Genomic DNA, 60,948 nt, shown 5'->3' with positions numbered 1-60,948 from the left:
TAACCTGCAATTTTTGCGGGTCTTAAGCTAGTACAAAATAATAGTATAACTAATTAAATAAAAGAAATAATTGTGCCGTTGGTGAAATGTCCCGTTCATATACAATATAAACGATACACAATAGTTGATTTCATCGCGAGGTAATTGACCTCTATATGATACATTTTACAAACATTGCATTCGTTTTTAAAAGACAAAATTTCTTTACATCGAAAGTTGACGGCAAGCATACTATTTCATAATACCTCCAACTATAATTGACTTAATAATAATCTTGATGAACCCGACGACTCGAATGCAACGTCTTTTGAAATATGTCATGAATGACTCCAAGTAATATCTCTAACATGAGCAAATGCACAGCGGAAGATTTCTTTCATACCTGAGAATAAACATGCTTTCAAGTGTCAACCAAAAGGTTGGTGAGTTCATAGGTTTATCATAAAACAAAAAAATTCATCATTTTGATAGACCACAAGATTTAAATACTGCATGGTACAAATGGGCCCAAATCCTATACCCACCTGTAATGTACATGCGATATCTTTTAAAAACAGTACACCTTTCTCGTGTATGAAATTATCTTTCATAATTCTTAGTAACCGTACACATATCTTGTGCACAAAAATAACATACACATAACCTGTGTATAAAATCATTCTCTCGATACATAACATTAACTTTTCATTGCTTTCATAACTTGGCTTGGTAATCGACCTTAACATATAATGCGCATAATAATATCCCCAAAACAGAACATCTCGTCTGTATAATAATCATATAAACTTCGAAGTACTAAACACCACGCCCACTGGCCCTTCCGTCTAGTGAACATTCTGGGTGGGGGTGTTAAATCCGGTAGCTACCTTTAGGATTCGCGTCAATTAGGCGTGCACTAATTCTCAAAATTAGTGATGTTCCCTAATTCTTAGGTTACCAAGCAATAATAATCAGGGGAAAAATATTCATATCAATTGTGGCAATTATCACGTCCACATAATTCAATGGTGGCAATTATCACGTCCACATAATTCATTCGAGGAATGTTTTGCTTGTGTCTATCTCGTCAAACATTTATAAGAGCATTTCATGTATTCGCAGTTCAAAATGTATTTCAAAAGCATTTAATAAAGCAGTTGTAAAAGTAGCGCATGTATTCTCAGTCCCAAAAATGTAAAGAGTAAAAGGGAATCAAATTAACTCACCATACTGTATTTTGTAGTAAAAATACATATGACGATATTGAAAAATGCAGGGTTGGTCTTGGATTCACGAACCTATATCATTTGTATATATTAATACACATATTTGCAATCGAACAATTGTATATATATATATATATATATATATATATATATATATATATATATATATATATATATATATATATATATGAATTCATTAGTTATGTGATATTTATATTAATAGTATGTATATGTCTTCATATTTTCATTTTGTATGTAAAAATATAAATTTTATTATGTTATATGTATTATATATATATATATATATATATATATATATATATATATATATCATTTGTTTAAAAAATAGTAATTATAATAATACTAAAATAATATTAAGTATGATAAAATTATAATAATTATAATACTTAAGTTTATTAATAGAGGTAATAATGTTGATATTCGTATTAGTGATAATACTAATAATGATAATGATATTAATGATAATAACTATAAAAGTATTAATTTTACTATTAATGATAGTTATGATAATGATTTTAGTAGTTACATAATAGTAATATTCAAGATTTTACTTATAATCATATTAGTGGTAATAATAATAATAATATTAATATTAATATTAATGATGATAATACTAATAATGATAATCATATTTATAATAATAATGATTATATTAATAAGAATACTTATGTTAATTAAAATTGATAATAACACTAATTATAATAATGATAATCATAATAATAATAGTAGTACTTAATATGATAAATTAATAATAATAACATAAATAATACTTTTAGTAATAATAATGATAATTGTTATAACACCTATTATGATACTAATAATAACTATTATAATACTTATAATAACAATAATAAAAATAACAACAATATCAATAATCATAGCAATAACACTAATAACAATAATCATAATAATAATAATAGTAATAATAACATTAATTATAATAATAATAATAATAATAATAATAATAATAATAATAATAATAATAATAATAAAAATGATAAAGTTGTATACCATTTAAAAAGCCATCCTAAAAAGAATTGCCCAAGGCCGGGTTCGAACCCGCGACCACTCGCTCAACCGCTAACAACCTAAACCACACGTCTGTCTTTGTTTATCTGTTAAGATTCGTATTCAAGTTTTATTTATTCCATCTTTTCTATTAACCATTTCTTCTTCTTCAATTATACAACGAACAGAGAACAAACAGAAATCAAAACTAGGGAATTAGAGGCTCTACTTCAGGCTAACAATTGGGTTATAATCGACCGGTTTGTGGGGTGTAATTAATCAGCCAAACAAAAATAAGAAAATCAAAAGAAACCGTCGTGATGAACATAATGAAAACTCATCCATTGATTTTGAATTTTAGCTCGTTTCAGATTACGTTTTCAACATGAAAAAGGTTTTAAATTGTCATTGAAAACTTTCTGAATACTCAATTTGACCAGTATCATCAATATGACTTCTAATTTGTGGATGAACAAACAAGTTTGACTTTTTAATCTAAACTTTGACTCGAAATTTAAGATTCATTATTAGAAATTAGAAAATGAAAATTTCCAGATAGTTTGGATGATGGATTTACAACAATACTGCATTTAAAAATTTTGAAAATTGTTAAGAAATAGAGGGATGAATTAAAACGAGCACGAACAGGGGAGGCAGTCGACTTCCATTTTTTTTTTTTGTTTAACTTCATAATTTATTAGCAGCAAGTATAATTGATAATTGATAGAGATAGCCCGAATGATTTTTGTAAAACACACTGAACTAATCAATTGTCTTATGGCAAGATTTAGTCGACAAAGAAGATATCAATCAGATAGTAAATATAAATAAAAAAAATTAAAAAGAAGAAACAAACAAGAATAATTATACCCGTGATTTATATTTAGCGTAATAATCTGTTTCCATATCTCTATATGTATTATAATTCTATATGTGTAATTACTTATAATTAATGTTTTATATATATTAATAATTATTAAATATATTAAATATAATGATATGCTAATATTAATAATAAAATGTTTTCAGATAATATTGCTTAGTCCTTAATCAGTAAATTTATAAAATTAATAAATAATATTACTAAGTGATAGATTAATATATTAATTATCATGAAATAAAAATGATAACAATAACCTTATTAAAAATAATAGTAATAATACTAATTATAATAATATTAGTATTATTAATGATGGTAATAATACTAGTAATAATAATAGAACAATTAATATATATATATATATATATATATATATATATATATATATCAAATTTCATATTTATAGTTTATATATACTTAATATAATAATATCAAAAATTTTGATATTAATATTGAGAGTATTAATATAACAATTTATTATTAACATATAAATACTCAAATAGAATGAAAAGTTATAAATTTTCTACATGTAATATTTATAAGTTAATTTATACATTATATATATACATTACAATATACATATAATATTTATGTATATAAACAAAAAAAATTTATATACAATTTATAAACTCATAATTTTTTTTTATATAAGTATTCGTTATTAACTACGGAAAATTAAAACGTGTACTTCTAAATAAAGTAACCAAGGTTTATATATTTCAAAATACTATATATATAATTATATTACAAATTTTTATTTTTATATTATAAATTATCTTGTATCATTAATTCTAACAATTAGATTATACATTATGATTTCAAGTTATATTAAATATATATATATATATATATATATATATATATATATATATATATATATATATATATATATATACACACATATCTAATTACAAACAATTGTTCGTGAATCGTCGAGAATAGTCGAAGGTCAATTGAATATGTGAACATAGTTCCAAAAATTTTGAAACTCAACATTACAGACTTTGCTTATTGTGTCGAAATTATAATAAGATTTGGTTTAAATTTGGTCGGAAATTTCCGGATCGTCACAGTTGGTCCCTCCATTTTACCCCAAAAAGCTAACAACGTCCCTCAAGTTTTTTTTTTAGCTTTCAGCGTCCCTCTATTATCACTTTTTTTGATTACGCGTCCCTCCGTCAACTTTCTGTTAAAAAATTCCGTTAAGTCATGCCATGTGCCTTGCATGTGAGGGTAAATTCATCTTTTAGTCTTCTTCTTCATCAATTGTCTTCTTCATCTGAATCTGAGATCTTCCCCAAAATTGCAAACCCTAAATTCAAATAAAATCAAAACACTATCATCATCAATCGATCAATTCAATGTTGTTGATAAAATCCTTCGAATTTCCACTATCATCATCAATTGTAATTACCTTTAGATGCTTTTATCTGATAAATCAAACAGAAAATTAGAAAACAGCTCGTACCTCTGTTCGCGATAGCTTTAATCCATAACTCAATTCCAATTCAAACATCAAAATATAAAAATGCAGTTGTGTTAGGAATCATCTAGTCAAACTATCTGAAAATTTTGAGCCTCTAATTCCTTCAATTGATCTCGAATTTTGAAGTCAAAGTTTAAAAACAAAAAGTCAACTATTTCTTTATAAATCGAATTCGTAACCTGGATGATTTTTCTGGTAAAATTGATGATTTACGAAGGTTTTGTGAATGATTTACTACATATTTCATGTAGTAATCATAGTCTAAAAGTATCCGGAATATATAATCAGTGTTGGAGTTCATCGACTTCATTGTGAGGCTGTTGCTGCTGTTGTTTATATTTTTGTTTTTCAATTGCATTCCTAAACCAAACATCGACTTCATTGTGGGTCGATTCTATGAATTCGAGATATGGTGTGCAAGGTGTGTAAATGGTCGCCAAACTGTGATACTTGTTTCTTCAATTTGAAGCATGTGCAAGTGGGTTTTAAAATTTGATTATTGATTATTATTTCTTCAATTTGAAGCATGTTGGCAAGTATGCAAGTGGGTTTTAAAAAGAATGGCTTTTGATCAGCAAAAAATATATGGCAGTGGGTTATTTAAGATTTTGAGTATAGTACATGAATTTAGTATTTTGATTTTATTTGAATTTAGGGTTTGCAATTTTGGGGAAGATCTCATATTCAGATGAAGAAGACAATTAGTGAAGAAGAAGACTAAAAGATGAATTTACCCTCACATGCAAGGCACATGGCATGACTTAACAGACTTTTTTAACAGAAAGTTGACGGAGGGACGCGTAATCAAAAAAAGTGCTAATAGAGGGACGCTGAAAGCCCAAAAAAAAAACTTGAGGGACGCTGTTAGCTTTTTGGGGTAAAATGGAGGGACCAACGACATCCATTTTACCCCAAAAAGCTAACAGCGTCCCTCAAGTTTTTTTTTTGGCTTTCAGCGTCCCTCTATTATCACTTTTTTTGATTACGCGTCCCTCCGTCAACTTTCTATTAAAAAAGTCCGTTAAGTCATGCCATGTGCCTTGCATGTGAGGGTAAATTCGTCTTTTAGTCTTCTTCTTCACCAATTTTCTTCTTCATCTGAATATGAGATCTTCCCCAAAATTGCAAACCCTATATTCAAATAAAATCAAAACACTAAATTCATGTACTCTACTCAAAATCTTAAATAACCCACTGCCATATATTTTTTGTTGATCAAAAGCCATTCTTTTTAAAACCCACTTGCATACTTGCCAACATGCTTCAAATTGAAGAAATAATAATCAATAATCAAATTTTAAAACCCACTTGCACATGCTTCAAATTGAAGAAACAAGTATCACAGTTTGGCGACCATTTACACACATTGCACACCATATCTCGAATTCATAGAATCGACCCACAATGAAGTCGATGTTTGGTTTAGGAATGCAAATGAAAAAAAATAATATAAACAACAGCAGCAGCAGCCTCACAATGAAGTCGATGAACTCCAACACTGATTATATATTCCGGACACTTTTAGACTATGATTACTACATGAAATATGTAGTAAATCATTCACAAAACCTTCGTAAATCATCAATTTTACCAGAAAAATCATCCAGGTTACGAATTCGATTTATAAAGAAATAGTTGACTTTTTGTTTTTAAACTTTGACTTCAAAATTCGAGATCAATTGAAGGAATTAGAGGCTCAAAATTTACAGATAGTTCGACTAGATGATTCCTAACACAACTGCATTTTTATATTTTGATGTTTTACTTGGAATTGAGTTATGGATTAAAGCTATCGCAAACAGAGGTACGAGCTGTTTTCTAATTTTCTGTTTGATTTATCAGATAAAAGCAGCTAAAGGTAATTACAATTGATGATGGTAGTGGAAATTCGAAGGATTTTATCAACAACATTGAACTGATCGATTGATGATGACAGTGTTTTGATTTTATTTGAATTTAGGGTTTGCAATTTTGGGGAAGATCTCAGATTCAGATGAAGAAGACAATTGATGAAGAAGAAGACTAAAAGACGAATTTACCCTCACATGCAAGGTACATGGCATGACTTAACGGACTTTTTTAACAGAAAGTTGACGGAGGGACGCGTAATCAAAAAAAGTGATAATAGAGGGACGCTGAAAGCCAAAAAAAAAACTTGAGGGACGCTGTTAACTTTTGGGGTAAAATGGAGGGACCCAACGACACAATTATTTCATAAATATAAATAAAGACAAAATTTCATTCCTCGTCCCTGAACTTTACATCAACTTTGACTCCCTGTCCTTTTTCTTTTTTTTGTGCATCCCTCGTACCTAATGTATCAGAAATCTACATCTCTCGTCCTTCCGTCTATTTTCTGTCTATTTTGCCGTTACCCTCCTATCACGTGTAGAGCATGTGAGGGTAATTTTGAAAAAAGGATGAGGAATATAATTTTTGTATTTTATTTATTTCTTTTAATAATTAATAACACCTGCTCCCCACCTCTTCTTTGTTCATCATTATAGCTGCATATGATTCCAACACCATCATCACCCATCAATACTCATCATCGCCCATCGTTATCATTTTTTTTTCCCAAAAATATAAACTTGATTGTTGTGCTTGTTACTTGATCATTGCCGTTGTTTTTAATCACATAAACACACCAAAATAGTTCTAGTAGCTTGTTCATCCCATAGTTCATCATCTTCAAGCTAAGAAACCAAAACCGAATCTGAACACGAAATCGAAGATAGAAATTGCACCAACAAGTGGTATCATAGCGTAAGAGGTCTTCCTCATCGATCCAAGCTTTGATTTCGTTGTTTATTTTGCTGAAAATCCATTCTTAGATCCGGTTTGACTTTCTTTGACTTTTTGGTGGGTTTTGATTCCGAAGTGTTTTAATTAAATCTGAAATAGTAGAAACGTTTACAATCATCTAGTGGTCATTTTCCTAAAATTTCAGGAATTAATTCGTCCATTGGATGGGGTATTCTTAATTTTTTGTCCCAAAAATATTGACACAAAAACCAAATTTGTTTGTGATCTTGGTGATGTTTTTGAAAAAACTGAAAATGGAGATTTGTTGGTATGACTAAACCGCATATTTCTGCAAGTTTTTGTGACTTAATTTGATGTTTTGAGCCACTCCCGCTTGTGATAAAATTTTAACGACACACCAACAGCCTTTAAGTTCTCAAGCAATTTGCTTTACCATCAACAATTTCTTTATTGGAAGCCTTCTTCAAAAATGTTAGTGGGGTTTATACAGATGATTTTCCGAATCAACCCCCGTTGGTATTTGATTATACCAATGTTAGCAATAGTTTCAATCCAGGTCTTTTAATGACACCAAAGTCAACAAGTGTTAAGAAAGTAAAGTTTAATTCAACGGTTCAGGTGGTGTTTCAAAACACTGCGTTTGTGCATGGTATAAAATTTCTTTAATTAGTTTGATTTAGATATTAATTTGAATTCTACATTTTTCATTTGTGTAAAGTTAGGGTTTATGTTGATTAGGTAAAAATGAAGAAGATGAATGCAAGATGAAAAAAGAAAGAGGTTATTTGGAAAGAGAATGAAAATGAAGAAGAAATCCGTAAAATGACAAAAGTACCCTCACATGCTTGGCACATGACTGTGGAAATTGACAGAAAATAAACGGAAGGACGAGGAATGTAGAACATTCAAATATTAGGGACGCGGGATGCACAAAAAAAAGAAAAAGGACATGTAGTCAAAATTGATGTAAAGTTCAGGGACGAGGAATGAAATTTTGTCTATAAATAAATTAACAAAATGAACTAAAGACGTACATCAGGGTAGCCCGACTCCAACTCATTTTTACCAAGTGTGCACCGGGCACATTTTAGAGAGACCAATTACAGCATATATACCGTCACAAAATTACCAAATCCGCCGCTGGACACATCTGATTCTCAAATGGCGACACAAAATTCCGACGTTTCTTCCATGGAAATCGATGATCAGATCAATTCCAACTCAAAGTTCTCAGTCAATGGTCAGTCTTTAGTTACAATCGCATATGTACATACACCAACGTACACACACACGCACACACACGCATTATACATTTGTACGTAATTAGGTTAAAAATTAACTCATACTCTTAAACCGATTACCCAATTGAACTTAAGTAGCTTAAATTAGTTTATGGACTTGTATCGATTATTCAGTTAAACATTATTTGAAACTCATACAGTTGTATGGATTATAATATTAGTGCGATTTATAATATCAATTGATAAAATAATTTGCGCGTGCAGTATTACAGTTATTAAAATCAGCGCAGATGCAACATGGATTACGGTTTGGGGATTACACTCGATATCGGTAATGTATATATATGTATTAATTATTAGGTTTCTAGGTTTTGTATGTGCATTCTGTAAGGTTTCTGATTATAGTGAATTACATTAGGATTGTGAGTTTAAATCTTTTTGGATATGTGTTTGTAGGAGGTATTGTACTGCTCGGTTAAGGAGATTATATAAGTCGTTGAAGTTTACGCATGGGCGTGCCAAGTATACTAAACGGTCTATAACAGTGTCTACTGTTACTGAAGTTAGGTATGTTGGTTTGTAATTCATGGAATTCGTTTGAATTGTGTGTTGTTGAAATCAACTTGATTGGATTATGATTATGATTTGTATTTATTAAAATTGACTTGAATTGAATCAAGAGGATTATGATCATAATCTGTTAGTGGGAACAATTGATAGGCGAATTGAGTTTGTGTTTTTGAACTTAATTATTTTGGATTGTGTAAATGTATCTAGGCACCAATTATTGATCTAAAACTAAAAGATAAGATGACCAAATGAACGAAAAGATTAGAAATTTATGAAGGTTTTAAGGTCAAGTGTTGGGACATGTAAAGATAATGTAATGATAATCTACTTCACGTGATAATTAATTGCATCCCCGTATTGTTGGAAGTATCTTAAAAAAATGACATGTCATCCAATACAGCATTTTTATGCTCTGTAGAAGTAAGTTACATTTGTTAGTTTGATTACTCTCTTTCGGCATCATTTGTTATCCACTCAACCTTATCAACAATAACCTGATCATTCTCTCTTTTGGTCCAAAATCTGTTTGGATTGTTTGATTAATTCAGCTATTAGTTTTTTTGCTATATTATATTTTCTTGGTCTGGAAATTGTTACTTTCAAGAAAGGTTTCGCCATTATATCTGCACCTAAACAGATAACAGTTGTAACTTTAAGCAAACGAATTACCTATTAAGGTGTTTAATTCTTAACTAACAGCATTTTGGCCCTGCAATAGGTTTCTCCATCTAGTTCTGTATACTGCTGAAAGAGCATGGAGCCATGCTATGGAGAAAAGACAGCTGCCTGATGGTCCAAATGCACGCCAACGAAGCTATCTGATTGGTAGGTTGCGTAAAGCAGTAAAGTGGGCCACACTTTTTGCAGAATTATGCGCTGTTAAGGGAGATTCTAGAACATCCTTAGAAGCTGAGGTATGTTTCTGGGCGGGTTATTTCCACTTAAGAATGACTTGGATCTTTCCCTTTTAGTCAAGCAAGTTGATTTCAATTTGCAGGCATATGCTTCATATATGAAAGGAAATCTGTTATTTGAACAAGACCAGAATTGGGATGTTGCATTGAAGAGCTTTAAAAGTGCTAGGCAAGTCATGCTATGATGTGCCATTAATATATCCATAAGATGTGAAATTTATGTTTCTGTATTCAATTTTTTAATATGGTATGTGATTAAACAGGGTTGTCTATGAGGAACTTGGAAAATATGGAGATTTAGACAATCAAGTTTTGTGTCGTGAGCGAGTTGAGGAACTCGAACCAAGTATACGCTACTGCTTGCACAAAATCGGCGAGTCAAATCTACAAGCTTCTGAACTTGTTCACATTGGGGAAATTGAAGGGCCTGCTCTGGACCTTTTCAAAGCTAAATTGGAGGTATGCTAGTAATCAAAATGAATCGTAAAGCTCTATTATGACTAACTTGTAGTAAATTACCAAAGTTACATGTCTAGACCTTCTTTATATGGAAGTATTGAGGTTCAAAAAGTTCATAATTTTACATTTTAGGCTGTGATGGCTGAAGCTAGATCTCAGCAGGCTGCATCCATGACCGAATTTCAGTGGCTTGGTCATAGGTTTCCGATATCTAATGCAAAGACTCGGGTCTCCATATTGAAAGGTTAGTTATCAATCTTTGTAGCAATGAGGTTATGTCTTGTAATGGTTGTGAAATACGTACACCCTCTTCAGATTTTGAAAAAAACTTGTTGGTTTTAAGGCTATTTGATGATCTCTTCTCTTTAATATTTGGTGCTATGTTAATATGAAAATCACATGTTGATATGCTTGTGTGTTTTATTGTATATATATTATAATCACTTACCTGATCATAATTCATATTTTCAGCCCAGGAATTGGAGAAAGAGCTTAATGATCGAATTGAAGGTGCTCTTCCTGCTGAGAAAAGACTTGCTGTTTATGACAAAATTTTTGCTGCATATCATGAAGCGCGGGGCTTCATTCGCAATGATTTGGTATGTATGTAGTGATAAACTATTCAGTCAAACCTTATTTACTGTTGAATTAAATGATAATTACAAAAGCCTGTTTGATTTCATATTTCTTTTGCAACGGAGGTCCTTTGACTTTTGATTATGTTCGTTTTAGGCCACTGCGGGTAACTCTGAAAACATAAAGGATGATTTGAGTGGGTTAGACAAAGCTATAGGTGCAGTACTAGGGCAACGGACCATTGAGCGTAACCAGCTGTTGGTTAGCATAGCTAAGAGTAAATTCAGCAAGGCCCATGATGAGAAAAATGAGAAAGTCACAAAGCCTGAAGAACTTGTGAGGTTATTTGATCTTCTTCTACAGGTACAAGACTATATGTTTTAGTTATGGGGTGTTTGGACTTGCATTCGGAGTTGATTATCTGATTATTACTACTTGTAGTGGCAGTAATCAGTTTATAATATCTGAATAAACAGATTCTGGTTCTGATTATCTGATCAGTTAGTGGTTAAAATAGTCAGTTTCATGCTAGCTACAACAAAGTGATTATGAATGAATACAATATTGTTAAGGAATCACCCATTCTGCAACCCGATATGATACTTTTAGTCCCCTCTCACAAAGATATATTTATAAAGAATGTTTTTTAGTCATGTCATGTTGTAGTTTCTTTATTTTTAGAATATCCCTAATGGTTGAACAGCTGATTATCTCATTATGACAGACTTCAAACAGTAGAAACATATTACATGTCTAATCACTATCTTCTACATATTACAGTTGATTGTTGAATTGACTAAATGTTTGTTATCGTTGATAACAGAATACATCAGATCTTTCTGATTTATTGACTTCTGGAAGAGACAGAAAAGAGGAAGAAGTGGCATTAGCTGAAGAATGTGAAGTCAAAAACTTGACCTTCCGAGCAGAAAGGTTTGCATGATGACATCATGTATCTGATATTTAATAACTGCAGACGCTTGACCCATATTCAATTGCAGGTGTTTTTTCTTGGCCAAGTCATATAGTACAGCTGGCAAAAGGACAGAGGCATATTCTTTGTTTTCCCGTGCTCGCTCACTGGCTGAAAATGCCTTAAAGAAATATTGTAGTGCGGCTAACCCTGATCAGGTGCTTATCTTGTAATTAAAACTAATAAAAAGTTTATTAAACAATATTTTAGATATAGATTAATTATATGTGGTTTGTTTTTTGTGATAGGCAATGGTCAAAGAATTAGAGACCTTGTATAACAATTGTAGATCCAACAGTTGTATTGAACATGCAATGGGAATTATGGAGCATGAGAAGGCTCCTGAGGATCTATCGAAAAAGATCTCAACTGTATCAATTTCTGAGAATGGCAAGAAGGTAATGAATAATCTTCTATCGGATCTCTCACTCAAAATACTATGTCTGAATACAAGGGGGGAAAAAACTTTATTTACCATAAACACCACTATTTTTATATTTGTTTTCAAATTGATGCATGTTGGTTGATAACAACGAATGAGTGATCATGTTTCTTTGGATCATCCAAAACATCTTTTGTTTTCAACGAATTCTTATTCATATTACCTTTTGTCCACTTGGGTTCATTACCAAAATTGTTTAGGGATATTTTGGATATATGACTTGGTGTCAAAACACTTGTATAAAACCATGTGCCACTTGATTAAGATAAAATATTGACCATTATATTGTTAAATCGTTTATTTAGTACTATGTTTATCCTTCAAGGGTTTCATAGGTTAATAGAATAGCTTAGCTTAAAACAGAATCGGGCAAACAGTTTGAAAGTCGCCCAATTATATCCAACTTTTTTGATTTTTTTATGAAAATTTGACATATCTTAATGTAAGTTTTTGAACAATAGTTATTCATTTCCATTGAAGTTCTGACCGTACTTGACTTGCTTCCAACCGTACTAAAACTGTATATAGCCGTTGATCCAACCCGCCCATTTTTGTAGTTTACTTTGATCAAACTTACATGTAAGAATGTGAACTTGCAGCAGCCGGAAAAGTTCCTCATAGAGAAATTGGATTCGTACGAGTCTGCGGTTGGTGATTCTAGCACAAAGGGAGCTCCTCGAATTGCAGCATATCAGCCAACTTTCCAAGCAATTCCTCGCAATCCAATTGTTCTGGATCTTGCCTTCAATGCAATTGATTTCCCATCTATTGACAACAGGATGAAGAAAGACAAAAAGGGTGGTGGTTTCATGAGTAAGTTTTGGGGATAATTATACCATAAAATTTCAGGCTGTTTTCCTTCCCAACTTAGATTTTGAACAGTTTTGTAACTGTAATGTCTCGGCTTTGTGTTACATACTGTGCGTTATTAGAATCGGTGTCTGAAGAGAATGTGAAATTATACCGTTGGATTTAAAGGAGTGACCAACTTTTGGGTAATACCTAGACTGGAATTGGAAACAATTAGTTTTTTTCATGCTTAAGTTTTAGTTTTTGTACTTAATGCTTTAATATTGCCAACTTCGTTGTTACAATGAAGGGTTTTTGCCTACAGAGATGAGATTGACTGTCTGACTGGTGGCAGTTAGATTCGGTAGCTTATATGTTTGGTATACAAAAGAAATGTTGATTTTATTGTCTTATATTGATTATTGATTTGAGAATAGCTACATATGAGCCGAGGTTGAACTTGTTTAAAGCTTAACCCAGACCTCCTTTATCGAGTTTACAATCATATATCGCCGTGTTTGACTCCTAACTCGACTCCAACTTTCTCAGAGCTTTTGTGTATGTACTTGCTGCCAAACTCTCGTGTTTTTGTGTGTGCTGCTTTTGTATGTGTACTTACTGCCAAGCTCGTGTTTTTATTTTTGTGCCGATGTGTCTAATTCATGGTATATTGATGTAACAATTCAAGCTCTTGATTTGAGATCAAACCCGAAATCATACCCATCGAAAAAGCCTATCAAGCTATCTGAACAATGGATTTGTTATGTCAAAGCTTCTCACAAGCTACCTACACTTTCAAGTATCGAATATTTTGAAATCAGCCAATGATGACATTTTTTGGTAGGGACTACGATCTAAACTTTACAAGACGGTCTTATTAGTTGACGTTTATATTTTAATGAGAGTTCTCGGGTTCAGGAGAGTCAGAAACGGTCACACCCGCCCTCCCCGGCGGTAGCGTCAACATGTAAACCTTATTAAATACTAGGTCAACATCAATCTATTACATCATTAACATATTGTAGCCCATTGTGATTTAGTGGCTTATTTAACTAGTAGTTTTTGGCGCCCCCCACAACAGAATCATATTCATAGCCCATATATATGGAGGTAGCTCTTTGTAAACCCTTTTAGTTTAATTTACATTTTATTTATGATTTTATGATGTGTCCAAATAAACAAATACAGCAAACAACGGAGACTTCAATGGCAATCATGAAAACTCGCTGTTTCCATCCTCCCTATTTTCACTCATCTTCTGGACCCACCAAAATTGTTTTCTTGTTCATCCATTTTCAGTACTACCATCACAAATCATATCAAATGTGTTAAATTGTTTGTATCCATTTTTTTATAGATTTCTTGTGACAAATAAATAATTAAAAAATATATTATCATATTTCAAGTCTGGCTGTGTATCCCTCTATGCTGGAAATTTAGATCAATGCAGCAAGACAAAAACACCATGTATTTCTCCAAACTTGAAGATTCCCCCATGTTTCGACAACAGGTCTATCCATGTTATTATATAGCAATATATGAATATGAAATGCTAACAATCTTATATATGTTTTTAAACAAGTAAAATATGAATGTATTATTTTGTGTAATGCAGCTTCAATGTTTGGAAGAAATTGCAGAGACATTGAGAGAACGAGGTTCAAAATTCTACAAAGGCTGTCGAAAGTATACGTAAGGATCCATTAATCGTTTCCAGTTTCTTTGTTTTTACGAGACATGATTACTTAGTTTTTGTAAATCGTACAGAGAAGGTCTTGGAGAAGCGTACGATAGGGATGTCGCTTTCTCAAGCTGCCTTGAAAATTTTGGTGGTGGACCCGATCCTATTTCTTTGGCATTTGGAGGCAAATTACTTTCATTTCTATTTGATATCATGCATTTTGAAACGTTTAATTTTTGTTAATGATGATACCATATGTTACCTTTTTTATATGTTTGCAGGCCCTGATATGGTCAAATTTGCAGTCGTTTTGAGAGAAGTTGGGACTTATAAAGAAAATCTTCGATCTCAGGTCGCACTTCCCTTATTTATGTTGTTCCGCCATAGCATCAAAAAATCGTATAATTTGATCACCATAACTTTCTTGTGCTAATTGTGTTTATTTGTCATTTTCAGATTGAGAATACACTAAGTGAAAGGTTACTGAAGTTCACCAATGTTGAGCTTCAAGATATCAAGGTTAAGTTTCATAATATACTATTTTGTGATATACTTACAGGATAAGTTGTTAAGCCAACTTGTAACTTTTATTTATTCATTTTTGCAAACAAAAAAATATAATGCTATGAGTTTTGTACGATGCAGGAAGCTCGAAAGCGTTTCGATAAGGCTGATGCTGTTTATAGTCAGGTAGTATATACTTTATAGTTACTTGTATGTTGTATGTGTAAACGTAAACGAATAAGCTTATTCGATTTAGGCTACCTGGGGACCATTGTATGTGTGTACATATTAATGTTTATATATGAATTGTCATTAGTTTTTCATTTTTCGTGCAGATACGCGACAAGTATTTATCATTGAGGAAAAGTACTCGAAATGAAGTCGCTAATGCAACAGAAGAGGTATACGTGTTGTCTCGTATAAAAATAGATCAAATATTGATGCGATAACTTTTGCGTTAACATGGGTAACCATCGTTTATTTATGATTCTAATTTGGTAGAGAGACGTTCCAGGAACTTTACCATGCCAGAATGATATTCGAGCAAGCTCGCTTCAACCTGGTACGTAACTGTTGAAATATTAATGTATTTCTTGAATATTCTAGTAACTAATTGAAATTAGTAGATATTTAATTAGAAGAAGCTAGAATTAGTTTGTAATATTAGATATTTAGAAATAGAAGCATACTTGGTAAATATCAGAAGATGCTAAAAATATCTTTGTGAGCCTATAAATAGGCAATGAGTCTTGCAATATGATGTACACAAAAAACACAATCAAATTTGAGCTAATAAAAACATTACTTTTAAAACAAGTGTTCCTCTAATTTCACATCTTCATAAATACCTCTTCCATTATAAAATTAAATTGATCAATTTTCAAAACTAATTAATCTAAACAATTCTAACAAGTGGTATCAAGAGCCGTATTGGGCGTTTGTTCGAGTACACCATGACTACCGTTGGTGCGTATAATATTCCGGTCCCCATCTTTGATGGCGACAACTATGATTTTTGGAGTATTCGAATGAAGACATATTTCCAAGCACAAAGCTTGTGGGATATTGTCGAAGTCGGGTTCACAACTCCAAAAGACGTCGAAACTCTGTCCGCGGAAGAACAGGAAAAATACAACAAAAATGTTGTAAGAAATGCTGCTGCTCTAGGCTACATCCAACAAGCCTTGACGCCGTCTATCTTTCCACGAATTATGGGAGCTACGACAGCCAAAGAGGCGTGGAAGATTCTTCAAGAAGAATTTCAAGGAAATGTCAAGGTGAGATCCGTCAAACTACTAACTCTAAGGAGAGATTTTGAAAATTTAAATATGAAAGACACTGAGACAGTAAAAGATTACTATTCTAGAATTAAAGAAATAATAAATCAAATGAGAGCCTATGGAGATAATATAACTGATAAAAGGATCGTAGAAAAAATACTCATCAGTATGACAGAAAAATACGATCATGTCATTACTGCTATCGAAGAGTCGAAAGACATCGAGACTCTGTCGGTACCAGAATTAATTGGCTCTCTTGAAGCATATGAGGCTAGACTGAGTCGGCGTAGTGAAAACTCACTCGAAAGTGCCTTTCAGTCTAAACTCAAATTACGATCTCAAAAATCAAACAATGGGGGGAAAAGAAATCCTGAAGAAAATTCGAGAGGAGGAGAAAAACCTAGAACCGGGTTCGATCCGAAAAGAAAAAGCTACCCTCCATGTGGTATTTGCAGAAGGACAAACCACTTGGAGAAAGATTGTTTTCACAAAGGGAAACCAAAATGCAATAACTGCAAAAGATTTGGGCATCTAGAAAAAGATTGCCGTCTAAAACAAAATCATCGAGCTAACTTCACGGAAGAAAATGAAGATATATCGGAGAACAAAAACCAGCTATTCTATGCCTGCCATGTTGCGAATGAACAAAGGGACGACACTTGGTTTATCGACAGTGGGTGCAGCAATCACATGACAGGAGATGAGAAGCTATTTCATAGTATCAACACCTCCGTCAAGTCCCGCGTCAAACTTGGGAATGGAGCTCTTGTTGACACTAAAGGCAAAGGTACGATAACTGTTCAAACTAATAACGTCACTCGATCTGTTAATGACGTTCTTTTAGTACCAAGCCTTGCAAGTAACTTGCTAAGTGTTGGACAAATGATGGAGCACGGATACTCTTTACTCTTCGAAGACAAATCATGCGTTATTCGTGACAAGAAAAATAACTATAAATTAATAGCCGAAGTGCCAATGGAGAACCGCAACTTTCCGCTTCGTTGGCAGTATATCGGAGATACAGCCATGAAAGTCCAAGTCGAAGAATCATGGCTATGGCATCGAAGATTTGGCCACTTTAACTTTCACGCACTTAAAATCCTTCAACAAAAAAATATGATGAGAGACTTGCCAAGCATAGAAGAGATCACCGACACGTGTGAGAGCTGTGTGATGGGCAAGCAACATCGAAAACCTTTCCCTCGTGACAAAGCCTGGAGAGCGAAAGGTATACTGGAGCTGGTGCACACTGACATTTGTGGACCAATGAGAACCCCGTCACTTAACCAAAACAGGTACTTTATTCTCTTCATCGATGATTATTCTAGAATGACGTGGGTTTATTTCATGCGTGAAAAATCAGAAGTATTTACAATATTCAAGAAGTTCAAGAACTTCGTTGAAAAGAGTAGTGGCCATTATATAAAAACGCTAAGGAGTGATAGAGGAAAAGAATACACCTCTACACAGTTTAACAAATTCTGTGAAGACGAAGGAGTTAAACGCCAACTTACTGTTGGTTATGCCCCTGAACAAAATGGCGTCTCTGAACGCAAAAACAGAACTGTAATGGAAATGGCCAAAACAATGATACATGAAAAAGGCCTTCCAAACAGTTTCTGGGCTGAAGCTGTATACACGACTGTATATATATTAAATCGATGTCCAACGAAAGCCATACAAAACAAGACTCCAATTGAGGCATGGAGTGGAAGGAAACCATCAGCAAAACATCTGCGAATATTTGGGTGTATTTGCTACATCCACATTCCAAAGGAGAAACGTCACAAGCTCCAAGAAAAATCAGAGAAGGGAATATTCTTGGGCTACAGCACACAGTCTAAAGGATACCGAGTCTATAACCTGAAGACTAATAACATCGTGATCAGCCGAGACGTGGAGTTTGATGAAGACGCTTCTTGGAACTGGGAAAAGGACAAAGTTGAAAAACAAACATATCTGCCACGGATATCTATAGACACTCCAGCTCAACAACCACTACAAATGGAGCAGTCTGAACAAGATGAAAGTACCGGAGAAACGAGCCCTGCTACTCCAACTTCTCCGACGGCAACATTACCATTAACACAAGACGAATCAAGTCCAGAGTCAACACCTGGAAGAGTCAAAAAGTTAACAGAGGTATACGAGACTTGCAACTTCACAACTATAGAACCTGAAAGCTATGAAGTTGCAGCCAAAGATGAAAAATGGGTGACTGCTATGAACGAAGAAATAAGAATGATCGAGAAAAACAACACATGGGAGTTAGTTGATCCTCCAGAAAATAAAGAAATCATTGGAGTAAAGTGGGTTTACAAAACAAAGCTCAATCCTGATGGTTCTATACAAAAACATAAAGCAAGGCTAGTAGCTAAAGGCTATTCACAACAGCCTGGAGTAGACTACAACGAAACTTTCGCACCCGTAGCACGACTGGATACTATAAGAGCACTTGTGGCGTTAGCAGCTCAACGAAGGTGGAAGATTCATCACCTAGATGTGAAATCAGCCTTTCTAAATGGGTTTCTAGAAGAAGAAATATACGTCGAGCAACCACAAGGGTTCATTCAAAAAGGAAAAGAAGAAAAAGTCCTAAAGCTCAAGAAAGCCTTATATGGACTTAAACAAGCTCCACGTGCTTGGTATAGCCGTATTGATAGCTACTTCACAAGTTCGGGATTCAGGAGGAGTCAAAGTGAGCCTACACTCTACATCAAAACCCAAGGTAACTCTGACACTCTCATTATTTCCTTGTATGTCGATGATCTAATATATACTGGAAACAATGAGAGAATGATACAAGAGTTTAAGGAAGACATGATGAAAACATTCGAGATGAGCGACCTTGGATTGATGCGCTATTTTCTTGGCATCGAAATCAGTCAAGAAAATGAAGGCATCTTCATTTGTCAAAAGAAATATACAGAAAATCTCCTGAAAAAGTTTAAGCTATACGGTTGTAAAACTGTCGCGACGCCACTAGTTGCCAATGAGAAGATGAGACAAGAAGATGGATCGGAGAAAGCAGACGCTTCAAGATTCAGAAGTCTCATCGGAAGTCTACTTTATCTGACAGCAACAAGACCAGATATTATGTACGCAACGAGTCTATTATCCAGGTACATGAAAAACCCTACTCAAATACATTACGGAGCTTCTAAAAGAATTTTAAGATACTTGCAAGGTACCATGGACTATGGAATATGGTACAAGCCCACTATAGACTCGAAGCTTCATGGATACACTGATAGTGATTGGGCCGGATCTGTGGATGACATGAGAAGTACTTCCGGATACGCATTCACACTTGGATCTGGTGTATTCTCATGGACATCAAAGAAACAAGAAACGGTGGCACAATCGTCAGCTGAAGCCGAGTACGTCGCAGCCGCAAACTCAGCTAATCAAGCTATATGGCTAAGAAGAATACTAGAAGATATGGGCGAGAAACAAGACGAAGCTACAAAGATATATTGCGACAACAAGTCTGCAATCGCGATGGCAAAGAATCCTGTGTTCCATGGAAGAACAAAACATATTGATATCAAATATCACTTTTTGCGAGAAGTCTACGCCAAGAAAGATATTGAATTAAAATACTGCAAGACCGAAGAGCAGATTGCAGACATATTCACCAAAGCACTACCAAGACCAAAGTTTGAGTTCCTACGCAACATGCTCGGAGTAACACCGAAATACATTAAGGAGGAGTGTTGAAATATTAATGTATTTCTTGAATATTCTAGTAACTAATTGAAATTAGTAGATATTTAATTAGAAGAAGCTAGAATTAGTTTGTAATATTAGATATTTAGAAATAGAAGCATACTTGGTAAATATCAGAAGATGCTAAAAATATCTTTGTGAGCCTATAAATAGGCAATGAGTCTTGCAATATGATGTACACAAAAAACACAATCAAATTTGAGCTAATAAAAACATTACTTTTAAAACAAGTGTTCCTCTAATTTCACATCTTCATAAATACCTCTTCCATTATAAAATTAAATTGATCAATTTTCAAAACTAATTAATCTAAACAATTCTAACAGTAACATTTTAGCTGCTTCGAAATGTATCAACTAAGATCTGACATACATTCATAGTGTATATCGAATTATTCGTGTTCCATTGTGTGCCATGAACTTTTAAATTCATTGTTATTGTATATATTTCAATGAAGTGACAACTTATGAGTTATGAATGACACGTCACACTTCATATAGATGAATATATGACACGTCAATAAAGCAGCCACTAAAGGATAAATGATAAATCCTGTATTAGATACTTGTACTGTACAAGTATCTAATGCACAATTGTGGGTTATTAATAAATTTTGATGGTGGAAATAACCTGAATAGTTCGTTACACAAAATGAATGTCAAACTTTAGGTCGATACATTTTGAACCCTTTTTTAATCCACCCATGTATATATTGGCCATATTGGCTTATTATTTTTTTTGTTATTTACAATGCAAATTCAGGTTTGTGCTCTTTCGAACGTGGAGGCAAAAAAGAGGTTCGAGTTTTTGGAATCAGTGGGGGAGGCAATGGACGCTCATCTTCTATATTTTAAGCAGGGATATGAATTATTACATCAGATGGAGCCTTATATGCGCCAGGTATTAGAACATGCACAAAAATGTAGACAAAATTACTTTTCCGAGCAGCAGGCGTTAAATGAAAGGATCCAAGAGTACAAAAGGCACATTGATTTCGGAAATAAACTACCGTGTAATCATTCCGTTAGTCACCGAGAACTGACGCAACAACCCTCAAAAAGTTCACATAAATTGATACAAGCAGTTATGCAATCTGCTGCAGAAGGGAAGGTACTCTGTTAGCATTTTATGTTTATTTTTATATCTAACGGGTCAAATGCAAACGGGTTAAAAGTCAACGAAAGTGTATTCTAATCAGTGTTGTAAAAATCATCCGACTTGGCCGATGCGTCGTTTTTTTGAGTTCTCCGTCTCATTTTTTCTGAAAACGACTCAAAAGACGGTCAAAGCTAAAAGTTCGGTCAAAGTCTGTCAAAGACGGTCAAAATTGGTCAAAGTCAATCAAATTTTCGTCAAGATCTGATATATTTTAAAATTAGGGTTTGTTTTCATTTTTTGAGCCGCTCTTTTCTCTGTGTCCTTACTAATTATGTGCTCGATATCATTGATTGAGTTTTAAGTTTGATTGTTTTTAAAATTTAAGTTCTTTTTTAAAAAATTTATGGCACATAATCAACTATTTTATATATTTATAAATATATATTTAAGAAATTATTAATAGAGTCAACGATGGTCAACGACCGATGCGTCCACGACGCGTCCCCCGACTCTGCCGACGCGTCCTTTTTAGGTCTCGACCGATGCGTCCCCGACTCGCGACTTTTACAACCTTGATTCTAATACATAAAACCCGGTAAATATAATTTTTTTTTTAAATATTTGATCATATTTGACACGAGTTATTCGGGTCAACCTAACATGATCCAATGTGTTTCAATCCTTACCAATAGTGTCAACTTAACTTCTAAAACCCACTCATTTTGGCACCTAAGGAATAGTTATTTCCTCTGTTCCAAAATAATTGTCCCATTGTGACTTCTAAAAGTCTTTTCCTTTTCAACTTTGACTTAATATTTAAAGTCAAAGTTGAAAAAGAAAGACTTTCAAAATTTTACTACATTATATTTTCTAAGGCTACAATAGTTTAGGTTCAAAACATCAAACAAGGATATCTATCAAAACGTTCAACGAATTTGAGAGGGGACTGGAAGAGAAGATTCTTTGTTCTTGATAACCGGGGAATGTTGTATTACTATCGCAAACAATTGAGCAAGCCCTCTGTAAGTCAATTATATTTACCAACTTCGAATAAGACTGCCTTACATGTACGTAACAGATTTTCAATCTTCTTTTTACATAAATTCAGGGATCTAGTCAACAGAAAAGTGGTCCCGCTGAACCTGGCCCTGGTTTACTGAGTCGATGGCTATCTTCGCATTATCACGGTGGTGTGCATGATGTCGCACGTCATACCGTCAACCTTCTTACGTCTACAATAAAGGCTGACGCTGAACAGTCAGACCTCGGATTTTGTTTCAGGATTATCTCCCCAACAAAGATATACACTTTGCAGGTGAGTTTTTTGACTTTTTGTAGAGACCCGTCCTAATCCATCCGGATGAAGTCCACATCGATTATAAACAATTCACAATAGTTGGTTACATCACGAGGTACTTGACCTCTATATGATACATTTTACAAACATTGCATTCGTTTTGAAAGACAACCTTTCATTTCATTGAAAGTTGACGACCTGCATACCATTTCATAATACATCCAACTATAATTGACTTAATAATAATCTTGATGACCTCAACGACTCGAATGCAACGTCTTTTGAAATATGTCATAAATGACTCCAAGTAATATCTCTAATATGAGCAAATGCACAGCGGAAGATTTCTTTCATACCTGAGAATAAACATGCTTTAAAGTGTCAACCAAAAGGTTGATGAGTTCATTAGTTTAACATAAATAATCATTTCATAATTTTAATAGACCACAAGATTTCATATTTCCATTTCTCATAAACATACGTCCCATGGATAGAGACAAAAATATCATTCATATGGATAGAACACCTGGTAACCGACCTTAACAATATGCATATTAGAATATCCCCATCATTCCGGGATCCTCCTTCGGACATGATATAAATTTCGAAGTACTAAAGCATCCGGTACTTTGGATGGGGCTTGTTGGGCCCGATAGATCTATCTTTAGGATTCGCGTCAATTAGGGTGTCTGTTCCCTAATTCTTAGATTACCAGACTTAATAAAAAAGGGCATATTCGATTTCGATAATTCAACCATATAATGTAGTTTCGATTACTTGTGTCTATTTCGTAAAACATTTATAAAAATTGCGCATGTATTCTCAGCCCAAAAATATAAAGGGTAAAAAGGCAAATGAAACTCACCATACTGTATTTCGTAGTAAAAATACATATAACATCATTGGACAATTGTAAGGTTGGCCTCGGATTCACGAACCTATATTAATTATGTATTTTTATATGTTGGTCAATATTTGTCTAATAATTTAAGTCAAGTCATAGTGTACCACAATCCTAATGCTCGAGACTAATATGCAAAGGTTTACAAAAGTCAATTTGACTCAAAAATAATTTCCAAAATTTATAAATGATTATTATATATTTTAAATATCGTCATTTTATATTTTTAAATATTTTTAAAAGATTTATTAGAGTAATAATATAATAAAATAATATATAAAAATATACTTTGACATATCTTATAAAGTTCGTTTAGTAAAGATATTATGATAGGTTTTATTAAAGTAATTATATTATTTGTATTACATATTTATTTGATAAAATAACATTGATAATATTAGTAGGTAAAAGTTGTAGTATTTTGTAATAATAATTATTATTATCCTATTATTAAAAATATTAATTTTTGTATTTACCAAAATGATATTATGAGAAATGATAATTCTAATTCACGATATTAGTGAAATTTATATTAACAATGATATTCCTATTAAAAATAATAACTTTTGTAAAAAATAATATTTTTAATAATAATAGTGATAAAAAATAATGAACAACGATAATTTTATCTAAATCATTTTCTTATAATATTTTAAATTTCATCATGATACTCATACTTATTATTTCCTAATTGATTTGTTAGCAGCTTTTAAATCGTCTTTTATGTCGCGTTCATTTTAGTGATAATAATAGTAAATTATAATAATTAAGTGTTACTAATATTAGTTTAATTATAATAATACTAATAATAATAAATATTATGATAACTGTTTTAATAATAATAACTTTAACGATAGTAATAAAAATAACAATTTTTAATGATAATACTTTTTATTGATAATAATAATAATACAAATAATAATAATAATAATAATAATAATTTGATAAAACTAGAACGACGATAATAGTAATCATTTTTACAAAAAATTCAATTGACTATAACTCCTAATCCGTTCATCGAAACCATTCGACATCTAAAGGAAAAGTTCTTAATTTTTCGCTAGCTTTCCAAGGACATGCATATCTTATACCTTATCTCAATCGCAGGTGTAATTAATTCGAGATTCGACATAACCTATCTAAGGGCAATATCAAAAATATAAGAATGCATAATCATATATTCTCAAGCACTAGTCAAGGATACACTATTGATATGTAAAAATTAATTTACGAGTACTCACGTATCAATATTGAGGTTCAATATTGCAGGAAAGGTACGTAGACGCAACGGAGATGATAAACACTAAATTGACCTCATGAGCATACCCATGAACCATACCCATCACCTCCATAGCTATAACCCATAATTTCCTTAGCCCTATCCTACTCGAACCCAGTTTTGAAATTACTCGTTCATGACCTCGTCGTAGTATTTTATGTAATACTACTAATAATATCGCTTATTAATACTTAATACTAAAAATAATAAAATTAATAATCTTAATATTAATAATAACAATAATAATAATAATAATAAAAATAATATAAACATACATATACTACGAGAGAGAGAGATAGAATATGAATGAAAATGGAACCCGTGCGTTTTATAAGACCTCTCCCCCAATCATACCCCATGCGACCATTACAGCTCATATGCACTCACAAGAATTTTGCCGACACTAGTTCTTTACACATATTACACATATGGTACGTAATATAGATTAGTTTATATATTAATTAATATATAATATATTTAATCTTTAGAATTAATTAAATATTATATTATATTTACGTGCGTAGTAAAAATATAATTTTTATAAAAATGACACGGACGTGGTCTCATGACTCATGTACCACTTTCGATTTTTTGAGCGCACTCTCGTACGTTTAGAAAACTAGTCTTTTACGTTACGCGACGTGTACCTTTAATAATAATTTAATTTATTTATAAAAAAATACTTTATGAAAATATATCTTATAAAATTTGAGTGTCGTGGTCATTTGATTCTATAAATCAGTGACTCGTTGTTTACCAAAATATTTTATTTTAAATTGAGACGTTTTATGACGAGGTTAAAATATATAGATACATTTTTAGGAATATAAATTTGTATCCAAAATCTTTCATCTAATATAACATTTAGTTTTTCAAAACTATTTATTTTTCAAAGTTTATTTTTATTTTATTTAGGAAAATAGTTTAGCGCGTAACATTTTTCTTTTTAAGAATTTAAATGGATACAAGTACTAATCGTTTTTTTTTTTTTTTAATATCAAATGCGTCACTAGGCGGATGTTACTACCGTATACTTAATTTGAAAACATATATATTTAATGAATACTTTTAAATACACGTTACAACCAATATTTCAACTTACGTTTATTTATTCAAAGGCAGTTTAGATAGACAAGTCATGTTATATGGAAAAGTGTTTTAGTACAGTTGAAAACTACATCAACTTATTACTATGAAATTTCTTCAACAAACATATAGAACCAAATACTATATTGTAAAGTATTTATATTTAATACCTCGCTAATGTTATCAAGTTATAATATATACATGTATTCATATATAATCAATTATGTTCGTTTAATGGTTCGTGAATCATTGGAATTTGGTCGAGGTTAAATGAATGTATGAATACAGTTTTAAAATTTTCAAGATTTAACTTAACAAACTTTGCTTATCGTGTCGGATTAATATAAAGATAAAGTTTAAATTTGGTCGGAAATTCCCGGGTCGTCACAGTACCTACCTGTTAAAGAAATTTCGTCCCGAAATTTGATCGTGGTCGTTATGGCTAATCAAATGAAATTTTTTTATGACGATTATGAGTTGGTATATAGAGTTTTATCACTATTGAGTAATATAGATAAAACAATTCGATACTTGAAGAGTACGAGTGAAGCTACCCCAAAAGGAATGAATTGAGAACTAAAGTTTTGCCTTAACTTTTGACGTTATCATGGTTGAATTCTGGAATTCAAGGGATTTAAAGAAAATCTTGGAAATCTATAAGATCTGATTCTTCGGGATTTATGGAAATTAAGATCTCTATAATTAAATGCGATCATTTATCTCGATTACTTTGTCTGGTATTCTCACTATAAATGAACTTCTTCCGTTCCATTGTCTTTACCACTCCTATACTAAATTCCCAAACTCAAAAGGCTGTGAAAATGCTTAATCCAGTTCTGATTCTTGTCCTTATCCTTACTATCTCAACAATCATTCTCCTTTTCCAACTTCCACCTGAGGAATCTGTGTTCTTCTACTTCGCCCTCGGAATTATAGTGTGTTTAATTCTTCTGTGTCTTTATGTTGCGATAAACATTGATATACACGGTTTGTAATTTATGTGTGGTTATCATATTTATTTTCTCCTTTATATTTCGAAGTCCTTGCTTCTGTTTTCTATAATCATTGTTATCCCAAGTTAATACTCTCCCCATATTTGCTGCGATTTATACTCAAATTTCTATTTCGGAGCTTTGTCCTTTCGTTTCTTCTTCTTGCGATTAGGCATCTCTTGTAATGGTCCAGAATTCGCAGATATAAGTTTCAGAATGAACATTGTTAATGTTCTACGAAAGAAATAGTAATAACACAATTTGACTTGTCAAATTACCAGAATTCAAGGAAAGATAGGACTATCAAGAAAAAATATGTTCTTGATATGTTTATAGATTAGACAGAACGTAAGAGTCATGTAACATGACACATGATGACGTTATGATCTGTGAATCATCACATTCCATTTAGAAACTCAGCACGACTTACTGTAATATAATCACGTTGATCAAGTGTCATTATATTATACTAACTCATGCATCAGTTCCCAACATTACTTCAATAACATTCATATTTTAAACTCGAAAGTTTATAGAATATAGAAACTAACAGTTTCTATATGATGTAACACTGATAGTACGAATAGATTAATGATTTCAGATAAGAATATTTATGAAAATATTTTCAGAAATATGGAGGATATTTATAATGAAAGATACGATGATATCTTGGAATTTCTAATATCGAAGGATGATGAAGAAAATTTGTCCGCAAGAGTTTGGAGTCAAAAGCAAGGTATTCGTTAATGACTTCAGCAGGTACTGAATCATTTAGATTCTTTGAAGTCAAAATTATTCTTTGTGATTTGTCCACGGCTCCCTTCATAATTTGCTCAATCAGTTTTTCAGTTTCAAACTTTTTTTCTGAGCTTTGCCAACCTACAATTCTTTATCATCAACTTCTGACGATTAAGGTCGTTTACGGTTGTCTACGGTTTCTGTTGCTTCATTCAGCTTTTTCAACATTCAGAGTATTTGATTTGTAGACTGAGTGCTTTTCAGGATTTCAGATGAAAGATCATAATTCTAAGAGATAAATGTTATATGTTTACATATAACTGTTGATGTGGAAACGTTGCGTGGCTCACAATACAGATTTGCTGATTCCCGTTAATTGGTATGGCAATTCTCGTTACCAGATGCGGATGAGAATATGATGAGACTTCAATAGATAAAAGTAGTGATTTGTCGGAGGGATTTAAACCAAGGAGCAACGAGATTACTGGTATGTCTGCTGGTAATATGGTAGAATATAAAAGATTCTCTGGTAACAATAAAAGAGCATGCATATAGATTAAGGTGATAATAAGGTTGTTTCGAACGAAAAGTCGAAGTTGACTTGCTGGAGCTGTGACAAAATTTGCTATTTTGAAAAATGAATAGCAAAGTTATTTTCGGTAATAACAACGCCAAAAGAGCTAGCACAGATACATTTTAAGCGTTTACTCAGATTCCGAGTGTTTTCAGGTGCATAACTATATGCATCAATCTTTTCTCCCGTAGATGAAGTGCGGTTGATTCATCCTCTTGATTGAGGTGTTTTCAAGAATCATGAAAGGTTTGAACGCGGATTATAATTGTCAAGATACAATGAGATTTGAGATGAAATCAAGTGGCAAACTTGAAGAATTATTTAGTTTCATATGTTATAATCAATATTTTAATTCATTTTAATTGTCCAATCATATTAGTCCACAGTCGATAGCCCACAGTTGACAGTCCAATAATTCATATACAGTTTTATATATAATATACGAATTAATTAATTCGTATCGTGACCCGTGTACCTGTCTCAGACTCGATCACAACTCAAACTTATATATATTATTATAGAATCAACCTCAACCCTGTATAGAGAACTCGATCATTACTGCATATAGAGAGTCTATGGTTATTCCAAATAATATATATAGATGGGTCGATATGATATGTCAAAACATTATATACATGTCCCGATATTTAAAATGCGTAAAATAAATAACAGAAATTTAAATAAAATTGCGAGAATGTAAATTGCGATAATTAAATTGCGATAAATAAAATGTAATCAGTTAGCTAGGAACAATTAGCTAGGAACAGTTAACGTGGATTCTTAACAAAATTTTTCATAGTTAATTTGTTTATTTCTAACAAATTTTATTTTGTCAAATGTTTTCTTCATTATGCCACTTGTTGGATTCTGATAAATCGAAATCTCAATATGAAATTGGATGAATATGGTTATTCTGTGGTGAACGGATTTGTATATCGATGGATGTAAGTAGGATAGTAAAAGACTGTTGAATCAGATACGAAGAACGTACAATGTAACTTATTAATGTGAAATCTAAATATTTCTCGGGTATTACCTACCCGTTAAAATATTTTCACCATTAACAGTTTGTACTATAAAACTTTTAATTACCATCTTTATGAAAACATATATACATATATATTTTCTTCAGACGTAATCATGAATTTAATGAGTCAATGTGATATTAAACTCATCAGATTTACGGCTAGAACTAAGGTACATAATCTCTAAAACATTAGAGATTATATAATCGCCATGAAGGACGAAGATAGTTTATGTAGAACGATTCGTAGAACGATGATTATGCTAGGGGTATAGACTGCGAGGTTGAGACGTGTGATGATGTTGTTGTGGTTGGTACTGGTTATGCTGCTGGTGCTACTGATGGTGGTACTGTTGCTGTCGGTGCTACAAGTGTTGTTGATGCTGATGATGTTGGTGTAGTAAGTATAGATTGTAGATCACGCACCATTCTTGTCAGGTTTTCTATCCTACCCTCTATCATTTCTATCCATCCACTCATCTGATTCGATAGATCTTGATTATCAATTCGAAGTTCCCTAACTTCTTTTAATATTCCCCTTCTATTGGTATTCGGAAGTAGAGGTTGAATATTTTCTGAGATTACAGTAATGCGACCTTCGAGGTGAAAAACTTTAGCAAGAAGGGTGAATACAGTGTTGCGCATAGGTTCACCGGTGAGTACATCGTTTTCTCCGATGTTAGGAGGTAAGTTTGGTTCGCGATAGGGCTCGCCTTCTTCATTTCTCCATCGAGTGAGTAAGTCTCGGACCCACCCCCATCTCCTCCAGAAAGAAAAATAACTAAATGGTTGAGGCACTTCTGGTTCATTGACTTCGGAGTCTGCTTCAATATACATCTCGAAATTGCTTCTGGAACTAATGGAATCCAAGCTAGGTGTAGGATCCATCTCTCACGATCAGTTAAAGGGTTTTGATATGAAATGATTTTCGAATATCGAATGATATTCTAATTATATATAGAATATCTATACATACTTCCAAAGATCCCGTGAATTACGGAGAAAATTTAGGAAACGTGTCAGATAAAGTCTACAGTGACAGATACGCTAAGATATGGATTAGTAGATATGCTAAGATATAAATTTTGTCTATACACTATTCATGCAATCATTGCAGTAAGATGTGTCTAGACTAAGAATGATAAGCAGGTAATATCTTAAGGATGATAAACTGATGATTTCCGACAAAAACGATAGGCAAAATTTTTGACATGCAGACACGGTCGAAGTCCAGACTCACTAATGCATCCTAATGACTTATCGGTTATACACACTAATACAGACCTGGTTCGCTAAGACCACCGCTCTGATACAAACTGTAGAGACCCGTCCTAATCCATCCGGATGAAGTCCACATCGATTATAAATGATTCACAATAGTTGGTTACATCACGAGGTACTTGACCTCTATATGATACATTTTACAAACATTGCATTCGTTTTGAAAGACAAACTTTCATTTCATTGAAAGTTGACGACCTGCATACCATTTCATAATACATCCAACTATAATTGACTTAATAATAATCTTGATGACCTCAACGACTCGAATGCAACGTCTTTTGAAATATGTCATAAATGACTCCAAGTAATATCTCTAATATGAGCAAATGCACAGCGGAAGATTTCTTTCATACCTGAGAATAAACATGCTTTAAAGTGTCAACCAAAAGGTTGGTGAGTTCATTAGTTTAACATAAATAATCATTTCATAATTTTAATAGACCACAAGATTTCATATTTCCATTTCTCATAAACATACGTCCCATGGATAGAGACAATAATATCATTCATATGGATAGAACACCTGGTAACCGACCTTAACAATATGCATATTAGAATATCCCCATCATTCCGGGATCCTCCTTCGGACATGATATAAATTTCGAAGTACTAAAGCATCCGGTACTTTGGATGGGGCTTGTTGGGCCCGATAGATCTATCTTTAGGATTCGCGTCAATTAGGGTGTCTGTTCCCTAATTCTTAGATTACCAGACTTAATAAAAAAGGGCATATTCGATTTCGATAATTCAACCATATAATGTAGTTTCGATTACTTGTGTCTATTTCGTAAAACATTTATAAAAATTGCGCATGTATTCTCAGCCCAAAAATATAAAGGGTAAAAAGGCAAATGAAACTCACCATACTGTATTTCGTAGTAAAAATACATATAACATCATTGGACAATTGTAAGGTTGGCCTCGGATTCACGAACCTATATTAATTATGTATTTTTATATGTTGGTCAATATTTGTCTAATAATTTAAGTCAAGTCATAGTGTACCACAATCCTAATGCTCGAGACTAATATGCAAAGGTTTACAAAAGTCAATTTGACTCAAAAATAATTTCCAAAATTTATAAATGATTATTATATATTTTAAATATCGTCATTTTATATTTTTAAAAGATTTATTAGAGTAATAATATAATAAAATAATATATAAAAATATACTTTGACATATCTTATAAAGTTCGTTTAGTAAAGATATTATGATAGGTTTTATTAAAGTAATTATATTATTTGTATTACATATTTATTTGATAAAATAACATTGATAATATTAGTAGGTAAAAGTTGTAGTATTTTGTAATAATAATTATTATTATCCTATTATTAAAAATATTAATTTTTGTATTTACCAAAATGATATTATGAGAAATGATAATTCTAATTCACGATATTAGTGAAATTTATATTAACAATGATATTCCTATTAAAAATAATAACTTTTGTAAAAAATAATATTTTTAATAATAATAGTGATAAAAATAATGAACAACGATAATTTTATCTAAATCATTTTCTTATAATATTTTAAATTTCATCATGATACTCATACTTATTATTTCCTAATTGATTTGTTAGCAGCTTTTAAATCGTCTTTTATGTCGCGTTCATTTTAGTGATAATAATAGTAAATTATAATAATTAAGTGTTACTAATATTAGTTTAATTATAATAATACTAATAATAATAAATATTATGATAACTGTTTTAATAATAATAACTTTAACGATAGTAATAAAAATAACAATTTTTAATGATAATACTTTTTATTGATAATAATAATAATACAAATAATAATAATAATAATAATAATAATTTGATAAAACTAGAACGACGATAATAGTAATCATTTTTACAAAAAATTCAATTGATTATAACTCCTAATCCGTTCATCGAAACCATTCGACATCTAAAGGAAAAGTTCTTAATTTTTCGCTAGCTTTCCAAGGACATGCATATCTTATACCTTATCTCAATCGCAGGTGTAATCAATTCGAGATTCGACATAACCTATCTAAGGGCAATATCAAAAATATAAGAATGCATAATCCTATATTCTCAAGCACTAGTCAAGGATACACTATTGATATGTAAAAATTAATTTACGAGTACTCACGTATCAATATTGAGGTTCAATATTGCAGGAAAGGTACGTAGACGCAACGGAGATGATAAACACTAAATTGACCTCATGAGCATACCCATGAACCATACCCATCACCTCCATAGCTATAACCCATAATTTCCTTAGCCCTATCCTACTCGAACCCAGTTTTGAAATTACTCGTTCATGACCTCGTCGTAGTATTTTATGTAATACTACTAATAATATCGCTTATTAATACTTAATACTAAAAATAATAAAATTAATAATCTTAATATTAATAATAACAATAATAATAATAATAATAAAAATAATATAAACATACATATACTACGAGAGAGAGAGATAGAATATGAATGAAAATGGAACCCGTGCGTTTTATAAGACCTCTCCCCCAATCATACCCCATGCGACCATTACAGCTCATATGCACTCACAAGAATTTTGCCGACACTAGTTCTTTACACATATTACACATATGGTACGTAATATAGATTAGTTTATATATTAATTAATGTATAATATATTTAATCTTTAGAATTAATTAAATATTATATTATATTTACGTGCGTAGTAAAAATATAATTTTTATAAAAATGACACGGACGTGGTCTCATGACTCATGTACCACTTTCGATTTTTTGAGCGCACTCTCGTACGTTTAGAAAACTAGTCTTTTACGTTACGCGACGTGTACCTTTAATAATAATTTAATTTATTTATAAAAAATACTTTATGAAAATATATCTTATAAAATTTGAGTGTCGTGGTCATTTGATTCTATAAATCAGTGACTCGTTGTTTACCAAAATATTTTATTTTAAATTGAGACGTTTTATGACGAGGTTAAAATATATAGATACATTTTTAGGAATATAAATTTGTATCCAAAATCTTTCATCTAATATAACATTTAGTTTTTCAAAACTATTTATTTTTCAAAGTTTATTTTTATTTTATTTAGGAAAATAGTTTAGCGCGTAACATTTTTCTTTTTAAGAATTTAAATGGATACAAGTACTAATCATTTTTTTTTTTAATATCAAATGCGTCACTAGGCGGGTGTTACTACCGTATACTTAATTTGAAAACATATATATTTAATGAATACTTTTAAATACACGTTACAACCAATATTTCAACTTACGTTTATTTATTCAAAGGCAGTTTAGATAGACAAGTCGTGTTATATGGAAAAGTGTTTTAGTACAGTTGAAAACTACATCAATTTATTACTATGAAATTTCTTCAACAAACATATAGAACCAAACACTATATTGTAAAGTATTTATATTTAATACCTCGCTAATGTTATCAAGTTATAATATATACATGTATTCATATATAATCAATTATGTTCGTTTAATGGTTCGTGAATCATTGGAATTTGGTCGAGGTTAAATGAATGTATGAATACAGTTTTAAAATTTTCAAGATTTAACTTAACAAACTTTGCTTATCGTGTCGGATTAATATAAAGATAAAGTTTAAATTTGGTCGGAAATTCCTGGGTCGTCACACTTTTGGCTATAATGAGGTGGCAATTTCGACCCAAACCTTCCCTGTACACCCTAGGATCTGAACCTGCAACCTCTCGCAAGGAGTTCAGGGTCCAAACACTAATTCAAAATGAATTACTTCGGTCATGTTTCATCTCTACTGGTCAAATGGGTGAAATTTTTTTTTATCTTAAATGGAAACGGGCCAATGAGATAAATATGTGAATTGTTACCTACAGTTTATTTTCAGTCAATAAACCTCTTACATCAGTATATTCAAAATATTATATGGTTACAGAAATATTATACTTATCATGTTTGATGGACCAGTTATCTAAAATTATATGGACAAAAAGTGTTATGGTTGGATCTAATTGTTGATAAATTCATAAAATCATACAGGATCAAACACATGTAATCACATATAACACAATCATTGAAGAAAACTTACTTGATGGAATGAAGGATTGAACACTAGGGTTTGATGATGGTGATGTCATTGGGATCAATCAATTACTGTAGTTATGTCAATAATCTGATGGAAAGATTATCTCTTTAGTATCTCTTTAGTTCTTGGTGTTCTCCAGAGAGAAAAAGAGAGTACGTGATATGACATAATACATATAAAAGACCACACCCAGGGATTTATAGTTATGACAGTTATTCCATCAATAACTGTCAAATATTATTAGGGTAATTATTGTCATTTAGGCAAAGTTAGGGGCATAGAGTGAAAATGGTAATATGGCCACAAGAGTATTACGGGTCCAACATTCTCCCACTTGGCCGAATTACCATTTATAGATAAACTTAAAATTAGATTGGCCAAGTTTATCATAATTATCATATTTTCATATAGGACCAAAGCAAAAAGATACAGCCTTACGCGTCGCGTTTGACACGGGACCCCCATCAATCATACTTATGGTACTAATATAAAATGTATGATTTCTTTAAGCCAAAAATGACAAGAGCATAATGTGGTACACATCATTAGTTTGTCTATAATGAATATTAAGTGTACACATTTGAAGTAAATATAGACAAACAAGACATTATAGTGAAGGATAAAGTCTTAAAGCGCTTTCATTAAGAATTAAACGTTATCATGAAATAGTACACTAACTGTAACATCATGTAAGGTCTCGACGAAAACCCATCTTAGTCACGTGACTCGTAAATACATTGGGTGGCAGACCTTTAGTTAGCGGATCCGCAAGCATTTCATGAGTTCTAATGTGCTCGATACATATACGTTGTTCCTCCACTCTTTCACGTACGAATAAGTACTTTGTATCGAGGTATAAACCAGCTCCAGTCGAACTGTTACTGTTCGAGAAGCTCACGGCTGCGCTATTATCGCAGTAAATCTTCAATGGCCTTGAGATGGAATTAACAATTTTGAGTCCAGTGATCAAGTTTTTCAACAACATTGCTTGACATGTTGCATTATAAACCGCGACATACTCAGCCATCATCGTTGAGGTCGCCGTTAGCACTTTCTTCTGACTTTTCCAAGAAATAGGCCCACCTGACAACATGAAAATATATCCCATAGTCGACCTACTAGTATCTTTGCATTTCGCAAAGTCAGAATCCGAGTATCCAATGACTTCAAGATTGTCGGTTCTTGTGTAGGTTAATTTGTACTCTTTAGTTCCTTGAAGATATCACAATACTTTCTTAGCAGCTTTCCAATGATGTAGGCCAGGATTAGATTGAAATCTGCCTAACATGCCACATATATATGCGATATCTGGTCGAGTACAAACTTGAACATACGTCAAGCTTCCTACTATGGAAGCATAAGGAATTTGCTTCATTTCCTCAATTTCAACCTCAGTTTTCGGACATTGATGAGATCCGAAAGCATCACCCTTAACCAGAGGAGCGACCGTAGGGGAGCAATGTTGCATACCGAACCTATTGAGTACGCGTTCGATATATGCCTTCTGGGACAATCCTAAAGTCTCATTGGCTCGATCTCGGTGAATTTCAATTCCTATAACATAAGAGGCTTCACGAAGATCTTTCATGTCAAAGTTTCTAAAAAGAAAACGCTTTGACTCATGCAACAAATCAATATTATTACTTACCAAAAGTATATCATCAACGTAAAGGACAAGTATAATAAAATTGCTCCCACTCATTTTGAGGTACACACATTGATCTACCTGATTTTTGATGAAGTTGTGTTTCTTCATTACTTCATCAAATTTTAAGTACCATTGACGAGAAGCTTGTTTAAGCCCATAAATAGATTTCTTGAGTTTACAAACTAAGTGTTCTTGGCCTTCAGATATAAAACCTTGAGGTTGAGCCATGAACACATCTTCATGTAAATCTCCATTAAGAAATGCAGTTTTGACGTCCATTTGGTGTAACTCCAAGTCAAAATGAGCTACTAAGGCCATTACGATCCTTAGGGAGTCTTTTCTCGATACAGGAGAAAAGGTCTCCTTATAATCAATGCCCTCCTTTTGAGTATACCCTTTCGCGACCAAACGAGCTTTATATCGCTCAACATTTCCATTTGGGTCAAGTTTAGTCTTAAAGACCCACTTGCATCCAACGGGTTTTGCACCCTTTGGCAGTTCAGCAAGTTCCCAAACGTCATTTTTGCTCATTGAGTTCAACTCATCATTCATTGCTTCCCTCCAATGAGCTGATTGGTCACAAGTAATGGCTTCTTCATATGAAGTGGGGTCATCGCATTTTCCTAAGTCAAAATAAGCCTCACTCAAATAGGTATAGTAATCGTCAAAATTTGTGGGCTGCCTTTGTCGTTGTGACCTGCGCAACGGCTGTTGAGTTTCTTGTGGTTCAACATTAGTCACGGGGTTAGGTTCATTTCCCTCGACATTATTTGGATGATCATCGGAAGTTAAGTGATCATTTGAGGTGTCAAGTGGCATATTAATCGGGATGGGCACATGAATTATTGGTGTCTCATCTCGAGCCTCTTGAAGCTCAATTCTTCTAAATGAACCGCTCCCACTGTTGTTAGCATTCTCAAGAAACTCAGCATGGCGTGTCTCGACAATTCTGGTACTGTGAGACGGGCAATAAAATCGGTAACCCTTTGATCGTTCTGGGTACCCAATGAAGAAGCAACTAATGGTTTTCAAGTCCAGTTTTCGTGATTGAGGATTGTATATCTTTGCTTTGGCTGGACATCCCCATACCCGTAAATATCATAAGCTAGGTTTCCTTCCTGTCCAAATTTCATATGGTGTTTTTGGGACAGATTTAGAAGGAACTCTATTAAGGATGTGAACAGCCGTTTTCAATGCCTCAGTCCAAAGAAATTCGGGAAGGTTTGAATTTGCTAACATACTCCGAACCATGTCCATAAGAGTGCGATTTCTCCTCTCAACTACACCATTCTGCTGAGGGGTACCCGGCATGGTATATTGGTTAATAATTCCATGATCTTTGCAAAAGTCAAAGAAAGATCTAGGAGATTGACCAATATCAATATGTCTACCGTAATATTCACCTCCCCTATCCGATCTCACCACTTTAATTTTTCGTTCAAGCTGATTTTCAACTTCAGCTTTAAAAGTTTTGAACATTTCAAGTGATTCGGATTTTTCATTAATTAAGAACAAGTACATGTAATGAGAGTAATCGTCAATGAAGGTAATGAATGATTTATGACCACCAATCCCCGAAGGAAAAGGTCCACATATGTCAGTATGTACTAGTTCTAATAATCTGGTACTTCGTGTGGCACCTTTCTTATTTCCTTTGGTCATTTTTCCTTTTATGCATTCTACACATTTTTCAAAATCTGAGAAATCAAGATTTGGTAGAACTTCATCATTCACGAGTCTAGTCATTCTGTCTCGTGAAATATGGCCTAAACGTTTATGCCATAACATTGATGAGATTTCTAGATCTTGTTTTCTCCTATTTTAAATTTCATGCTCATTAACGTTAAATGATAATAAAGATTCCGAAAATTGATTGTCTAAGCATAACTTAAAGAGGTTTCCCTCAAGACAACCAGTTCCAACAACACGGGAATTTAAACTAATATACACTTTTTTGTATCCAAACGTAAATATAAAGTCATCAATAATTAGTTTAGATACAGATATTAAGTTTCGAGTCATGCTCGGTACATAAAGAGTTCCATGAAGATTTAAACAAAAGCCACCTTCCAAAATTAACGAAAGGGTTCCTACAGCTTCAACATTTAAATCAACTCCATTCCCGACTTTAATTGTTCGTTGGTTTCTTTCCAATCTCCGGATTGTACGGAATCCCTGTAAAGAATTAGAAATGTGTACCATGGATCCAGAGTCAATCCACCATGAATTAATAGGGACATTAACATTAAAATTTTCATTAATCATAAAAGATTCAAATATACCTTTCTTTGCTAACCATTCCTTGAATTTCGAACAGTCCCTTTGAATATGCCCATTCTTACGGCAAAATTTGCATTTTGGACCGTTTTGGAATGAGCTAGTACTTGCACCTGTTTTCTGGACTTTATTTGGAGTATGCTTATCTCCACTTGAACCTTTGCCCTTCCATGAGCCCTTTCTCTTTTTGGAGTTTGTAGTAGCAATGTGAGCAACATCAGGTTTTTCTACTTTAAGGCGTTCTTCCTCTTGCACACACATGGCAATCAATTCGCTCATTGTCCATTTCTCTTTTTGCGTATTATAGTTGATCTTGAAAGGACTAAATTGCGTAGGGAGAGATGTCACTATGAAATGAACCAAAAAACCTTCACTGATTTCCATGTTCATGCCTTTCAGTTTATTCGTCATATCACTCATCATCATAATATGCTCACGTACACCACTAACCCCATCATACTTGGTAGTCAACATTTTGAGGATCAAAGTACTTGCATGGGCTTTTGAAGTCCCCTTAAATTGTTCCTCTACGGAGCTTGAGTATTCCTTTGCATTCTCAGAGTCAGGAATGGCTCCTCGAATAGCAACGGATATGGAGTTCTTAATGATCATGAGAGACATACAGTTAGATCGCTCCCACTATTCATAAGCACGTTTCTGATCTGATGTACTAGCATCAGTAAGTGCAGCGGGAGGATCAATACAAAGTGCATGATCGAGATCCATAACTCCGAGAGTAAGTTTCACTTGATCTCTCCATGTTGAAAAATTAGTACCAGTTAATGGTTCAATTCCGGATAGGTAACCCGTATTAGAAGTTGAGGTAAATGCTGAAATAGATTGACAATTAAATGTATGCTCAAATAAAGCTAATAAACATTAATGGGATATAATTATGTAAAGTCAAGCATATTAGTAAACATTAAAACCTATTATGAACACCAAAATAATGGGCATATAAGATGTTGTGCTCTATTATCAACCTCACGTTGGTTTAGTTGATAATAGATTAATTAGACATCTTTAACTACATTAAGCATTCATATATATTACATATCACCGTTGGGCAGAAACGTAACACACATCCTAATTATGCTTATAATATTTCATTGTACAAGTTAACACACAAATAGCCGTTGGGTTCATTGAGTGAAAACTGAAACAATTTATATAGCATGATATTTCTTAAACTTCTACATCAATTTAAACAACCATTCGTTGGGCCGGTTATTTAAATTAACGTAAAAGTCACCATCTAATGAATCGTTAACTATGAACAAGTTTATAAATTAATTCTTGCAACAATTCTTGCAACTATCAAACAGATAAATTGAATATCAGATAGTCAATCCTTCATAGTTGCAACATGATGAATTAATATCAATTCATTATTCGCAATTCACATATGATATTATCAATTCATAATTCGTAATTCACATATGATGATTTGAATGTATGTAGTCAAACATTTAATCATCATCCATTCAATTAATGCAACCAAATATCATACATACATACTACATACTTATGGATACGGTTGACAAATGACACCGAAACAATTAATAACAGTTCGGTTGTATAACGATTTTTGATACTTTCATACTTGCCATATTTTTGTTATAAGTTTGGTTTGTATTTGATAACAAACATTAATTCATTCATTATTCATTATCTGAGCAAAACAATTAATAAATATATTATTATTATTATCAAATACTATCACGTAAACATTCAAGTGGACATCAACATAATCATAAACAAATAATATTTAATTAAAGTAGATTTTGACATTTTCTGAAAAGTATATTCATCATGTCGGTATATCCGTATATAATTCATTATTTATGAAACTTCAGTTATAACAGATTCATCAATCGGATAAATTTACATCCCAAAATCAGTTTTTATCGATTTCAATTATATATAATTTATAATCATGAGATTTAATTTTAACCGCTCTTGATACCACATGTTGATAAATTCATAAAATCATACAAGATCAAACACATGTAATCACATATAACACAATCATTAAAGAAAACTTACTTAATGAAGGATTGAACACTAGGGTTTGATGATGATGATGTCATTGGGATCAATCAATTACTGTAGTTATGTCAATAATCTGATGGAAAGATTATCTCTTTAGTATCTCTTTAGTTCTTGGTGTTCTCCAGAGAGAAAAAGAGAGTACGTGATATGACATAATACATATAAAAGACCACACCCAGGGATTTATAGTTATGACAGTTATTCCATCAATAACTGTCAAATATTATTAGGGTAATTATTGTCATTTAGGCAAAGTTAGGGGCATAGAGTGAAAATGGTAATATGGCCACAAGAGTATTACGGGTCCAACACTAATCTGACCTTACCTGTTTTGACACACATAGAAGTTACCCATATTGACCCGTTATCCAACCTATCCATTTTTCCAAATGTACCTACAAGTTTCAAATTGGGTTATTGGTTTGAGATTATTATCATGAGACCAAGTTATATGAAGGTTTATGTGATAATGCAGGCAGAGAGTTCACTGGAACAAATGGATTGGATTGACAAAATAAACGGAGTAATAGCTTCTTTATTAACATCACAATCGCCCGAGAGGGTATGTGTCTAAAATATAAAGGTTCTACATTATAATATTTATTTTTTTAATTAGATATTTTCAAGATGTTGAATCAACGTGGTTCTTTTTTCGCAGCATCTATGTACTAGTCCTACACGTGAAACCAATTTCGGAGAAAAATCACTATTTCAAGATGCAACATCTGAAGATTTTTTTGAGAAGGACCAAAATTGTAGAAATATGATGCGTGAATGTAGAAGTTCACAGCATTTACCGTACGGTGTAAAAAGTGAAAGACCAGTTGATTCATTAAAAAAAGTAGCTGGTAATGATATATGTGCTGATTGTGGATCACCTGAACCCGATTGGGCTTCTTTAAATCTTGGTATACTTGTTTGCATAGAATGTTCTGGTGTTCATCGTAATCTTGGAGTTCATATTTCGAAGGTGCGATCGTTAGAACTTGATGTCAAGGTTTGGGAACCTTCTGTTATTACGTTGTTTCAGTCACTTGGGAATGTATTTGCTAATTCGATATGGGAGAAATTGTTGAATGAAGTACCTACAAGGTAATATAGTCTAATTTATTGTGTTTTTTTAATTAAATTGTAAAAGAACATATTGTGTTTTTTTTACCTTGAGATTACGTTGCAGGTCAACCGAGTCTGATAAATCAGCAGAGTCGTGTGGGAAGCCAAGTTGTGATGATCATATATCTGTAAAGGAGAAGTTCATTCATGCAAAGGTAATTAACTTTTTTATGTTCTCATTATCATTTTGTGTAACATAGTATTATAAATCATAAAAAGATTGTATCAACTTTCTTAAAGCTTTTAACTTTATTATTATACCTTTTATAAGTGAGTAAAATACTACTCCTTCTGTTCTAAAAAGGGTGTTTTGTAAGAATTTTTGTTGAATTTAAAATATGTATGATAAATGTGAATTCTGTCAGGTATGTTTGAATATAATAGGAGTGATTAAAGTAATAAATGAGGGAAATTGGGTAGTTTAACGATATTTAATAGCTATTTTTTGTAACTAGACAATTATTTTTGGGAGAGATATAAATCGTAAAGCGGACACGTATTTTGGGATGGAGGGAGTATATGATAAAGAACATAAATTTGAGGAAAGTTCAAAGTTGGTTACTTTTATATGCAATAAGTCAGTTTTATTATTACATGCTAAATTGCTAATAGTAAATCTCACCCAACAAGCCAGTCCTTATAGTGAAGTTTCATCTTGGTGCAGTATGCAGAAAGGCGTTTTATTCATAAAGTAAAGGACCCACGTCACCTTATTTTACTCGAACAACAATTATGGGAAAATGTTCGTGCTAACGACAAAAGAGCAGTTTACCTTCTAATTACGATTTGTTCAGCAGATGTGAATGCTGCTCATGGTCATGCATCATATACCTCATCATCATCTGTAGCTCAAATTATGCAATTTGAAGACCAGAGTAATGTTGACCATGAGTTTGACTACTTAAAAGATTATTCTATAGATGACTCCCCGAGATCTTTAGCTTCAATAAGAGAAGTTGATGACCCGTTAACTAACGAATCTCTTAATGGCTGTTCCCTGCTTCACGTTGCATGCCAAACTGCTGACTGTACAATGGTAGAACTGTTGTTACAGCATGGTGCAAATATTAATTCATCTGATTCAAAGGGTCAGACATCGTTGCATCATAGTTTAATTAGAGGAAGACCTGAAATTGCAAAGTTACTTCTTAGCAGGTAATGCTTTTGTTTACTGACACATGTAGGCTAGAGGTGTCGAAATGGGTTTGGGTCGATACAAGTTCTTTTCTAGTATGACTATACTAGGTTGACCTGCAAAAACTTATTAAACCATTTTATAAATCTTTTTATAGATAACTAATGTGTTGATAATGATTGCAAAACCATTTTATTTATATGATTTTGCATTAACACGTTTGAACCGACCTGTTTTAGCTAGATTATTTTAGACCCATTTGAGATAAAACAGAAACCAAAAGTAACCTTTAAATTAGTCAAACATTGCAATCGCTGTATAACTCCGTCCCAGATCAATTGTCCATATACAAAAATCACACAGTTTAAGAAATGTCATTATCACACTGTACTTTTTATGTATTTTTTTTACTTTACAGTTTTACCCTCAATTAATTAATTAGAAAGACCTTTAAATTTTTTAATTTAATTAATTCATTAGGGACAACATTCTAAACATCATTAAATTTACTTTCTATTTTTGGAAATGGACAATTAAATTTGAGACAATCGAAAAAGAATACTGGACAATTAATCCGGGATATAGGGAGTATAAAGTTAAGTAATTTGATTGGGTCCTGAAAGAGAAAAAACTCATGATTTTCTTTATGTGATGATATTTGTTGTAGAGGAGCTAATTCACTAGCAGCAGACATGGAAGGTAAAACACCTCGACAGCTTGTTTCCGAATTGGGAATCGATGATATCGAAATTCTTGCCCTATTAAGATCAGCAATGAGATAGCACTAAGTACAAGGACCCAAAAGCAGAAGTAGGAGCTTTTTAGTATTGTGTACATTAACAATCTTTCTTTGATTTGTATCATCATGACTAAAGGCAACACAAACTCACCAAACATGTAACCACAAAAATGGGCGAACACAATAAGCAGAAACTTGAATTTGAAACCATACCTCAAACACCCAGAAACAAAATTAGAAAAGTATTTAGTTCATGTTACTAATTACTACTGTATTACATTACAATAAGAAATAAGGAAGTATTTTGCTAACATATAAACAAAATTCATAATAAACATATACACATATATTATAACAAAATGATTACAAAGTGCTTGTCAATGCATTTATCCATCAAATACAGTACCTTGAAGGGTTTGTCCTACATCAAATTATTGCAACTATATGAAGATATATACGGATATTAAACAATGGAAGGCGACTCACGGTTTGCATCATTGAAATGGAAGGCGACTCATGGTTTGCATCATTGACTAATGTTATCGTCGTAACTCAAGAATGTTGACGTTGATTCACCATATGGCAGCGTTGGTAACCCATCCTCGTACATTAAAGGTACAACATTAGTTTGAACAATAGATGGAATGTGTGCTGTTCGTATGGTTTCTAACTCTGTTGCTACTTCCTTCATCGTTGGCCTATTTCTTCCATTCAGATTCAAGCATCGCAATGCAAGGTGAGCTATAGCCAGAAGTTCATCCCTAGTACCCTCCTTAATCACCGTTGCATCAAAAATTGACATAACACGCTCTTCTTCCATAGCCAACATAAAGTACGTAGCCAAACTTCTGTGTTCACCAAATCTAGTTAAGGAAATTGGTTTTTCTCCCGTCAAGAGTTCAACCAAAACAACTCCAAAACTATAAACATCACTCTTCTCAGTGAACTGACTAGATTGGAAATACTCGGGATCTAGGTACCCAAACGTACCTTTGACTAAGGTAGTCAAGTGAGTTTGATCAATCGAGACAAATCTTGAAGTTCCAAAGTCAGAAATTTTGGCCCTATTCTTATCATCTAAAAGTATATTAGTGGTTTTGATGTCCCTATGAAATATTGGAAATGAAGTTGCTGAGTGCAGGTAAGCGAGTGCTCCTGCAACCTCTGTAGCAATTTGTAATCTCATATTCAAAGAAATTGGGAATTCTTGATCTTCGTTGTGAAGACGTTCGTATAACGTACCATTTGAAATGAATTCGGAAACTAGGAGAGGAACGTCCGTCTCTAAGCAACATCCTAACAATCTGACAATATTTCTATGAATTACTTGCGAAAGAATGACAACTTCATTAATGAATTGTTCTAATTGGCTTTCATCGACTACTTTTGACTTCTTGACCGCCACAATCCTTCCATCTACTAACATTCCTTTGTACACTGTACCTTGTCCTCCTCGACCGAGAATTCTGTTCTCATTGAAGTTGTCAGTCGCCTTCTCCAATTCACGTGATGTAAACAGTATGGTTTTGTCAACTAAAGACGGGTCAGCTTCTTCTTGTTGTTTTAGAAGTAAACCACCATTTCGTTTGAAAAACCTTTTGCGCCGTCTCCTTTCTTTTATCTTCTTTATCAGTTTGTACGATACATACCCGATTATCACAAGACAAAGTACACCCAAGCTTATGCTAACACCTGAATGAAAACCAATATAAATATGAATGGAATTAATTAGACTAGACATTTTAGATAAGCCAACCAATATAAATATGAATGGAATTAATTAGACTAGACATTTTAGATAAGCCATTGTTGTGAAACTCCCGATAGTATCCTTACAAGTAATAATTAAGATGTTTAATCTAGTTACAGCTATTTCACCTACCCACAATTTTCTTTCGATACGTCTTCTAAGCGGCAAAAATAATATAGGGGCAGGGGCGGCAGCCGCACCCAGTGGATTTGCAATTTTTAGTGCAAAAATTTTAGATTTTTCGATTTTGCCCTTGGTGGAATTTTTCTTTTTGCTCCAAAGCCTCCATGTTTTTGGTCATATTTTGCCCAAAAACCTCCGAATTTTGTCCAAAAATCTCCATATTTTGCCTCAAAAACCTCTATATATTGCCCTAAAACCTCCATATTTCGCTAAAAAAAAATTGTTACACTTTTGAAAAAATTTCGCCCCCTCCCCGAAAAAAATTTTCTGCTTCCGCCACTACTTCTAAGACACATATTCCGGGCAATTTTTCAGGACATGCATAATTTTGCTATAAAACATTGACTTTTTGTTTAAGAATCAAAATCAAAACCCAAGTATTACCAAAGTACCTTCGACACCTTCTGCGCAATATATAGCTATAGCTACAAAAACTAAACAACATCTAAAACAACTATATGTATATGAAGGATAGGGATGATAAGAGTACTAATTAGTGTTTCATGAAAGTTTCCAGCCTACAATCTAGAAGCTCACCTTCTAGATGTTCAAAGTAGCCTTCTTTGAACACCATGTAGAAGAAGCAAAGATGAACACGATGACGGCCGCCCACCATCTCCGTTCACACCATTCCACCGCCATAGAAATTTTACTATAAATAGAGGTGCAAACCTCAGTTGTAAATCATCCCAAATCATTCAGAGAAGTGTAATCACAACCTAGAGAGTGTGTGTGAGTTTGAGAGTTTTTTTTTGTAAGAGTTTTGTAATACTCTGTAAATCTATTCTTGTGAGTAATAGAGTTGTTTTTCTCTCAAATTTATATCTCCCAACGTCCAGGCGATCCCCTCTTCCTAACAAGTGGTATCAAGAGCTTGGTTAGAGACGTTGGTTGAGTTTTTGGGTCTTCTGAAGTTTTCTCAAAATTCAATTTTGAGTGTACCATTGGATTCGTCTCGTCAAACCGAGTCCAACACAAAAAATAGCGACTTAAACGGAGTTATAATGAGCCCAGAAAACGCGGTCAAAGTTTGGTCAACTCGCCGGAATCTCGCCGGAGAAGACGACCGGTGCCGGAATTTTCGCCGAAGAAGACGATCACTGTAGCAATTCACTGTAGCAGCTGGCGGCACTGTAGCAGTACTGTAGCGGTACTGTAGTGGTACTGTAGCAATTCTGAAATTTTACAATTTGGTCCCTGAAATTTTCAGAATTTCATTTTTTTGGTCCCTGAAGTTTATAAAAATTATAATTTTGCCCCGTAAGTGAAATTTAAGCCGCGAAGTGTCTATTCCACCATTTTCAACCGTTCCGGACGTAACGGTGATCTCTGTTTTCTACAATTCAACCCCGTTTGTGTCGAAAAATTATTTTTAAGGTGATAATGTCCACAGAAGAGTCAACATCATCTTCCGGAGCTATGATTATGCTCACAGCAACAAACTACACGCTGTGGAAACCTCGGATGGAAGATCTCCTCAGCTGTAAGGATTTGTTCGATCCTATTGAATTGAAGGGTATAAACCCTGATTCTGCCAAAGAGAAAGAGTGGAAGAAATCAAACCGAAAAACTATTGGTCAGATCCGTCAATGGATTGATCATAGTGTCTTCCACCATGTTGCACAAGAGACAGACGCATATGTCCTCTGGAAAAAGTTGGAGGACATGTACCAGGCCAAGACTGCTCGGAATAAAGCCCTGCTGATGAGGCGTTTAGTCAACATGAAGCTCAAAAGTGGAACTTCAGTTGCCGAGCATACCAGTGAGTTCCAGAGCTTGGTCAACCAGTTATCGTCTGTAGAGATGCCGCTTGGCGATGAAGTTCAGGCGCTACTGCTACTTAGTTCCCTTCCCGATAGTTGGGAAACGCTGGTAGTAACACTCAGCAACTCAGCCCCGAATGGCAAACTTACCATGTCAATGGTCAAGGATGCCCTATTCAGTGAAGAGGCAAGGAGAAAAGACATGGGCACAGATCAGACCCATGCCTTTGTCACAGAGAATCGGGGGAGACAGCGAATGAGTAGCAAAAATAAATGGAGAGGCAGAAGCAAGAGCAGGGGCAGGTCAGCTGATGGCAGAAAACCAACATAAAAATGCCATCATTGTGGATTAGAGGGACATATGAAGAAGAACTGCTATAGATTAAAAGAGGAACAAGGTCAAAGCAGTTCACAACCGAAGAATAAGGGTGGAGAAACATTAGTGACTATCTCTGGTGATGTAGCTTATTGTTCAACCCATGATGAGACATGCCTTCACGTCTCACGAGAAGAAATAGAATGGGTGGTAGATACTGCAGCTTCCTACCACGTGACTCCATACAAGGAATACTTCACAACATACAAAGCTGGTGACTTTGGAGTTGTGAAGATGGGAAATTCCAGTTCCGCTGAGATTGTCGGAATTGGAGATGTCAGGATAAAGACAAGTTCTGGGAGCACAATCACTCTGAAGGATGTCCGCCATGTGCCAGATCTTCGGCTGAATTTACTTTCTGGGATAGATCTCGACAAATAGGGCTATGATAGTCATTTCAGTAAAGGCACATGGAAATTGTCAAGAGGCGCTATGATAGTCGCTCGAGGACACATTTGTGGCACACTGTACAAGACTCATGTGAAGATCTGCACAGACAGTATTAATGTTGCAGAAAAGGAGGCTTCACAAAATTTATAGCACCAGAGACTCGGTCACATGAGTGAGAAAGGGTTGTCTAGCCTAATAAAGAAGAAGCTTATCAATGTAGACAAGGATGCTGCACTAGATTCTTGCAATCATTGTCTGTTTGGTAAGCAACATAGAGTCTCGTTTAATTCCTCTTCAACGAAAAAATCAGAGTTACTCAGTCTGGTACACTCTGATGTTTGCGGTCCCTTGGAGGTTGAATCAATTGGCGGCAATCGATACTTTCTGACGTTTATCGATGATACTTCTCGAAAGGTGTGGGTATATTTCTTACGGACGAAGGACCAGGTGTTCGATTACTTCAAACAGTTCCATTTCATGGTAGAACGTGAGACAGGAAAGAAGTTAAAGTGTCTTCGATCCGACAACGGCGGTGAATACTCTTCCAGAAAGTTCGATACCTATTGCAGATCATATGGCATCCGACATGAGAAGACGGTCCCACGTACCCCTCAACATAATGGTATAGCAGAAAGAATGAACCGAACAATCATGGAACGTGTTCGGAGCATGCTCAGTATGGCTAAGCTGCCAAAGCCATTCTGGGGAGAAGCAGTTAGAGCCGCTTGTTATTTGATCAACCGATCTCCATCAGTACCACTGAATTTTGAAGTTCCGGAGAAACTTTGGTCTGGAAAGGATCCATCATACTCTCACTTAAGAGTATTTGGATGTTTGGCGTACGCACATGTATCCAAGGAGCTCAGGCAGAAGCTGGATGCAAGGACCACTCCATGCATATTCATAGGCTATGGAGATGAAGAATTTGGATACAGATTATGGGATCCAAAGGAGAAAAAGGTGATCAGAAGTAGGGACGTGGTGTTCCATGAAAGCCAGACAATAGAAGATATTGAAAAACCCACAATATCTCAGAAGTCAAATGTTGCTGCTCAGGTGCCAGAGGCAACAACGGAATCATTCATGAGAAATGAATTTTCAGTGCAAGAAGAAATGCCAGAAGTAGAAGATAATGAGGAAAATGATGGTGCTGAGCAGGGGGAGCCACAACCCCATCTGCCAGACGTTCCAGCACCATCACAAGGTCAAGATGATGGTGGATCTCCTCAGAATGTTCCAGAAGTTCGTAGATCTGAACAAGGTCGGATTCCATCGAGTAGATATTCAGAATCCGAGTACCTTCTACTTACTGAAGATGGAGAACCAGAGAGTTTTCATGAAGCAGTAACTCATAAGGATAAAGAAAAATGGTTGCTCGCAATGCAGGATGAGATGGATTCTCTGCAGAAAAATCAAACTTATGAGATTGTAGAACTTCCACGCGGGAAGAAGGCACTGAAAAATAAATGGGTGTTCAAGCTGAAAAAGGATGGTAGTGGAAAAGTGGTGAAATACAAAGCACGACTTGTAGTCAAAGGATTCCAACAGAAGAAAGGGATTGATTTTGACGAGATATTTTCACCAGTAGTCAAGATGACTTCAATTAGAGTCATACTTGGATTGGTCGCAAGTATGAACTTGGAGCTTGAACAGATGGATGTAAAGACAGCTTTTCTTCATGGAGATTTACATGAAGAAATTTACATGGAGCAGCCAGAAGGTTTTGAGGTTTCAGGAGATAATCTCGTATGCAAGCTGAAGAAAAGTTTGTACGGTTTAAAGCAGGCACCTAGGCAGTGGTACAAGAAGTTTGACTCGTGTATGGTGAGTCAAGGGTACAAGAAAACTGCAGCAGATGAGTGTGTCTACATTCAGAAGTTTTCTGAAGGAGATTTCGTTGCTCTTCTACTTTATGTAGACGATATTTTGATCGTAGGGAAAGATGCAACGAAGATCAACCAGCTGAAGAAGGAATTTGACATGAAAGACTTAGGACAGGCTCAACAGATTTTGGGAATGCAGATAACCCGAGACAGGAAGAATAAAAGGTTATGGCTATCTCAGGAGAAGTATATTGAACGAGTGCTTTTACGTTTCAATATGAACAATGCCAAACCTGTTAGCATTCCATTAGCTAACCATTTCAAGTTAAGCAAGAGTTCTTGTCCCTCATCCAAGGAAGAGATCGAGGAGATGTCGTCAGTACCATATTCCTCAGCAGTTGGAAGTTTGATGTATGCGATGGTGTGTACAAGGCCCGATATTGCTCATGCAGTGGGAACGGTGAGTCGTTTTCTCTCGAACCCCGGGAAAGAACATTGGGAGGCGGTAAAATGGATTCTCAGATATCTTAAAGGTACAAAGAATCTATGTCTTTGTTACGGGGGAGCTGATCCAATCTTGGAAGGCTATACAGATGCGGATATGGCCGGAGATCCTGATAGTAGGAAATCTACTTCAGGATTCATTTACACTTTTGCAGGGGGAGCTGTTTCATGGCAGTCAAGACTACAAAGGTGTGTTGCATTATCCACAACTGAAGCAGAGTATATTGCTGCCGCAGAAGCTGGAAAAGAAATGTTGTGGTTAAAGCGTTATCTTCAAGAATTTGGATTCAAGCAAAAGGAGTACAAGGTATATTGTGACAGTCAAAGTGCTATAGATTTGAGCAAGAACTCCATGTACCATTCTCGTACAAAACATATTGATATTCGCTATCATTGGATACGCGAGGTAATTGATCGACAACTGTTGAGACTAGTGAAGATCCATACAAAGGAGAATCCTGCGGATATGTTAACAAAGGTGGTGACTCGAGAGAAGTTGGAATTATGCAGAGACATAACTGGAATGTTCGTGGATTCGGCTGGAGGGGGAGAATTGAAAGTTTCCAGCCTACAATCTAGAAGCTCACCTTCTAGATGTTCAAAGTAGCCTTCTTTGAACACCATGTAGAAGAAGCAAAGATGAACACGATGACGGCCGCCCACCATCTCCGTTCACACCATTCCACCGCCATAGAAATTTTACTATAAATAGAGGTGCAAACCTCAGTTGTAAATCATCCCAAATCATTCAGAGAAGTGTAATCACAACCTAGAGAGTGTGTGTGAGTTTGAGAGTTTTTTTTTGTAAGAGTTTTGTAATACTCTGTAAATCTATTCTTGTGAGTAATTTTTTTTTTTTTTTTTTTTTTGAAAGGCAAGCTTGCATCAGTCCGGACCGAAGCCTAGTCATCATTTGCACACACACACGCGCTTTCGGGCAGGAAACCCGAACCACACTCTGAGGATCCGACCCTTAAACCATCCCGAGGGGCAGGCGGGCCGGACCTTAGTCCCGGAGTGGGTCGGTAAAACCTTCCCTTTGGGCCACCTTCAAGGAATATATTTCAATTCCTAGAGCGGGTGACGAGGTTCGAACCCGAGACCTCTAGCCCTGCGAGTACACAAGTGTAACCGCGGTACCGCTGGACCGAAGATCCGTTGGTTATTCTTGTTCTTGTGAGTAATAGAGTTGTTTTTCTCTCAAATTTATATCTCCCAACGTCCAGGCGATCCCCTCTTCCTAACATTTCATATAGGATGCTAATGGAAAAAACTAACTTAAAAGAAACTGTTAAGTTGTGGATTTTATAAATAGATGATGAGAAATGTAATTTATAATTGTTCATGTAAGAAAACGATTAGCAAAATGAAGTGCTAACTTCAATTTAATTTTATTTAAAGGGTTGAGTTTATAAACTAATAATTTTATAAAAAGATATAATTGACAAATTAGTTGATTTATTTAGAAGTCTGAAAGACTTGATAGATAGGACTTAGGAGATTATAGTTGTAACTTGTAAGTGATTAATGGTGAGTTTGGGGTTGACTTTAACGAGTCAAATTTCTCCAAAAGTGAAAGATCGATGAGTCCAGTAATTACTAGCTAATTTACGCTAAAATTTACGTACCTAGAATAACGCCCAATTTTAACTTGTGTGCAGGATTAACATCATAAGGTGGATAATGAGTACAGTTGAGGACTTGATTTGGATACGAATAGTCACAATAACCTCCGTTTTGCCTGCACCTTGCACACTGTTCGCCAACTAAAAGCACAAACATCGTTTATAAAAGAAAATTCTATGTTAAAAAAAATACACGTACACAAGATTTTGATAGTATTATTACGTAATAGATATTGAGATAGTATTATTACTCACCATCGCATCCATCGATTAAATATGGGTTTCCTTCATAACCCTGAGGTTGGTAACACATATGATAATACACTTCAGTACCATTACTCCCAACAACAATCGTCCTGTCATGATAATCGTAACAACACCGAGAATTCTCATACTCAACGTCAGACAGAGTCCAATAAAGTGATACCGGAACAAAGTTGTCAGAAATACTACCAAAACTTCCTTCACCACCATATGAATTCTCATCCACAAAGAAGGCAGACATACAAGGTTTATCTCCACCGATTAGCTTCACACCGTACGACTTGAGGCTATAAGCAACTGTTGTTTGGCAACAAGTAAAGCCGAAGCAATTGTTTTTTTCATCAATACTATTAGTACTTTCATTGGCACAACTCGATGAACACCCGCTGATCACATTACCTTGGTCCAAAATGACAACGTTACCACACCCCTCAAGAACTAGTTTATTTGTATTACTAGAAAACCAAAAAGGGCTGTCCTCATCAAGATCAGTGCTATTTACATCCTGATAAACATGGTTTGGGCAACCCAAGGTTGTTGTCACTGTTGGCGTATTAACAGTGACTGTTCCATTTTCCAAGTCAACACCTAAGATTTCGAGCTTGTGGTTAAGTGCGGATAAATATGGTGTCGACGAGTTGCACTCAACCACGAACCAACTGTTGACGGAACAGTGTTCTCCGATACCAAAAGGATACGGAATCCTCACGTTCCCGCATGTATCATTACATCCGGGCAGGGCATAGTGTGGAAGTACTGCATGTGATGTTGTTAATTGAAGTAAGATAAGTAAAAAATAGGCTTGCAGTAACTTCATTTTTGTTAAGAGCTGTAGGATCGATACCAGAAATTATGTGTGGAGGTGCTTATGTTATATAATGATTGGGGGACCCTATATTTGTAAAATACCTCCATTATTAGTCCAATAGTCCACGACGCGCAAAATAAATTGAAGATTATTTAAAATTTTGTGGAATAATACTTTTCTGTAAGACTACGATGGTCAGCGGTCGATGGAATTATTTGGTTGGTGGCATTAGTGTAAATCTACTGCGGATTTTAACGCATCGTGACCATCTGAGAAAAACCACCATCATGCCACCATACTGCCGGTATGCGGCGTGATGGTACCAAAAATTGGCCTGTGTGATGGCCGCATCACAGGTAAGAATCGAGCGTGACTTTATGCATGTTTGTTTTTTAATGGTGAAGGCAATGTATCCGTTGCACGCGAGACTCCAACAACTCCATTTTTACACAAAAATAAAATAGCATAATTTATCCCTATAAATATAATATAATTAATCAAATTATTTTTACACAAAACTTACACATTTCTATTTTTTTTCCTCTAATAATCATCTCATAACAAGGCCAAACCAAAATCAAAATCCCGATCCTAGTGAGGTCGGTTTTTCCAAATCTATATACTTTCAGGTCACCAAATTTGCCCGTGTGACAACCCGGAAATTTTTGACCAAATTTAAACTTTATCTTTAAATGATTTAACGTTTCCGACACGATAAGCAAAGTCTGTAAAACCGAATCTCAAAATTTTTGAACTATTCAAGTACCCTTCGGTTGTTCGCAACGATTCGCGAACCATTATATGTAAATAGATACATATATATACTATAACTTGAAAACGTAACAAAGTTTTAATTGCATGATACCGTACATTAAACTTATTGGTTTATATTTCTATTTGAATATATAATTTCAAGTTATTTAGTAAACGATAGTAATATTCGATTATTGATTCGATTGATATTTAGATAAGTTAACTAAAACGTTTAAGATGAACTAGTAAAACACTAATTTGCTACAGTATTTTCGAATTACTACAGTACCCGAAAAGCTACAATGTTTTTGAAAATCAAACTTTGCTACAGTAAAAAAAAACTTTGCTACAGTAACTTTGCTACATTAAAACACTATTTTAAAATGAAAATGTATATATGTATATGTATATACTACGAGACGATGATTTATAGAAGTAAATGACCAAAATATTCGAAAGTTTAAGATATACTTTGAGTGGTGTAGTTTATGGATAATTTAAGGCTATATTTTGACAAAGGTATGTGTCACGAAACGTAAAATGCAAGTTTTCTAAGTGTACGAAAGGACATTCGAAAAACCGGAACCGGGACATAAGTCGAGTGACGACGTACGACTTATCGGAACAAAAATTACAGGTTAACTAGGCACGAGAATTTAATATAATATATAATTAATTAATTTAAATTATATATATTATTAATAAATATGTCGACAAACAAAAATACAAAAGAGTGTGAGCTGGAGATGGGTGCCATGCGATCGCATGGCATTTGCCCACATAAACCATGCGATCGCATGGGAACAGAATGGAGGCCTGGTACTATAAATTCGTTCGAAATCAGTTTGTTTTAAACATATATATTCTTCATCTATCCCGATCTCTCTCTATATTATATATTATTATTATTATTATTATTATTATTATTATTATTATTATTATTATTATTATTATTATTATTATTATTATTATTATTATTATTATTATTATTATTATTATTATTATTATTATTATTTATATTATTATTATTAAGATTAATATTATTATTAATCTTATTATTATTAGTAGTATTTTACATAAAATACTACGACGAGGTCATGAGCGTGTCACTTTCAAAATGGTTTTCGAGCGGGATAGATGTAACGACCCGGAAATTTCCGACCAAATTTAAACCTTAGTCTTTACATGTTTCCGACACGATAAGCAAAAATCTGTGATATTAAGTTTAGAAAGTTTGAAATCTATATTCGGATAATCAATTACCCTTTGACCATGCCTGACGATTCACGAACCATTATTTATAAATAGGTACACATATATTTAATGAATATTATGAGATATGATTTGAAAATAAGTTATACGAATTATAGCTTTGTAAAAAAAAAAATATATAATTAGAATCTATTTGTCTAATTTTAACATTTAGTATTTTTACTTGGGGTTGGGAACTCATAATTAATTTAATTTTTATTTAAATAATTGTATGTAATTAATGACCAATTTTACACCCTAAAAGACTGAAATAAATAAAGTTATTTAATTTAAAATTTTAGAATTTTCTGGGAACTTTTATCCGCCACTGATTTATCAACGGAGTACGATATTGCAGTTTGTGAAAAACTGTCGGTATAACCATCCAAATTAAACGGCTGCTCACTGTTTCCTCATAACTTTTCAATTAAGATGATTGATATTTTAATTATTATATTATTTTATTGTAACACGTTTGATTACCATATCATATCATATTACAGTGTCTTGTGTTTATTTTCAACTTTTCAGTACATTAAAATAACTATATAAAACTCCCTCATATCTTTAGGCAAGACCACACACCACTTATTTATTTTCCTTTCTTTCTTCAACAAACAACAATAACAATTACAAAGATAAATACTCTGAATAAAATTTGTAGTTTAGGTAGCAAATCCATCATCCTCTTTATGCATTAGAAACTCCACTTTACAACCACCGGAGCACCACCCTTCAACCTCGTGACCACCGATCACCATCTCCATCACATCTCCCTTAAACCGCCACCACTCTCGGTCTCTAAACACCACCACAATCATCATAACTACTACCACGACTCAACACCTCCAAACCACCATGATCATCAACCTCAAATAAACAAGAAACCAATTCGTCATCACCACTATTCTATGTCCGTTTCATATCCTTTGCAAACCACACCCAATCATGACCCTAAACCCACTTAATCACCATCACTGTTTTCGTTTGTGTCTAATAACCGAGAACCATCACTCGAACCACCACAACCCACCCCATCGAGCCACATGAAACCGTTGCTACTATTAAACCGTCTAGTAGTTATGTGTCGACCACCCTGACAAACCACCTTAAGATCACCTTCATCCAACCGAAACCACAATGGCAAACCACCACCGCCAGTTTATGTAACACCCTCTCCTTTTGATCAGAACCGAACGTCACTATCCATCTTCGAACACTTTCACCATCCTCTCAAACCCATCTAAATCACCACCTCGTCTCCTCTTTTAATCAATCACCATGACCACCACCTTAGCCCTCACGACCTGTTACCACTTTCCATCACCTCACCATTTTAAGACCACCATAAAACATCATCAATCACCACCTTAACTTATCACCATCGCCACCTTATTATTCCTGTTTGCAACCATATTCCCATCACCCATTCGCCACCTTCAACTTCTCTTCTTCATCGAGGTACCACCACAACCGCCATCATCGAAACGATCATCACTCTCCCACTAATGCTATTATGATTGTTTCTGTTTCAACCATCGATGGATAAGATGATAATAAAAAAAAAAAAAAAAAAGAAAGAAAGAAAGAAAGTAAGTTGGAGGGATATGATGAGCATAAATTATACAATGCATTTTCAAATTATTGTCACATATTATATCAAGTGGGATGCCTCCATGTTTGACTAGATGGGCCACAAGTTGCCGTCCAATTTTTTTGTGTGTGTGTAATCCCGTATAATTATAACCAACTGGTAAAGGAGTAATATATTTAAGATGATATGATATAATGGTGCGTGATATGCGGGATTATGATGACAAGAGTCATTCATACCATAAAATAGTGATGTTGATGTTGGGAGGAAAAAGTAAATGAAACCGTAACACAAATTCATTAATTAAAATAAACGTCGAACATATTTCAGCAAGACAGAAATGGCGGGTTGGTTAAGAAGGGTTTCGGGTGAGCGAGGGGTCAAGGGTTCGAGTCCCGTCTTGGGCAATTTCAATCTTTTAATGATACAAGGTATAAATTGATATTATTAGTATTATTTTTATTATTGTTATCTATATCAAAATCAATAAATGTAGTTATATTATAATTTTATAATTATTTGTATTACCATAAAGACTAATATTAAAATTATCATTATTATTAAACTTATTTTTTTAAAATTAAAATTTAAAAGTGTTATTATTATTATTAATTATTATTATTATCCTTATTATTATTAGAATTAAAATTAGAATTTGAACTTGAATTATTATTAGTATTACTATAAAAATTACTATTATTATTAAAATTTTCATTATTATTATTATTTTCATTATTATTATTGTTATTATTAACAACATTTCTAAATACATCTAAAAATATTGATACGTAATATTACATGAAATATTAAATAGACATTAACAATTATTATATAAGTATTACATAATTAATAGGTGAAATTAGTTGACTTCAATTATGTGTTAACATATATACGTGATATAGGTTCGTGAATCGAAGGCCAATCTTATACGTGTTCAATGATGTTATATGTATTTTTACTACAAAATACATTAGGTGAGTATATAGTCCCTTTTACACTCTAAATATTTTTGGGCTGAGAATACATGCGCTGTTTTTATAAATGATTTACGTTATGGACACAAGTGATCAAAAATAAATTCTACGTTGAGTTGTACCATGGCATATTTCTTTATACTTGGTAGCTAATATTTACGTGAGGAGCGTAAACGCGAATCCTGTTGATAGATCTATCGGGCCTGACAACCCCAACCGGGCTGGACGACCAGTTTTAAACGGTTGCACAGTACTTCGTTTCGTTACTACACTTGGTACGGTGTAGGGTTTATTTAAGAATATGCTGCTATGATTTAAATGTTAAGTATGGTTACCAAGTGCTCAACGACTTTTCATACACGAGGAGTGTATTATGTATAAACATGAAATCTTGTGGTCCATAGTTATAACGCTGCTAGCATCAAACCTATATATCTCACCAACTTTATGTTGACGTTTTAAAGCATGTTTATTCTCAGGTACGAATTAAGTCTTCCGCTGTGCATTAGCTCATACTAAAGATATTACTTAGAGTCGATCATCGCAATGGAACCAGATATTGATGATTCCGTCCAGGGGGACTTGGACGGGGTTTGACAGAATGGTATCAGAGCGGTGGTCTTAGCGAACCAGGTCTTGCATTAGTGTGTCTAACTAATAGTCGTTAGGATGCATTAGTGAGTCTGGACTTCGACCGTGTCTGCATGTCAAAAGTTTTGCTTATTATTTTTGTCGGAAATCATCTGCTTATCATCCTTAGGAAATTACCTGCTCATTATTCTTAGTCTAGACACGTTTTACTACATTGACTGCATAAATAGTGTATAGACAAAATTTATATCTTAACGTATCTGACAATTCATATCTTAATGTATCTGTTATTGTAGACCTTGCCTGATATCTCATGTAATTTTCTCCGTAATTTAAGGGATCCTGGTACTATATATATCTATGCATATTATGTGTTGAGAATACATCCAACTATCAATTGCTATCACTAACTCTTCATATCAAAAATCTTTTCTGTGATCGCGTGATATGGCCTCTACAAATCGACCACGTTCCTCCGACTCCGAAGACAGCGTGACAGGAGCACACCAACCAATCAACTACCGTGATTACTGGATAAAATGGGGGTGGGTTCGCGACATACTCACCCTATGGAGAAGGGAAGAAGGTACTCCATATCATGAACCGAATCTACCACCTAACCTTGGAGTACTTGACCCGCTAACCGGCGAACCCGTTCGCAACACCGTTTATACCCTTTTTGCAAGAATTTTTCGTCTTGAGACTACCATTAACGGAACTAGAGATGATATCCGACCTTTACCTCACACTGATAACCAACCAGGGTTAGTAGAAAAAGTTAGAGAACTTCGAGCTCGAGTATTAACTTTAGAGAGCATGGTACACAATTTGCAAGCACCAGCAGTATCACCAGCACCAGTAACATCACCAGCTTCAGCACCAACGGTACCAGTACCACCAATAACCCAAGTTTTAACAATCCATGCCTCACCATCTCATTCTGTACCTCGAGTATAATCATTGTTCTACGAATCGTTCTACATCAATTATCTTCGTTCGACATGAAGATTATGTAATCTTTAATGTTTTAGAGATTATATATTCTCGTTCTAACGGTAAATTAAATGAGATTAATATCATATCAACTCATTAAATCTATATTACATCAGAAGAAAATATATATGTAAGTATATTTTCATAAAGATTGTAATTAAAAATTCGATCGTACAAACTGTTAATGATGAAAATATTTTAACGGGTAGGTAGTACCCGAGGAATATTTAGATTTCACATTAATAAGTTACACTATACATTCTTTGAATCTGATTCAACGGTCATTCACTATCCTACTTACAACTATCAATATACGTATCCGTTCACCACAGAATAACCATTTCCAGACAAATTTCATATTTGGATTTTGATCTATCAAAATTCAACAAGTGGCATAATGAAGAAAACATTGGACATAATAAAATTTGTTAGAAACAAACAAATTAATTATAAAGAATTTTGTTAAGGATCCATGCTAACTGTTCCTAGCTAACTGTTCCCAGCTAACTGTTAATTCCGTATTACATTTTATTTATCGCAATTTAATTTATTGTCATTTAATTTCTGTTATTTACTTTTACGAACTTTAAATCGGGACACATGTACACAATACGTCGGATTAATTCTGAGACAATACGTTGTACACGGGTCATGATATATATTTATTTAATTTACGTACTTTAAATAACGGGACACGTATACAAGGTTTCGACCTATCATATCGACCCATCTATATATATATTTCGGAACGACCATAAACACTCTATAGTTGGCTATACAGGGTTGAGGTGGATTCCAAAATATATATATGGTTTGAGTTGTGATCAATACTGAGACCGGTCCACGGGTTACGATACGTATTATTTAATTCGAATATTATATATATATATATATATATATATATATATATATATATATATATATATATATATATATATCTAATTTATTTATGAGTTTATTGGACCATTAGACAATCAGACTATTGGACTGCTAACTTTGAACAATTAAAATGAATTAAAATATTGATTATAACATATGAAACTAAACAATTCTTCAAGTTTGCCACTTGATTTTATCATAAACCTCATTTGTATCTCAACAATTTCAATCCGCGTTCAAATCTTTCATGATTCTTGAAAATACCTCAATCGAGAAGTTGAACCAACTGCACCTCATCTATGGAAGAAAAGATCCTTGCATAAATTTATGCACCTGAAAAACTCTCGAAAATTGAGTAAATGTTTAACACGTATCTGTGCTAGCTCCTTTGGCATTGTTATTACCGAAAATAACTTTGTAATTCCTTTTCAAATTAGCTAATTTTGTCACAGCTCCACTTCGACTTCTCAGTAAGACTACTCTTAGTATAATCTCGATATATATACGTTATCTTTTCGCTGTCATTACCGGAGAACCTTTTATATTCCACCATATTACCATCAGCGTTTAATCATCTAAAAACACAATTCTTCCGAAACCACC

The 60,948-nt window shown here is 33.7% G+C and overlaps 3 protein-coding genes across 3 annotated transcripts; 2 read left to right on the top strand and 1 right to left on the bottom strand.

Moving 5' to 3' along the window:
* Window positions 1–8,427: 8,427 nt before the first annotated feature.
* On the top strand, window positions 8,428–13,371 carry LOC139892590 (uncharacterized). The gene is made up of 13 exons (XM_071875698.1): window positions 8,428–8,606; window positions 8,872–8,938; window positions 9,064–9,174; window positions 9,896–10,091; window positions 10,175–10,260; window positions 10,355–10,550; window positions 10,683–10,794; window positions 11,022–11,149; window positions 11,283–11,489; window positions 11,950–12,059; window positions 12,128–12,257; window positions 12,348–12,497; window positions 13,144–13,371. The coding sequence occupies exons 1-13, from the start codon at window positions 8,528–8,530 to the stop codon at window positions 13,369–13,371; spliced, it is 1,800 nt and encodes a 599-aa protein (XP_071731799.1). The 5' UTR covers window positions 8,428–8,527.
* A 1,403-nt stretch (window positions 13,372–14,774) lies between these two features.
* LOC139894515 (ADP-ribosylation factor GTPase-activating protein AGD1-like) lies at window positions 14,775–43,999 on the top strand. The gene is made up of 16 exons (XM_071877842.1): window positions 14,775–14,840; window positions 14,946–15,022; window positions 15,098–15,195; window positions 15,293–15,363; window positions 15,468–15,530; window positions 15,657–15,701; window positions 15,851–15,916; window positions 16,030–16,077; window positions 21,287–21,634; window positions 22,513–22,644; window positions 22,731–22,937; window positions 41,313–41,399; window positions 41,496–41,929; window positions 42,015–42,105; window positions 42,615–43,105; window positions 43,753–43,999. The coding sequence occupies exons 1-16, from the start codon at window positions 14,775–14,777 to the stop codon at window positions 43,865–43,867; spliced, it is 2,439 nt and encodes an 812-aa protein (XP_071733943.1). The 3' UTR covers window positions 43,868–43,999.
* Window positions 44,000–44,084: 85 nt separating this feature from the next.
* Window positions 44,085–53,353, bottom strand: LOC139894516 (wall-associated receptor kinase-like 2). The gene is made up of 3 exons (XM_071877843.1): window positions 52,494–53,353; window positions 52,242–52,379; window positions 44,085–45,516 (listed from the first exon to the last, which is right to left on the bottom strand). Exons 1-3 carry the CDS (start codon window positions 53,317–53,319, stop codon window positions 44,351–44,353), a joined length of 2,130 nt encoding a protein of 709 aa, XP_071733944.1. The 5' UTR covers window positions 53,320–53,353; the 3' UTR covers window positions 44,085–44,350.
* Window positions 53,354–60,948: the final 7,595 nt, after the last annotated feature.

This window comes from Rutidosis leptorrhynchoides, chromosome 2, assembly GCF_046630445.1.
Source record: "Rutidosis leptorrhynchoides isolate AG116_Rl617_1_P2 chromosome 2, CSIRO_AGI_Rlap_v1, whole genome shotgun sequence".
Classification (NCBI taxonomy): domain Eukaryota; kingdom Viridiplantae; phylum Streptophyta; class Magnoliopsida; order Asterales; family Asteraceae; genus Rutidosis; species Rutidosis leptorrhynchoides.
Note: the sequence above shows the minus strand (reverse complement) of the source record. Positions and strands in the feature narration are given on the sequence as shown.

Coding starts and splice junctions, on each gene's coding strand:
- LOC139892590 (XM_071875698.1), top strand. CDS start 8,528: ATGGCGACACAAAATTCCGACGTTTCTTCCATGGAAATCGATGATCAG. Junction 12,060..12,127: donor TTGACCTTCCGAGCAGAAAG/GTTTGCATGATG, acceptor ATTCAATTGCAG/GTGTTTTTTCTTGGCCAAGT. Junction 12,498..13,143: donor TTTCTGAGAATGGCAAGAAG/GTAATGAATAAT, acceptor AACTTGCAGCAG/CCGGAAAAGTTCCTCATAGA.
- LOC139894515 (XM_071877842.1), top strand. CDS start 14,775: ATGCAGCAAGACAAAAACACCATGTATTTCTCCAAACTTGAAGATTCC. Junction 15,917..16,029: donor TCGCTAATGCAACAGAAGAG/GTATACGTGTTG, acceptor GAGACGTTCCAG/GAACTTTACCATGCCAGAAT. Junction 16,078..21,286: donor AGCAAGCTCGCTTCAACCTG/GTACGTAACTGT, acceptor ATGCAAATTCAG/GTTTGTGCTCTTTCGAACGT.
- LOC139894516 (XM_071877843.1), bottom strand. CDS start 53,319: ATGAAGTTACTGCAAGCCTATTTTTTACTTATCTTACTTCAATTAACA. Junction 52,380..52,493: donor TTTAATCGATGGATGCGATG/GTGAGTAATAAT, acceptor TTGTGCTTTTAG/TTGGCGAACAGTGTGCAAGG. Junction 45,517..52,241: donor AAAATTGGGCGTTATTCTAG/GTACGTAAATTT, acceptor GTTTTCATTCAG/GTGTTAGCATAAGCTTGGGT.